The sequence below is a fragment of the Myotis daubentonii genome, chromosome X (genome assembly GCF_963259705.1).
Source record: "Myotis daubentonii chromosome X, mMyoDau2.1, whole genome shotgun sequence".
Taxonomy (NCBI): domain Eukaryota; kingdom Metazoa; phylum Chordata; class Mammalia; order Chiroptera; family Vespertilionidae; genus Myotis; species Myotis daubentonii.
The window spans coordinates 98,729,768-98,801,856 of NC_081861.1; the positions used below are offsets into that span (position 1 = coordinate 98,729,768).

At 43.2% G+C, this 72,089-nt stretch overlaps 1 protein-coding gene across 1 annotated transcript; it reads right to left on the reverse strand.

The window, feature by feature from the left end:
• Positions 1–765: 765 nt before the first annotated feature.
• On the reverse strand, positions 766–24,668 carry ZC3H12B (zinc finger CCCH-type containing 12B). The gene is made up of 5 exons (XM_059679612.1): positions 23,911–24,668; positions 16,555–16,694; positions 4,108–4,342; positions 3,371–3,477; positions 766–2,186 (listed from the first exon to the last, which is right to left on the reverse strand). The coding sequence occupies exons 1-5, from the start codon at positions 24,519–24,521 to the stop codon at positions 766–768; spliced, it is 2,514 nt and encodes an 837-aa protein (XP_059535595.1). The 5' UTR covers positions 24,522–24,668.
• Positions 24,669–72,089: the final 47,421 nt, after the last annotated feature.

The following is a 72,089-nucleotide window of genomic DNA, read 5'->3' on the forward strand; positions in this document are numbered from 1 at the left end:
ATGTGACATAAAATTATCAATTCAGATTTGTGATCTGTTTAGCTATAGACTAAGGACTGTGCAGAGCCTATCTTATCACTATATAAAAAGTTATACAGAGATACACACACATTTCAAACTAAATGCATACAGTCATACATGCAATATAATTCCTAGCAGTAGATTTGAAATATAAGTCTAGAAGCTTTGATGTGACTCTATAGCTTGGTTAGTAAAGATATTAAATGGTCAGATATCCATGCAATAAAGTATGCATTTGTTTTTAAATAGCTTTAAATATTCCTATTAAAAATTCTAAAAGGTTAATTCAACATATGACCTGATCTTGATGTTCTCTAAATTAGATATATCATCAATACTTTGTAATATAAAATGTGTAACTATGACAACATTCATAATGGAATTTCTTGGGGTTTCTTATACTTGGGTCTCTCCCCCTAGGTTTTGTCCTTCATTACCTGCATGATGCAGTGCAAAAGGGTATGAGACTTGGAATCAGAGGACTTGGGTGTGAGTCCTGACTTGGTAATTTGCTAGCAGTGTGACCTTAGCAAATAATTTAATCTCAATGAGCTTCAGTTTCCTTGTCTAGCAAACAACACATTAGTAAAACTTACCTCACAGGGTTGTTATGTGCTTCAATGACGTTAACAGTCTGTAACTTTTAAAGCGCAACACACAATTATTAGTTACTGTTATCATGGTATTAGTGCATTATTAGTATTAATATTCATGTTTGTATAAAGGAATAGATACTATGTCATGTCAACGTGCAGCCCTAAGCTTAGAAACAATCAAGGCTGCCAGCTGCTGGGCATCTGCTGTGTGAGGATTCTTCTCCATCACTGCAAGGACGATGTTGGAAGGGAAAATATTGCAGAGGTTCTTGTAGGTCTGATACTGGTGCTCTGGGATCATATGCTCCCTGGAATCATTGCACATTCCGACCCAAGGATTCCTCCAAAGCTGCTCCATCTTTTCAGGTACGCTCCGTACCATCACTGGTTCATAGCATGGTTGCATGAGGTTGTTACTCAAGGGATAGGAATGGTAGCCATAGGAGTCAGTTGTACAAGGCAGTGGGTCCCAGCTAGCATGTTGTTCCCGGCACAGAGGAGGCCGTCTTTGCCTCATGGGGTTGCTCTCATAGAGGCGGGAGTCAGAAATGCTGTCCATCCGAGTCATCACTAGGGCACGTCCTGGCTGGGAAGTTGCCCCAGGATGGATATTGTGAGGCATGGGGTAGTCTCCAGGACAGCTGAAGCGTGCTCCAGTTGCTGGGTGCTGGGCATGCAGAACTAAGTGGGGGACTGACTGCTTGTGAGGGGCTTGCTTAGAATCCTCTGGGCCATAGCTCTGTGCTCGCATTAAGGCTTCATGGTAACCATGAGGAAAAGGTTGAAGAAGGTTTTGAGATGCTGAGCGATGCAGCTTCAAACTGCCTTCAGGATGGGCATCAGCTACAGCCAAGTACAGGTTGTTGTAAGAGGAATAGTTGTCATTCCTGGTATGGCTCATACGGCTGTCTGGACAGAGGTTGGGATTCCTGGCATACACCCCAGAGTCTGCTTCAGCCATGTAGTACTCTCGATTATGCATGCTGTTGATGTTCATTTTGGAGAAGTCACTTAACATTGAATAGTAGCCATGGTCCCCCAAGGACTCAAACTTTGGGTATTGCTCGGCATAACTAATAGGGGTCCCATGGCTGTTGGTAACCAGGATGGGGGGATACTGCATGCTGGCCATGTGCTCCAATGAGGACTTCTGGTGGGGGAAATGAGAGGATCCTGGCACTGGGCTACTGGCCGAACGGGTGTTGAGTGCACCCACTGCATGGCTTTTGGGGGGTGGGATTGTGGGGACACTTAGGGCGGTCACAAGTGAAGGTACAGAGCTGGCCTCCGGCTTACGGGAAATGGACAGCCATTCCTCAGGTTCCACAGCCACTGACCGGATGCTGGGATCTGATTGGCGCTTAGGAGCCACACGCTTGACTTCTGAGGTTATCTCACTTTTGGCATTAGACAACCCTGTGCCACATTTGGCCAGGGTGCCTTCGCTCATAGTTTTCACTGTGGATAGTTTGGCACTGATGCGGAGCTCATCAGCCACCGAACGCTGGGGTTGGTTGGCCCGCTCCGGATGGTAGTATTTGCACTTGTGGCCGTAGGTGCATTTTTTGCCTGAAAAATAATGCCTTGGGGTAAGACCTCTCTCATAGTGGTGTGACTCTCTGTGCCAGAAACTGTCGCAACAATCTGGTCATTCAGGTTAGAGTTTTACTGTTTGGGGTTAAGGCAAAAAAGTAACTTTCCATAAAGATGAGAGACAGACAACACCAAGGAGGCATCACACACTGTGAGGGGAAAGAGAAGAAGAAGAAAGGTGGGGAGGAAACTGCAGTGTGAAAGCTAGGAGCTAAGCAGTTGAACAGCTTTTATTTTCCTATAATTCACAACTTTGCCTAGGGATAATCCATGTGCTGAAGTGATATAGAGCAGCAGCAGGCAGTATAGTGCAATGCAAAGAGCACAGGCTTGGAGGCCAGTCAGAGCTAAGTTTTAATTCCAGCTATGTCACTTACTAGCCATGTGACCTTGGGGAGTGACTACTTCCTGAGCCTCAGTTTCCTCTTCTGTAAACAAGGTTTGCAATTATTCCTATATTATAGGGTTGTTGTAAAGATTAAATGAAGATAATGAACATGAAAATACTCTATGATTTAAATAAATGTTAATTGAGGGCAAAAATCCAGATGTCCAAAAACCAATAATTACCCCCCAAAAGACTGAACATCCAAAGTAGCCTCAGACCAGGCAACCCATGTTGCACTGTTAGGCTCACAAACTTTGTAACAGAGGGACTTGGGTAAGATCATTAAAGTACTCTATAAAACTGTATTTTTAAAAAGTAAATGAAACCAAAGTTTAGAAGCAAATTGGAAAGTACAGATCTGAAGAAAAGGGTATTTGTTAGTTGACAGAGGGTGCAATCACCTGCCTGAGAGACATCTTTCTTGGGGCAAAACCCAATTTGGTATTATCCTTTCTGCTTCTGTAGGCCCTGTGGGGTTCTGCGTTTCCCTGCCCCAGCAACACTGCTCAGAACAGAGGCAGCTAGAACACAAATAACAACTAATTTTAACAAGTAACAACTAATCTTTTCAATTCTGGTTACCCTTTTCTCATGCAGTTTCTAGGATGTTTCTTTAAATACCTAAATGAAAACACACGAAGACAAGACTTTAACTCACAGAAAGTAGACAAGCCAGAATTTTCCATTTGACAGGGAAATCTTGAAGATAAAGTATTCTGAGTCCTTATGCTTTCCTTAGTACAGAACTCAGTTTTGCACATAAGGTACTCACCATAAGGGCATGGTTGCTTCTTGTGTTCAGGAACAACAGGTCTCTTTCTTAAGAAATTTTCAAGGCTTGGACCATGGCGTCCTAAAGGATCATCTGGAGGCATAAATCTGAAAGCAAGCAAGAGATAAATGTCTTCCCTTCTGTTCCCAGTTCCACTTATCATAAGTGTATGCCTTAATTACCTCTTGCCTCTACTATTGTCACAGCCTCATAATTGCCCTTCCTGTCTCAAGTCTATCTTTTGCTAAGCCAGCATTTTTTTCTCCCTGTTCCCCCTTGATCACAAAAAATGAATGATTTTTCCTGTGCATAATTCTTCCATGGACTATATGTCCCAGCCAAACTAGCATACCTGCGGTTTTCCTCAACATGTATCCCACTTCCACACCTTTATAGCTTTATTCATGATGTCTTCTTTACCTGTAATGCCCAGCAGCCCCCTTTCCTCTATCTGTAAACTTCAACTCAAATGTCATCTTCTCTATGAAGCCTTTTCCTATTGTTTCATATAGATAAAACAATTTAAAAATTGTAACTATAGCACTTATCACACCATACTATGGTTGTCTCTTCTTAAGGGTAAGTCTTGTTTCTTCCAGCATTTTATCCCCATGGCAGCCAGCATAACGCACAGTACACAGTAAGTGTTCAGGAAATGTTTGCTGACGTGAAATGAGATCTAGTCCTAATGGTAACTTGGATTTAGGCTATTCAAAGTCTACAGGAAAGAAACTTACTTGTCATTCACAAAAGAATACATCAGCAATCGTTCTTCTATAAACTTCTTCCATTCTGGCTTTTCGACTTGAAGGTCTCGATAGTTATCATTGGATACAATGATGCCATCAGAATCAAAAGCCAGTTTGACTATGAACCGGTCATCGTAGCAGACAACTCTCCTGCCTTGGACCCTTCGGGATGGTGTGAAGACAAGAATCTTCTCCTTCTCTAGTTTTCGTAGGATATCTTGATCTGTCAAAATATGGATTATATGCCACAGAGTAGAAATTATCTTTGGAAATTAACAACATTATGAATTGATAAATTGGTACTAGATGAATATATTATTTTCCCTTAGAGAGAAAGTGGCCTCTATTCCTGGCTATGGCACCAATTTGGATTGTGACCTTAGACAAATCACCTTCCCCTTTGGATTTCAGCTTTCTTTTAGATAAAATGAAGGAATTGGAGCCTTGGCCGGTGTGGCTCAGTTGGTTGGAGAGTTGTCCCGTAAACCGAAAGGTTGCAGATTAGATTCCCAGTCAGAGCACATACCTAGATTGCGGGTTCAATCTGTGGTTGGGGAACATATGGGAGACAACCAATCAATGTTTCTCTCTCACATTAATTTCTCTCTCTCTCTCTCTCTCTCTCTCTCTCTCTCTCTCTCTCTCTCTCTCTCTCTCCTCTCTCTCTCAAAAGAAAAAAATCAATAAAAACATATCTTCGGGTGAGGAAAAAAAATGAGGTAACTGAATTCAATGACAACTAAGTTTTAAACCTACCATGAAGAGTGAGAAATATCACTGATATTCTAGAATTCATGCAGCTAAAAACTGAAGCACCAACCCGGCCTATGGGCTCAGTGGTTGAGGGTCAACCTATGAACCAAGAGGTCACAGTTCAATTCCCGGTTAGGGCACATGCCTGGCTTGTGGGTTCAATTCCCAGTGTGGGGCATGCAGGAGGCAGCTGATCAATGATTCTCAACATTGATGTTTCTATTTCTCTCCCCCTCTCCCTTCCTCTCTGAAATAAATAAAATTATATTTAAAAACAAAACTAAAATACCAGTTTTTAGCTGCTGAAGAAAATAGGGCAGTATACTGAGGATGTGTTTGCCACTAGGAGAATAAAGCATCACTCCTAGGGACTTCTGTTTTTACCTTCTGCCTAAAGGAAGGCCACAGTTAAGGAAAAACATCAAGCTGTGGTATGTTAGTACTGCCCCACGTTCCTTTTGGCCTCTTAATTGTTGAGAAAAGGAAGGTTGTGTACGAGTAGGGCCAGGATCCACTCTCAGACTGAGTCTGGGAGCCTGTTCAGCCGCTGGTAGACAGCTACAACAGCCATTTGTCACATCAGCCAATAGCTGATACTCAGAGGACTGGGGTCTATATGCTCTAAAATATAAAGAGCTAGCTTCACATATTGTTGTTAGTGAATACAGTGAGCTTCCTGCCATTAGGGCTGCATATAATTTTTTTTGGATTTTTGGCAGTTTTGCCTTCATGTGCCATTATTCCATAAAGATATATTAAAAACTAGTGGCCTGGTGCACAAAATTTGTGCACATTAAAAGGGGATTAATTAGAGGAAATATTTTAATATTTCTATTTGCCCTTTCTCTATAATAGAAGTGTCAGAGATGAAAGAAAATTAGTAAAATGTATATGAAAATCTTCCTCCTGTCAGAGTCTGGGGTGCACCATGGGACCCAGAGTCAAGTCCCTACCCACCCACGGCACCTCAAAATCGCGTGACACCCAGACTCAGCTAGCCCCACCCCCATTGGGCGAGATCCAGACCCGGCCAGCCCCACCCTTGTCAAGCCCCGCTGGGTGGGGAGGCGCAGCTTCAGGTCCCCGAGCACACCCTCAGGTCCCCTGGCCTGGCCCCAGGGTGGGAAGTACGGCCTCAGGTTCCCCGGCCCAGCGCCAGGGCATGCAGGGTGCAGCCTGAGGTCCCTCAGCCCAGCGCCAGGGTGGGGATCATGGCCTGAGGTCCTTTGGCCCAGTGTCAGGTGGAGAGCATGGCCTGAGGTACACCATCAAGCCCCACTGGACATGGCCTGAGATCCCCTGTCAAGCCGCACTAGGTGGGGGGCATGGCCTGAGGTCCCCTGTCAAGCCCTGCTGGGCAGGGGGCATGGTCTAAGATCCCCCACCAAGTCCTGCTGGGTGGGGGCCACAGCCTCAGGGCCCCCTTCAAGCCCTGCCTGGTGGGGGGGCACAGCCTTAGGTCCCCTGTCAAGCCCCGCTGGGTGGCAGGTGCAGCCTCAGGTCCCCCGGCACCGGGTTGGGGGTGGTATGGCCTGAGGTCCCCCGGCCTGGGGCAGGGAGAGCAACCTGAGGTCCCCTGGCCCAGCACCAGAGCGGGGGGAACACCTTGAGGTCCCCTGTCAAGCTCCGCTGGGTGGGGGATGTGGTCTGAGATACCCCATCAAGCCCTACTGGGCAAGAGGCATGGCCTGAGGTCCCCCGTCAAGCCTCGCTGGGTGGGGGACACAGCCTGAGATCCCCTGTCAAGCCCTGCCTGGTGGGGGGCGCAGCCTCAGGTCCCCTGTCAATCCCACTGGGCAGGGGGAGCGGTCTGAGGTCATTCGGCCTGGTGCCGGGGTGGGGGTGCAGCCTGAGGTCCCCTGCCCCAGCCCAGTGCCATGCAGCCTCAGGTCCCTGCTGATTGCTCATTAAGGTTCGTTACAGGAATATGGCCTCTGCTGTGGGCACAGCCATCTTTGTGACAGCATGATGGTCAATTTGCATATTCCATCTTTATTAGATAAGACTAGAGGCCTGGTGGACAAATTCATACACAGGTGGGGTCCCTCGGGGTGGCCTGTGGGGATCATGCCCCAGCTCGTGCCCCCAGCGTTGCAGTCCCAAAGCCCCGCCTGGCACCCAACCGTGGCCTGGCACTGCCCCCTCACCTGCTCCACCATCCCACCATGGTCCTGCTTTCATCAGGGCCCACCAGGGCTGGAAGACCTCCACTGCCGCCCACTGCCAGTGCCGACACCCACCATTGTCCGCACTGCTCCCTGGTGGTCAGCGCACGTCATAGCGAGCAGTCGAACTCTCGGTCAAACAATTTGCATATTAGGCTTTTATTATATAGGACTAGAGGCCCAGTGCACAAAAATTTGTGCACTCGGGGGGGGTCACTCAGCCCAGTCTATGCCCTCTCGCAGTCTGGGACCCCTCGGGGAATGTCCACCTGCTGGCTTAGGCCTGCTCCCCAGGGGGTTGGGCCTAACCTGGCAGTCAGACATCCCTCTGGCAGCCCGGGAGCCCTCGGGGGATGTCCATTTGCCAGCGGGGAGCAGGCCTAAGCTGCAATTGGACATCCTTAGAGCTGCTGAGGAGGTGGGAGAGGCTCCTGACACCATCGCTGTGCTGGCAGCCATCAGCCTGGCTTGTGGCTGAGCAGAGCTCTCCCTGTGGGAGTGCACTGACCACCAGGGGGCAGCTCCTGCATTGAGCGTCTGCCCTCAGGTGGTCAGTGTGTGTCATAGTGACCAGTCATTCCCAGCCGTTCTGCTGTTAGGGTCAATTTGCATATTACCATTTTATTATATAGGATAGAGGCCTGGTGCATGGTTGGGGGCCAGCTGGTTTTCCCTGAAGGGTGTTCTGGATCAGGGTCAGGGTCCTGCTGGTGTGCCTGGCCAGCCTGGGTGAGGGGCTGAGGGTCGTTTTCAGGCTGGCCACACCCCCTTTGGCGTAGAGGTCCCCACTGGGGTGCCTGGCCAGCCTGGGTGAGGGGATGGCTGTTTGCAGTTTGGTCAAGCCCCCCGGGGGACCCTTACCCCATGGGGGTTTGGCCATCCTGGGTGAGGGGCTGAGGGCTGTTTTCAGGCTGGCCACAGCCCCTTCAGGGTGGAGGTTCCTGCTGGGGTGCCTGGCCAACCTGGGTGAGGGGCTGAGGGCTGTTTGCAGGCTGGTCAAGCCCCCCCAGTAGGGACCCTCACCCTATGGGGGTGTGGCCAGCCTGGGTGAGGGGCTGTGGGCTGTTTTCAGGCTGGCCATGTCCACAGGCTGGAAGCAGGTGTCTGGAATTTATTTATCTTCTATAATTGAAACTTTGTAGCCTTGAGCAGAGCCAAGGTCCTGGAAGCCTGGGTTGCCCCTGGCAACCAGGGCTCCCAGCTCCACCTTGAGCGGAGGCCACGGCAGCTGGAAGCAGATATCTGGCATTTATTTATCTTCTATAATTGAAACTTTGTAGCCTTGAGCGTAGCTCAGGGCCGGTAGGGCAGGCAGGAAGCTTGGCTTCCTCCATTGCCAGGGCAACACAAACCTCCTGCTCGCTTCAGCTCCATGGCCACCACCATCTTAGTTGGGTTAATTTGCATATTCGCACCTGATTGGATGGTGGGTGTGGCTTGTGGATGTAGCGGAGGTATGGTCAATTTGCATGTTTCTCTTTTATTAGATTAGACTAGAGGCCCGGTGCACAAAAATTTGTGCACACGGGGCGGGGGGTGCCTCAGCCTGGTGTGTGCCCTCTGGCAGTCTGGGACCCCTCGGGAGATAACGCCCTGCTGGCTTAGGCCTGTTCCAGGGTGGCAGAGGGCAGGCCCAATCCCTAGGTGCAGCCCCTGGTCGGGCTCAGAGCAGGGCTGATTGGGGAGTTGGGGCGCCACCCCCTGTCATGCACAGAGCAGGGTGGATCGGGAGTTTGCGATGCCACCCTCAGTCACGCTCAGGGTAGGACCGATTGGGGGGTTGGGGCACCGCCCCCTGTCACACTCAAGGCAGGGTTGATGGGGAGGTTGTGGCGCCACCCCGTCACGCACAGAGCAGGGCCAATCAGGGGGTTGGGGCGTTGCCACTGTCACGCACAGAGCAGGGCCCATCAGGGGGTTGAGGAGCTCCCCCCTTTCACTCACAGAGTAGGGCCGATAGGGGAGTTGGTGCACCGCCCCCTGTCACACACAGAGCAGGGCGGATCAGGGGGTTGGGGCGCCACCCTCTATCACCCACAGAGCAGGGCCGATCAGGGGGTTGGGGCGTCGCCACTGTCACACTCAGGGCAGGGCCAATGGGGAGGTTATGGCTCTACCCCGTCACACACACAGCAGGGCCCATGGAGTGGGGGGGTTTGGGGCGCCGCACCCTGTCACACACAGCAGGGCCGATCAGGGGGTTGGGGCGCTGCCCCCATCACACACAGAGCCGCAGGGTGATCAGGGGGTTGGGGCGCCTTCCCCTGTCACGAACAGAGCAGGGCGGATAGGGAGGTTGTGGCCCCGCCCCCTGTCACACACAGAGCCGCAGGGCATTCAGGGGGTTTGGGCGCTGCCCCCTGTCACGCTGATCCCAGTGCCAGGAGGCCTCGCGGCTCTGCTGCTCCCGGTGCTGGGAGGCATATTACTATATAGAATAGAGGCCTGGTGCATGGGTGGGGGCTGGCTGGTTTGCCCTGAAGGGTGTCCTGGATCAGGGTGGGGGTCCCCACTGGGGTCCCTGGCCAGCCTGGATGAGGGGATGATGGTTGTTTGCAGCTGGTCACACACCCTTCAGGGTGGGGGTCCCCACTGGGGTGCCTGGCCAGTCTGGGTGAGGGGCTGAGGGCTGTTTTCAGGCTGGAACTGAAGCTCCCAACTGCTCCTTTTTTTCTTTTTTCTTTTTATTCTGGGCCAGCTTTAGCTCTGAGGCTTGGCTCCAGCTCTGAGGCCTCAGCTGCTGAAAGAAGGTATCTGGTTTGTTTAGGTTCTATAATCGAAACTCTGTATCAACTCCAGTTCTGAGATCCCAGCCCTCTGAAAGCTGGTTTCTTGGGTTTTGTTTAGCTTCTATTTTTGTAACTATGTTTCAAACTGCAGGCTCAGAGGCCGGCAAGGCAGGCGAGGAATGTTGGAGTCCTCCGTCACTGAAGCAAGCAAGCCTCATGTTCGTTTCAAGCTGCCTGGCTGCCAGCCGCCATCTTGGCTGGCAGTTAATTTGCATATTGCCCTGATTAGCCAATGGGAAGGGTAGCGGTCGTATGCCAATTACCATGTTTCTCTTTTATTAGATAGGATTATACTTTACAACTGCACTGGTATAGGCACAAATAATCTAGTTAGATATATTATTATTTAATCATCATTATATCCAATTTTTTCCTTCTGATGCTAAAAAGAAAATAAATTAAAGCATTTTTGCCAAGCCAGAGTGGCTTGGTTGGTTGAGCATTGTTCAGTGCACTGAAAGGTTGCCGATTCAATTCCCAGTCAGGGCACATACCTGGGTTGCAGGTTGGATCCCCAGTTGGGGCACACACAGAAGGCAACCAATCAAGTTTCAAGTTTCTCTCTCTCTCTCTCCCACCCCCCTCCCCCCACATGTCCTCAAGTGAGGATGTAAAAATAATTAAACAAATAAAAAATATTGAAACATTTCTGTGGGACCCTAAAAGTATCATCATGGGCCTTGGGCCCTTGGACTACTATGTCTTGTGGATAAGTTGACTCTGACTGCCATGAGACTTCTCCCTCTCTCTTTTCTACCCCCTAATTTCAAATGGCACAATCACTTCTCTGGTACAGAATGAGATTCATTTTCTACCAGTTTCTTTAGTCTTTTAGGAAACAGTCATATTCATAACCAGATTCAACCTCCTTTAGTCTGTAGTCTATGGTAAAATAGAAAAGCACACCTTTTTTCAAACTGTGAGCTTGATTCTTTGTTGAATTGAAGGTGTCTCTATTTAACTGTTGTATGAAACAACAGAATGATAGTTTTACTTGGAAAAATATTCCTTTTTTATCACAAGAAAAATGATTTTAAAAATAATAATGTTACATGCAATAAATATTAATATTTCAAAAAAACTATTTTAAATATAATATTACATGCAATAAATAATATTTCAAGAAAAAAAGATTTTAAATATAATAATATAACCAAAACTGTACTTCCATAGTATAATATCACAAAAGTTGTAGGAAATATTAAAAATCTGAAAATATCAGGGTTACTTCAATTATATTCTAAAATATCTTTTTCCTCTGCCTCTATTTTTGTTCATCAGTTTATGTTGTTCATTATAGTCCACAAATGAGTGAGATCATGTGGTATTTATCTTTCTCTGACTGGCTTATTTTGCTTAGCATAATGCTCTCCAGGTTGATCCATGCTGTTGCAAATGGTAAGAGTTTCTTCTTTTTTACAGAAGCATAGTATCCCATTGTATAGATGTACCAAAGTTTTTTAATCTACTCATCTGCTGATGGGCAGGCACTTAGGCTGATTCCAAATATTACCTATTGTAAATTGTGCTGCTACGAAACAGAGGGGTGCATATATCCTTTCTGATTGGTGTTTCTGATTTCTTGGGATATATTCCTAGAAGTGGGATTACTGGGTCAAATGGGAGTACCATTTTTAATTTTTTGAGGAAACTCCATATTGTTCTCCACAGTGGCTGCACCAGTCTGCATTTCCACCAGCAGTGCAAGAGGGTTCCTTTTTCTCTTCATCCTTCACAGCACTTGTCGTTTGTTGATTTGTTGATGATAGCCATTCCTACAGGTGTGAGATGGTACTTCATTGTCATTTTGATTTGCATCTCCCAGATGATGAGTGGCTTTGACCATGTTTTCATATGTCTCTTGGCCATCTGTATGTCCTCTTAAAAAGTGTCTATTTAGGTCCTTTGCCCATTTTTTGATGGATTGTTTGCCTTCCTTTTGTTAAGTTATATGAGTTCCCTCTAAATTTTGGAGATGAAACCCTTATTGGATGTAACATTGGCAAATATGTTCTCCCATGAAGTGGGCTTTCTTGTTTTGTTAATGGTTTCTTTTGCTGTGCAAAAGCTTTTTATTTTGATGTAGTCCCATTTGTTTATTTTATCCTTAGTTTCCATTGTCCTAAGAGCTGTATCAGTAAAGATATTGCTATGACATATCTCTGATATTTTCTGCCTATGGATTCTTCTAAGCTTTTTATGGTTTCTCATATTATGTTTAAATCTTTTATCCATATTGAGTTTATTTTTGTGTATGGTGTACATTGGTGATCTAGTTTCAGTTTTTTTTATGTATCTGTCCAATTTTCTGTATCTGTCACCATTTATTGAAGAGACTGTCTTCACTCCATTGTATGCTCTTGCCTCCTTTTTCAAATATTAATTGAGCATAATGGCTTGTGTCGATTTATGGGTTCTCTGTTCTGTTCCACTGGCCTATATATCTGTTATTGTGCCAGTATCAGGCAGTTTTGAGAAAAGTGGCTTTGTACTGTAGCTTGATATCTGTATTGTGATCCCTCCAACTTTTTTCTTCTTTCTCAGGATTGCTGTGGCTATTCAAGGTCTTTATATATGCAATATGAATTATTGGAGAGTTTGTTCTAGGGATTGAATTAAATCTATAGATTGCTTTGAGTAATATGGACATTTTAATGATGTTCATTCTACCAATCCATGGACATGGTACATTTTTTCATTTTTTAATATCTTCCTCTATGTCTTTTTTCAACATCCTGTAGTTGTCTGAGTATAGGTTTTTTTTACCTTCTTTTTTCATTTTATGTATTTTTTATTGATTAAGATATTACAAATGTGTCCTTAGCCCCCATTGTCTCCTCATCCCCCGAGTCTTGCCCTCACCCTCACCCCCTGTTGTCTGCATCTATCACTTCGGCTTATATGCAAGCATACAAGTCCTTTGGTTGATCTCTCTCTCTTACCCCCACCCTCCCCTAACTTCCCTCTGCAGTTTGAGCATCTGATAAATGCTTCTCTGTCTCTGGATCTGTTTTTGTTCATCAGTTTATGTTTTTCATTATATTCCATAAATAAGTTAGATCATGTGATATTTATCTTACTCTGACTGGCTTATTTCACTTAGCATAATGCTCTCCAGTTCCATCCATGCTGTTGCAAATGGTAAGAATTCCTCCTTTTATACTGAAGCGTTGTATTCCATTGTGTAGATATACCACAGTTTTTTAATCCACTCATCTGCTGATGGGTACTTAGGCTGATTCCAAATCTTAGCTATGGTGAATTGTGCCACTATGAACACAGGGGTGCATATATCCTTTCTGGTTGGTGTTTTTGTTTTCTTGGGATATATTCCTAGAAGTGGGATCACTGGGTCAAATGGAAGTTTCATTTTTAGTTTTTTGAGGAAACTCCATACTGTGCTCCACAGTGGCTGCACCAGTCTGCATTCCCACCAGCAGTGCACGAGAGTTCCTTTTTCTCCACATCCTCACCAGCACTTGTCGTTTGTTGATTTGTTAATGATAGCCATTCTGACAGGTATGAGATGGTACCACATTGTCAATTTGATTTGCATCTCACAGATAATTAGTGACTTTGCTGGGTTAGTGGTGATGTACTCCTTTAGCCTTTTTTTTGTCTGAGAAGGTCTTTATTTGACCATCTATTTTGAATGATAGCCTTGCTGGATATAGTAATCTTGGTCTCAGATCCTTGCTTTCCACTACCTTGAGTACTTCATACCATTCCCTTCTGGACTGTAGAATTTCTAATGAGAAATCAGGTGTCAGCCGTATGGGAACTCCTTTGTAGGAACAGTTTTCTTTTCTCTTACTGCCGTTAAGATTCTCTCTTCGTTTTAATTTTGGGCATTTTAATTGTGATGTGTCTCAGGTGTGGGCCTGTTTGTGTTCTTCTTGTTTGGGTTTCTCTGTGCCTCCTGAACTTGTGTGACTTTTTCCTGTACCAGGTTAGGGAAGTTTTCTGCCATTATTTCTTCAAATACCTTCTCTATGCCATTCTCTCTTTCTGCCTCTTGTGGAACACCTGCTATTCCAATATTGTTATGTTTCACATTTCACATTGTGCCACAGCTCCGTTAAGCTGTCCTCCTGTTTTTTAATTGTTTTTTTCTTTTTGGTTTTCTGATTGAGTGATATTTTCAACTCTGTCTTCTAATTCACTGTTTGATCCTCAGCTTCCCCTAATCTGCTGTGTATTCCTTCCAATGTGTTTTTTATTTGTGTTATGTCATTCTTTATCTCAGACTGTTCTTTTTTTTTATTGCTTAAAGTATTACAAAGGGTATTACATATGTATCCATTTTATCCCCCCGCCCTAGACAGTCCCCTAGCCTCCCCTATCACCCAGTGTCTTATGTCCATTGGTTATGCTTATATGCATGCATACAAGTCCTTTAGTTGATCTCTTACCCCCCTACCTCCTGTCCCCCAACCCTCCCCGGCCTTCCCGCTGCAGTTTGACAATCTGTTTGAGGCAGCTCTGCCTCTGTATCTATTATTGTTCAAAAGTTTATAATGGTCTCTATTGTCCATGAATGAGTGAGATCATGTGGTATTTTTCCTTTATTGACTGGCTTATTTCACTTAGCATAATGCTCTCCAGTTCCATCCATGACGTTGCAAATGGTAAGAGTTCCTTCCTTTTTACAGCAGCATAGTATTCCATCGTGTAGATGTACCACAGTTTTCTAATCCATTCATCTACTGATGGGCACTTAGGCTGTTTCCAGATCTTAGCTATGGTGAATTGTGCTGCTATGAACATAGGGGTGCATATATCCTTTCTGATTGGTGTTTCTGGTTTCTTGGGATATATTCCTAGAAGTGGGATCACAGGGTCAAATGGGAGTTCCATTTTCAGTTTTTTAAGGAAACTCCATACTGTCTTCCATAGTGGCTGCACCAGTCTGCATTCCCACCAGCAGTGCACAAGTGTTCCTTTTTCTCCACATCCTCTCCAGCACTTGTCGTTTGTTGATTTGTTGATGATAGCCAGTCAGACTGTTCTTTTTTCATAGTTACCATGTCTTTTTTCATACTGTTGAGCATCTTTACCATCATTACTCTGAATTCTGCTTCAGATAAATTTCTTCTCCATGCTTTATTTATCTCTTCTTCTGGAGAATTCTCTAGTTCTTTCATTTGGGGGTTGTTTCTTTGTCTCCTCATTTTGGCTTTCTATTTGAGTTTGTGACTATGTATTAGGTAGATCTTCTATACCTCTCAATCTCTAGTGCAGGACAGTGTTAAAGGCTGTTTCTGACTAATTAGATCAGGGAAAGACCCAAAGCCTCCAGAGTCTGCCTTTGCCTACAGCAGTGGTTCTCAACCTTCCTAATGCCACGACCCTTTAATACAGTTCCTCATGTTGTGGTGACCCCCAACATAAAATTATTTTCATTGCTACTTCATAACTGTAATTTTGCTACTGTTATGAATCATAATGTAAATATCTGATATGCAGGATGTATTTAGGTGACCCCTGTGAAAGGGTTGTTGGACCTCCAAAGGGGTGGCGACCCACAGGTTGAGAACTGCTGGCCTACAGACTCTTAGGATTCTGACTTGAATTGTCCTCCAGGCAATTGTCCTCAGGTGTGGTGAGAATTTTCTTTCAACGGAGTGGGGCAGTTTCTTCTGCCTGGAGGCTAATTGTTATTTTTAATCTCTTAAATAGCCTCAGGGTAAGGTGTTTTCCAATAGGGTGTGTCAACTGTCTTCCCCCCAGGCAAGGCAAATGTCTATGTGGGAAAGATGTCCTCTGCTGTGTGAGGTAATGACTCAGCCCAGGAAACTAGGGGTGTCTTCCTTCTGAGCTCTATCCCCTGAGTCTCCAGTCCTGGCTTCTGCTCTCACAGCTCCAGTCCACTTCACCCTCCCTTTGCTGGAGCACATGGTGGGTGGCTCCACAGGGAATTTTGTGTGTTGGTCCTTTAAGAGGGTGCCTGAATTTTCAGCTATTACTCTCTGGCAGACAGCACCCCACTGCTTTTCACAGCCAGATGTTATGTGGGTACCTCCTCAGTTTTGGTGTTCTCTGTTAGGGGGCCCAGCTTTGGGATTAGATCCTAGAATTCTCAATGGCAACTCCCCACAGCTGAGATATCTCTCTGGGACTTAAGTTGCTGTCTGTGGGTGCCTGGCCGGCCCTTTCAGGCCTCTGTTCCTCTTTCCAGTCTCTATGCCAGCAGTTCTCAACCTGTGGGTCGTGACCCCTTTGGGGGTCGAAGGACCCTTTCACAGGGGTCACCTAAGACCATTGGAAAACACATATATAATTACATATTGTTTTTGTGATTAATCACTATGCTTTAATTATGTTCAATTTGTAACAATGAAATTGGGGGTCACCACAACATGAGGAACTGTATTAAAGGGTCACAGCATTAAGAAGTTTGAGAACCACTGCTCTATGCGGTCTCCACTTTTGGTCCTCAGGTGTCAAACTCTCCTGCAAGTTTTCTGTTGACTATTCAGGAAGTTTTTCTGTATTTTAATTGTAATACCAGTTTGTTCCTGGGAGCATGTCTGTGCAACATCCACTTACTCTGCTGCCATTTTTAATCTCTGGAAAAATATTCTTAAAATGTACTTAATAAAATAAATTTTAAAGTATACTTAATAAACTTATAAAAATAATTATCTAAATTGAGATCATCAACATCTCTCCAAACTATCTTGCTACTTTGCTCTGGATGAGAAAAAATGTCTTATTTAAAATCATACCTGTAATTAGTGCATCAGGTCGGGATTGCTCCTTTCTCCATGCAGGCACAAATACAGTAATATCTTTATGGCCTTTATCTAGAAACCAATCCACAGCTAGTTGTATTCCTCTGCAAGAGAACTCTTCTTTATTCCCATGGCTTTAGAAAGACAAAGAGTAAGAGGAGAGGACTGACAACCGGTAGGAAAGAAATGCTCCAAACAGACTTTTTCTTAGTAGCAAGATATTAACATTTTCATACTTGATAATGCCAAAAATGTATTTTTAAAAAGAGGAAATAAAATTTTTTATTCAATCATTACAAATTTTGCCATTATTATTATACCTTCATTCAAGGTCACAGATGGTTAAAAACAACTCCCAATTTATTAATGATAGGTTATTTCCTATTACTACAATTTTCTCCTCTTTCTGTTCCTATTATAACCTTTTTTAAAAAATATACTTTATTGATTTTTTACAGAGAGGAAGGGAGTGGGATAGAGAGCTAGAAACATCGATGAGAGAGAAACATCGATCAGCTGCCTCCTGCACACCTCCTACTAGGGATATGCCCGCAACCAAGGTACATGCCTTTGACTGGAATCGAACCCGGGACCTTTCAGTCTGCAGGCAGACGCTCTATCCACTGAGCCAAACCGGTTAGGGCTATAACCTTCTTTTCAAAGACTTGGATATTATCAACAGATGAAAAATAAGAGGTGTCAGACATCAAGTTATATTATAAAGCCACTGTTCTCAAAACTGCCTGGTACTGGCACATGAACAGATATATAGACCAATGGAACAGAACAGAGAACTCAGAAATCAACCCAAGCCACTATGCTCAATCAATATTTGACAAAGGAGGACAGGAGAGCCCACTGCATGGGAGAATATATTTGCCAATGTTACATCTGATAAGGGTTTAATCTCTAAAATTTATAGGGAACTCATACAACTTAACAAAAGGAAGGCAAACAACCCAATTAAAAAATGGGCAAAGGACTTAAATAAACACTTCTTGAAAGTGGACATACAGAAGGCCAAGAGACATATGAAAAAATGCTCAAAGTCACTAATTATCCGAGAGATGAAAATGAAAACAACAATGAGGCACCACCTCACACCAGTTAGAATGCCTATCATCAACAAACCAACAAACGACAGTGCTGGTGGGGATGTGGAGAAAAAGGAACCTTCATACAGTCCTGGTGGGTGCCTGTATGAATGCAGACTGATGCAGCCACTGTGGAAAACAGTATGGAGTTTCCTCAAAAAATTAAAAATGGAACTCCCATTTGACCCAGTAATCCCACTTCTCAGACTATATCCCAAAAAATCAGAAACACCAATCAGAAAGAACATATGCACCCCTAATGTTCATAGCAGCACAATTTACAGTAGCTAAGATTTGGAAACAGCTTAAGTGCCCATCAGCAGACGAGTAGATTAAAAACCTTTGCTACATCTATACAATGGAATACTACACTGCTGTAAAAAAGAAAGAACTCTTACCATTTGCAATAGCATGGATGGTCATGGAGATTATGCTAAGCAAAATAAGCCAGTCAGAGAAAGATAAGTATCACAGGATCTCACCCATTTGTGGAATATAATGAACAACATAAACTGATGATCAAAAATAGATTCAGAGACATAGAATCATCAGACAGTCACACCTCAGAGGGAAGGCAGGGGAGGGTGAGTGGGGGATATATGGGGTGTAAGAGATCAACCAAGGAACTTATATGCATATAAGCATAACCAATGGACACAGACAATGGGGCGGTGAAGGCTGGAGCTGGTTGGTGGGTGCAGGCTGGGAGAGGACAATGGGGGGAAAGGGGGACATATGTAATATATACATTTTTAATTTATTATTTTTATTTTTTTAATTTAATTTTTTATTGATTAAGTTATTACATATGTGTCCTTATCCCCAAATTATCCCCCATCCTCCCCCCTTATGCCCTCACCTCCCTATTGTCTGTGTCCATTGGTTAGGTCTATATGCACACATACAAGTCCTTTGGTTGATCTCTCCCCCTTACCCTCCCCTACTTTCCCTCTGAGGTTTGATGGTCTGTTCAATGTTTCTCTGTCTCTGGATCTGTTTTTGTTCATAGTTTATGTTGTTCATTATATTCCATAAATGAGTGAGATCATGTGATATTTATCTTTCTCTAACTGGCTTATTTCACTTAGTGTAATGCTCTCCAGTTTCATCCATGCTGTTGCAAATGGCAAGCACTCCTTTTTTACCACAGCATAGTATTCCACTGTGTAGATGTACCACAGTTTTTTAAAAACATATATTTTTTACTGATTTTTTACAGAGATGAAGGGAGAGGGATAGAGAGTTAGAAATATCGATGAGAGAGAAACATCGATCAGCTGCCTCCTGCACACTCCCCACTGGGTATGTGCCTGCAACCAAGGTACATGCCCTTGACCGGAATCGTACCTGGGATCCTTGAGTCTGCAGGCCGACGCTCTATCCACTGAGCCAAACCAGTTAGGGCTGTACCACAGTTTTTAATATACTCATCTACTGATGGGCATTTAGGTTGTTTCCAAATCTGAGAGATGCAAATCAAAATGACAATGCAGTACCACCTCACACCTGTCAGAATGGCTATCATCAACAAATCAACGAACGCCAAGTGCTGGGAAGGATGCAGAGAAAAAGGAACCCTCAAGCACTGTTGGTGGGAATGCAGACTGGTGCAGTCACTGTGGAGAACAGTATGGAGTTTCCTCAAAAAACTAAAAATGGAACTCCCATTTGACCCAGTGATCCCACTTCTAGGAATATATCCCAAGAAACTAGAAACACCAATTAGAAAGGATATATGCACCCCTATGTTCATAGTGGGACATATGTAATATTTTCAACAATAAAGAATTTTTTAAAAATTAAAAATAAAGAAGAAGAGATATTGCAAAAGATTTAGATAAAGTTTATATGAAGGATCAGTTGGAGATGAATCTTAAGTAGATATATTAAGCTTTAAAAAGAACATTGACAGCAAAAATGACACACATAAATGCTGACTGAAACTAGTTATCACATTTAATTAAATATAATACTCCAACAAAATCACATTTTTGAAAATTTTGATATGAGAAATGCTTACAATATAATAATAAAAGAGAAAATAAAAGATACAGACTAGTATATATAACCCCATTTTGTAAAAAAGTCTATGTATCCTATATAATAAAGATGTAATATGCAAATTAACACTTATGCCCTCACAAGATGGCTACCTATGACCAGGCCGACACGGGGGTTAGTGAGGGATGACCAAACAACTGAACAAGCAGGCTGCGCGAGGCAACCAGGCCGGCAGGGAGGTTAGTGAGGGACGACCAAATGACTGAACTGCAGGCTGCATGGGGTGACCAGGCCGGTGGGGGAGCTCTGAGGGGTGACCAGGCCAGCAGGGGGGACAGTTGGGAGCAACCAGGCTGGAAGGGAGGGGGCAGTTGGAGGCAATCTGGCTAGCAGCGGGGGGCAGTTAGGGGCAATCAGGCCGTCAGGGGGGCAGTTAGGGGTGACCAGGCAGGCAGGTAAGTGAGTGATTAAGAGCCAGTGGTCCAGGATTGTGAGAGGGATCGGGCCAAAACCGGCAGTCGGACATGCCCTGAGGGCTCCCAGATTGGAGAGGGTGCAGGCTGGGCTGAGGGGACCGCCCCGCCTGCATAAATTTTGTGTACTGGACCTCTAGTAACCTTATAAAATAAAGGGTGTCCCAAAATTCACGCAAGAAGTAATTTTGATAGAAAACACAGGTTTATAATTAAAATTTGTAAATTTTTTATTGATTCATAGAGTATACAGTATAGGGTCATGTATGGAATAGCATATTGGGTAAATGGCCTCCACGGCTTTGCTGGCACATACACACTCTTTTGTTGAAATTTTCCATGACCGTTTTGCATAAATGTGGCTGAATTTCAATGAGGCTCATTTTCATCTTGATGGCTTGGTTAATCAACACAATTGTCACATTTGGGGTTCAGAAAATCCACGAGTGATTGTTGAGAAACAAATGCATCCACAGCGTGTCACTGTTTGGTGCAGATTTTGGGTTGGAGGCATCATCGGACCATTCTTCTTCGAAAATGCGGTTGCTCAGGCAATAACAGTTAATGGTGCTCGCTATCAGGCCATGATAATCCAGTTTTTTGTGCCTAAATTGCAAGATATGAATGTGGACGACATGTGGTTTCAACAAGATGGTGCCACATGCCATACAGCCCAAGAAACAATTCAATTACTGCACGAGTCATTTCCTGGTCGTGTAATTTCCCGTTTTGGTGATCAGAATTGGCCGCCCAGATCATGCGATTTAACACAGTTGGAATTTTTTCTTTGGGGTTTTTGAAGTCTAAGGTTTATGCCAACAGGCCCACGACCACCCATGCCTTGAAGGAGGAAATTGAGCGTTGTAGCAATGAAATTCAGCCACATTTATGCAAAAATGGTCATGAAAAATTTCAACAAAAGAGTGTGTATGTGCCAGAAAAGCTGTGGAGGCCATTTACCTGATATTCTATTCCATACATAACCCTATACTGTATACTTTATAAATCAAAAAAAATTTACAATTTTTAATTATAAACCTGTGTTTTCTATCAAAATTACTTCTTGCGTGAATTTTGGGACACCCTTTACTAAAAAGTAGATATATTGAAATACTAATAAAAATTGTTATTCTGTGTGGGATGGTTCTAAGTGATTTATTTTCTTTCTCTAATTCTCAAATTCCTTCAAAATTAAGTATTTCTTTTAAAATTAGGTCATGATACAAAAATAGAAGACATTGTATCACAATTATTTGTAGGAACAAACACTGTCACAATTAATTTGATTGGAAATTTGAAGAGGGAAAATTATCAGATGAATTGAAAAAAATATTTTTTTGTAATAATCTTAAAAAAACTCACAAATGGTGTACTAGTTTGGCTGTGAAAATTCTGATTTCTTAGCATGGAATCTGGTACTCTGACATATAAATAAACCACAATAAATTACAGTAAGTTTAAACAGCTTGGATGGTAAAATCAAGTTGGTTTACATGTAGCAATTCCATTGCAATAACTGATATTACCTGTGGAACAAGGCTGCCCAGAAGAAAAGAAACATTTTGCTACAAGGCTAATTAAGATAATGTGATGGGTGCTCTCTTTAGATTTTTCACTTTCTCACTGATAATCACTCAACTACAAGAGAAATTAGCTGTAATTGTCTTGGGTGAATTCATACATATTCTCAGGGGCCCCATTAATATATGCACTTCAAGAGTTTCCAGTCTGATCATTTTTGAGGTACATGACAAAAATTTATTAAATGTCCTAACAAGGACATTTCCAAACATGTTAATCATGTTTAAAATATCCAGTAAGTACTATAAAGCAATTCTACTACTCTACTAAAAGTCGAAGCACTTAAGGTAAAAGAAAGAAAACATATTTAACTGCCAATATACTCCAAGGTAGGCTTAGGGACAGCTACCACTGATTGCTTCTAAAAAGTTGAACTATGGGTAAATTGGGCAAGCCCATGGGTCTTAAATAGTTATTATATTGGCTTATAAGGACGATGTCCAATTGTGATTTTTCCCACTGCTATAATACTGGTAAGTGTAAGAATAACTTGCACTCTAAAAAAATCATCATAATTTCTATTAGAGGAGAAATTTGGAGAAATGGGATGGAATTTCATTTTACTTGGTTTTTCAGTGCTATAAAGTGTGCCATCTCAAAAACAGTCTACTGCACGCCCCCTACTAGCTATAGCAAGTGACCTCAAGGAAGTCACTTAACTTTGCTGAACTCTAGTTTTGTCATCTGTAAAATAAAGTTGCTGTGAGGATTAAATAGAACTATATATTAAAGTGTACCTTCAGTTAGTCTGTTAAGCAACTCCTGAATATAGCAATGGTATTGTTCATAAGAGTTGCCCCTATTCCTGCTTCCTCATATCTCTGTGGGAGCATCCAATACTATGCAATGTGATGTGGGGAAAACAAGGGAGGCATAAAACAATAGTGGACATAGAAATAAGCATAATTTACATGGAGATTGTTAAAGATACTTATGTAAATGTGGGAGAGATAAAATCAAATGGGAAGAAAAGGTCATATCACAGAATAAAAAATTTGTTCTGATTGTGTACAGTCTAAGTACCCCACTGAGCTCATCAAGCAATGGTGGACTCAATAGAAAGTTGGCTACTGATCACTGGGAATGTTTAATCCAAACTTGGATGACAACTCATTTGAGAAACAGAAGAAGGAATTTCTAAGGCTCTCTGACATAAAATAAAAAATTATACCAGAGAGTATAGAATGAAGCATGAAGGAATTCTTGTTTGTGTATTACTTTCCTACTGCTGATGTAATATTTAGTGGCTTAAAATCACACCAATTTATTCTCTTATAGTTCAGGAAGTCAGAAGTTTAAAATTAAAGTGTTGGCAAGGCTGTGTTCTTTCTGCAGATTTCAGGGGAGAATTCATTTCTTAGCCTTTTCAGCTTCTGAAAGTTGCCCACATCTCTTGGCTTATGGCCCCTTTTTTACATAACTTTATACTAGTCTTTCTGTCATTACATTTCCTACCATTTATTCTGTTCCTGCTGTCTCCCTCACTCTTATAAGGACCCTTGTGATTATACTGATGCCACCTTGATAATCCAGGATAATCTCCCACACCTTAAGATCCTTAACTCAACCATATCTGCAAAGCCCCTTTTACCATGTAAAATAACAGATTCACCGATTCCAGGGATTAGGATGCAGACATCTTTAGGGAGATATTCAGCCTACCATAAGTACAACAACTCAGAGACTATCATTGGGACCAGAAAAGTCAGAACATTGTTTGAGAAGGTGGTACAACATGAAGGGTTTGAAGATAAGGAGGAAGTCATCCTAGGTTGGGAAGAAAAGGTCATATCACAAAATCAGGCAAAGGGATCCAAATTTGGTAGAATGGCAATCAGGAGTTACTGTAAGTTCCCAAGTATGCACTCAAGTCACATTATAAAAGCAACATTTTCAGGATGATTGGTCCAGCCAAGTACAAGTGGCAGAGGGGACTCCAAGAAAAACAAAGGCTAAATGGTTATGTCTTCTCTGAAGCATCACTGGTGTCTAAGCTGCTTTCAGCATACCTGAAAAAAAATTGTCAACTTTCAAAAGAGAAAGAAAAGGACAGGGCAGAAACATTTTAGCCTCTGTCCACTTAGAGGAGCACAAGCTACAGACAATAACCAAGGGCCTCTCATATTCTTTGGCAAAGGAAGACAATTTCTATGAGCTCAGGGCACTTTTAAAGAAAGATAGAGAAAATATACCAGTCTTACCTCATTGCCACATTACTTCCATCAATGACAACTGGCCTCAAATTGTCACTGCTGTCTATTTCATCTTCAAGAGACAGTTCAGGGCTTGCAATCTCTCTGGAGCTGGGACCCCGGGGCACTAACAGACTCAAGTTGACCTGCCCTTCTGAATCACCTTTGTTCCCAAGTCTGACAAGCTCTGCCAATACATCATTAATAAGTGATTCTGGGCCCAGCTTGTTCAGCACTGATTGAATCTGTTCCTCTGCATAGCCCAACTTTAGAGCAAAATCCACCTTGGCTTGGTATTCTTTTTCCAAGTCAACCTTCCCATCCTGTAGAATGCTGCTCTGGGAGAAGCTTGGACGATCTAGGCAGGGTGATCTACAGAGCTGGCGGTGTGGCTTGAAGGGAATCTCCTTTTTCTTCAACTGAACAACTCCAGGTTGGCAGCTATTGTCACTGCTGTTGCTGCTCTTAAGGCTCATCTGTTCAGGGTCACTCTCAGAGCTCATACACTCTTCAGAATCAGCATTGCCCTGTTCTGTGCTGTCTTGGTTAGGTTGCTGCTTCTCTTCTTTGGAGGCACTCTTCTTCATTTTTGGTGTTTCCACTGCAGCTGTGGCCGTCATCCCGTTTAGTGGGTCTGAGATCTAGTCAACTCTTTTTCTTTTTAGCCTGCTTGGAATCCACGTAGAGTGGCATTTCTTTGTGGTACAGTGTGGTAGTAGTGGTGGTGCAAGAGTTTGTTTGTTTGGTTTGGTATGTTCAGATGTTACCAATCCCTGCAAATGAACACACATATCACAATCATATTTAGTAAAATTCTGGAAAAGCATTTTAGAATATAGTGATTTCTTCTTAAGAAATTACAGGTTGTCTGACATTTTATTTTTCTACTTAAAATAGTTGGATTCACCTTGCATAAAAATATAGTTTTAAATTATGTAATAATTCTAGACATGTCTTTCAGTGGTGGCAATAATGCTATAATCCCCCACCCCCCCAAAAAAAAAATCACAGCTAAAGTTAACAGCTTATCACAACTTAGAGAAACAGAAACACGGTGCTTCCACAGGGTGCAAATATATATATATATATATATATATATATATATATATATATATATATCGTTCAAAGGACTCTCTCTCTTCCTTTATGCCAAGTAAGTTGTCTAGATCCCACACCAGCTCCTTCTTTAAAAAAATAAAACACAACTTTTTTTTTGTTAATCCTCACCCAAGGCCATTTTTCCATTGATTTTTAGAGAGTGGAAGGGAGGGGGAGAAACACAGAGAGAGAAACATTGATGTGAGAGATACACATTGATTGGTTGCCTCCCGCACATGCCCTGACTGCCGATTGCAATTTAGGTACGTGCCCTTGACTGGAATCGAACCCATGACTCTTCAGTTCATGGGCTGATGCTCTAACCATTGAGCAAACTAGCCAGGGCCACCAGATCCTTCTTGCTATAGTTGAGCTCCACTCTTGAAGTGTACAACTTTTCCAGCACTACTCTATGCAAAATATCAGGGATCTCATCTACTGGGGAAATTAGAAAACCATTAAAATTGTTTTCAAGCCATTGAAACAGGCTAGAAGGGTAACAAATAGAGGGGTGTGCACCAGATAAGGAAAGAGGCTTGTGCACAATCATGAATTATATCTACAGCCTCTTTTATTTGTTGTAATTGTTTTTATTATATTGTAAAAGGAAGAAAATTGACTCAACTTGCATGAAAAACTAGACCATTTAAAAATATATAAATTACAGAAGAGAATCAGGGACAATTTTATTTCTAAATTTCTCTCAACTACCTGGTAGGTTTGAGTTCTAACCTGGCCAGAGTCTTTCCTTCAATTTGAGCCTCATTTTTTTCTTATGTAAAGTGAGGCTATTGGTAGTTACCTCACAGGGTAAAGATTACATACAATGAGTAAGAAAAGTGTTTAGAAAAGTGAACAGAGCATAGTAGGTTCTCAAATTATGTAAAGGGTGCAATAAACACCACTAGGGGTTCAGTTAAAAAAAGAAGATGACTAGCCATAATGGAAGGCTATAGACCTGTGAGCACTGACAAGCTCTTCAGATAGCAGTTGTGTTCACTAATCTAAAACTAGACTATCTATATAATCAGCGTACTAGGGTAATCCAGTTACACTTCAATCTTATTTATACAAACAAGAAGAAAAGTTACCAATAGTTCTAAGAATAATATGGACAACTACATGCTTATTTAGAAGAGTCACACTTGAAAACATCATATGCACACGGAATTGACATCTGATAACTGACATTCAGACAGCATATAATAACTCCTCTAATGATTATACTAGTACTTATGACTTCAATATTTTCATTTAATGAATTAGCCAACACAGATACCCATTTCACTTAGATTATTCCCTTTATAAGTTCCACATTAACTATCTTACATTTTTATTCTCTTTAAAATAATTTCTAGGACATTCAGATTTCTGTCCCTGCATTTTTTTGCTTGTTATTTTATTTTATTTTATTTTTTTAATCTTTATTGTTCAGATTATTACAGTTGTTCCTTTTTTCCCCCCATAGCTCCCCTCCACCCGGTTCCCACCCCACCCTCTGCCCTTACCCACCCCCCCCCCCCACGGTCCTCATCCATAGGTGAACGATTTTTGTCCAGTCTCGTCCCACACCCCCCACACTCCTTCCCCCCCAAGAATAGTCAGTCCTTTCCCTTTCTATGCCCCTGATTCTATTATATTCACCAGTTTGTTCTGTTCATCAGATTATTTATTTACTTGATATTTAGATTCACTTGTTGATAGATGTGTATTTGTTGTTCATAATTTGTATCTTTACCTTTTTCTTCTTCTTCCTCTTCTTAAAGGATACCTTTCAGCATTTCATATAATACTGGTTTGGTGGTGATGAACTCCTTTGGCTATTTCTTATCTGTGAAGCTCTTTATCTGACCTTCAATTCTGAATGATAGCTTTGCTGGATAAAGTAAACTTGGTTGTAGGTTCTTGGTATTCATCACTTTGAATATTTTTTTTATAAGAGTAACTTTTTAAAATATTTTATTGATTTTTTACAGAGAGGAAGGGAGAGAGATAGTTAGAAACATCGATGAGAGAGAAACATTGATCAGCTGCTTCCTGCACATCTCCTACTGGGGATGTGCCCACAACCAAGGTACATGCCCTTGACCGGAATCGAACCTGGGACCTTTCAGTCTGCAGGCCGACGCTCTATCCACTGAGCCAAACTGGTTTCGGCTTGAATATTTCTTGCCACTCCCTTCTGGCCTGCATAGTTTGTGTTGAGAAATCAGCTGACAGTTGTATGGGTACTCCCTTGTATGTAACTGACTGTTTTTCTATTGCTGCTTTTAAGATTCTCTCTTTGTCTTTTGCTCTTGGCATTTTAATTATGATGTGTCTTGGTGTGGTCCTCTTTGGGTTCCTTTTGTTTGGGGTTCTCTGTGCTTCCTGGACTTGTAAGTCTTTCTTTCACCAGGTAGGGGAAGTTTTCTGTCATTATTTCTTCAAATAGGTTTTCAATATCTTGCTCTCTCTCTTCTTCTGGCACCCCTATAATTTGGATGTTGGTACGCTTGAAGTTGTCCCAGAGGCTCCTTACGCTATCTTCATATTTTTGGATTCTTTTTTCTTTTTGTTTTTCCAGTTGGGTGTTTTTTGCTTCTTCGTATTTCAAATCTTTGACTTGATTCTTGCGATCCTCTAGTCTGCTGTTGGAACTCTGTATAATATTCTTTATTTCAGTCAGTGTATACTTAATTTCTAGTTGGTCCTTTTTCATAACCTCGAGGGTCTCACTAGATTTCTTGAGGGTCTCACTAAAATTTATTGGTGGTTTCTAGAAAATTCTTGAAAAAACCTTGGAAATGTGGTTTTGAACTCTATATCCAGTAGTTTTCTTTCCTCCATTTCTGTCATTTGTGACCTGTTTCTTTGTCTCCACAGTTTTTATGCTTCCCTGTGTTGATAGAGTGGCTTTCTGTACTAGGTGTCCTATAGGGGCCAGTGGCTCAGCCTCCCCAATTACCTGAGGTGGACACTCTTGGTGCATCCCTTTGTGGGCCTTGTGCACAGTCTTGTTGTAGTTGTCTTGATTGTTGTAGGTATCACTGGGAGGAATTGACCTCCAGGCCAATTGGCTGTGAGAATCAGCTGTGTCTACAGTGGGAGAACTTCTGTCCTGGAGACACCCTTCTGGGGCAAGACTTGCTTCAGTGGGGCTTTGGTGCTCACTGAGTCTGCCCCCTGAGTGTGTCCCTTATGAATCTGAGGAGTTGTAATCTGGATGGGCCCACTATGACCACTGGGTACACTGGCTCTTTTATCTCTAAGGAGGTTCTAATTTAGCCTCTGCCTGAGGCTACCCAGCAGGAGCCCAGCTGTGAAGCAATGCAAGCTGCTGTGGGGCCTTGGACCTTCTTTTGGATGTTCTGGGTTTCTCTGACCCAGCTGCAGTTTGTTAGGTAATTTTCAGATTGCAAAGGGCCAGGCCTTTCACATGCAAAAGCCTCTGTGCACAGCTTGCATGGGGCATGGTCTCAGGGGATCAACAGGGTGGAGCAAGCAGCTATGGCTGCTCCTCAGTCCTACCATAGCCCAGCTTCTCAGTTTCCCGGTAATCACTGCAAGTACCTCTGAGAGAAAGCCGCCCTCGAGTTCTGACCAATGCCAGACAGTCCAGTTTCTCCTGTATGAGTCTGGTTCCCCAGAGACTCGCCCGGAACTTGAGTTCAGAGCAGTCAGGAGCTTGAAACTCCCTCCCGATTGGAAAAGACAACCGTGTCCTCAGCTGCTAGCCCTTTCTGCGTGCACCTCCATGCCTCTGCACTTTACTTCCACACCGCACCTCCTCTGAGTCTCAGTGTGCTTTTCTCTTTCCTTCTGGTTGTAGAATTTCCACTCAGCCAGCCTTCCTGTGGTTCTGGATGATGTCTGTTTTGTCTTTTAGTTGTATTTTTGAAGTGGTTGTGTGAGGCAGCAATTTCAGGTGTTTACCTCCACCGTCATATTGGTTTCTCTTCCTTCTGTCCCTGCATTTATTCAAAGCTCCAAAGTCACTTAAAACAAGTGTTTAGCCCCAGACAGTGTTGCTCATTGGTTAGAGCATTGGCCTGTACACCAAAGGATCGTGGGTTATATTCCCAGTCAAGGGCACATATCTGTGATGCAAGTTTGTTCCCCAGCCCTGGTAGGGGCAAGTGCGGAAGGCAACCAATTGATGTTTCTCTCTAGAAACAATCTCTCTCTCTTTCTCCCTCTCTCCCTTCCACTCTCTCTAAAAAAATCAATGGAAAAAATATCCTTGGGTGAGAATTAAAAAAAACAACAAACAAACAACTGTTTATAAGACTAAATATATATTTTCTTGACAAATGAGAGGTACCTGTAAAAGACATGTTTGAATTCTCTTAGCTAATGGAGCATAGAATGTTTTTCTCCTTCTCTACTACCTGTCCAAATTCACATTGGTGTGAAGACCTTTACCATGTTCACATAGACATACAATAGCAAATTTAAACTCAGGAAAATCCCACAACATAGTAAATCCTCATTGAAATTACTAGTTATTATTATGAAATTTTCCTACTCAATATCCTAAAGAAGAAAAATAAATGACTTAGCAGACATAAACATGGATTTACTATTCAAAGTCTTTAGCAATATAATTTTAAAGTTGTTTTTGTCTGTCCTAGAACCTATGTAGGTGTGTAGGTGTCATGTATATTTTGTTCTTGTTTTGTTTTACAATGCAAACCTCTTGAGGTAAAGATTGCAGGAATATCTTTTTTATGCAAAAGAACAACATATATGCATACCCAATGGATAAAAAAGTAGTTTTGTGAAGGCCAAGGGAGAGTGAGGCAGGGATGAGTGAAGGTGAGAAAAGGGGGAAAGGGGGACACATGCAATAATGTCAACATTAAAAATATTTTTTAAATCACTTTATTTTATTATTTTTATTTTTTTTAAATCCCTACCAAAGGATTTTTTTCCTTTGATTTTTAGAGAGAGTGGACTTTTTTTTTGGGGGGGGGGGGTGGGCGGGGGGAGAAAGAGAGAAACATTGATGTGAGAGAGACACATCAATTGGTTGCCTCCCACATGCAGGATCAAACTTGCAACCCAAATATGTACCCTTGACTGGGAATTGAACCTGAAACCCTGATGTGCTCAGGCCATTGCTAACCACTGAGAATACTAGCCAGGGCAACATTTTAAAAAATTCCCTTTGGCATTTCTTGTAGTGCCCAGCTTTTGCTTGTCTGGGGAAATCTTGGTCTCACCTTCAGTTCTGAATGGTGGCCTTGCTGGTTGGAGTATTTTTGGTTGTAGGTTTTTGTCTTTCATCATGTTGGATATATTGTGCTACTCCAAAAAACAAACACCACCACCAAAAATAACAAATGAAACAAGAACAGCCATGACTTCCAGACACTATGATAAATTCTGGATATAGGAAAAAAAATGAGAACTGATCATGTCCTCAAAGAACTTACAAAGTAATAAAAAAAAATGGCTAGAAGGGGCCCTAGAAAGTTCTGAAACACAATTATGTCCAACTATAGTCCAAACTGGGACACTTTTAGGAATGAAAGGAGGAGTATTAATTATTATGTCAGAACACTAGTCAAACCTGAGGTCTGGTCACTCCTTCAAGTTACTTGAAAATTTCCATTGAAATACAGAACAGAAAATGTTCAATTATGTCAGTGGGGTTGTAGATTGGAGTAGTGGGGTTATAGAATGGGATAAGAATGTTACCCCTGCGCCATAGCAGCACAACACAGCACTTGTCTGAGACTTGGGAAAAAGCCTTCCAGGAAGATGAACTCTGAAGGTTGCAGCTCTGTGCAGCACTCCAATCCCTCTGTGAGACTAAGCTTAGTATGTCAAGGAGTGGTGGTTGAACATATTAGGAAAAAAATTCATGAATGATATAATATTGAAGTTATTTTTTGACTTATTAATTATCAGAAAACATGTCAGGGGCTGAAGATATAAAAACAGACAGTCCTGGATTTCAAAGTGCTTATAGTGGTGGTGGTGGGGAGTGGAGCCAGACAATAATAAATGATTACGTAATTAACAATTACAAACTGTGAAAAGTGATTAAGAGGCAGAGAAAGACAAATACTGCATTTCACTTGTATGTGAAATCTAAAGAACAAAACAAAACAAAACAAAACAAAACAAAAACAGACTCAGAGAGCCTGGTGGTGGGGGCACCTTCGGAGGCAGAGCAGCAGCTGCGAGCCCACTGGCAGCGAGTGGACGGACGGAGAGCGGGCATTTGGATGGCTGGGCCTCAGCGGCTTCGACGATGAACTGGGGCACAGAGCTGAGGGAACAGCAACCTCCTGATCACCACATCCTCTGTCTGAGGAACAGCAGCTGTGTGTGAAGCCTCCCCCCACCAGCCAGAGGAGCCAAGACAAATGTGAACAGCACCCACCAGAGGAGCTGCTACCAACTGAGGAGCAGCTGCTACCACAACTGCCCGAGGAGCAACCACAGCCTGAGGAGCCACTGCCACCCAAGGAGCAGCCACTGAATGACTCAAGATCTAGATATGGCAGTACGACCAAACATGGGTAGACAAAGAAACCCCCAAAGGAAAGAAAAGGAGGACTCACCAGAAAAGCAGCTAAGTGATACAGAGGCAGACAACATGGCAGAAAAAGAATTAAGATTAAGGGTCCTAGAGTGCATAAACCGGATGGAGGAAAAAATCAACAACTTATGCAAGAAGCAAGAAGAAACAGATGAAAAAATCAATAAATTATGTAAGAATCAAGAAGAAATGAAGAGTGATATAGCTGCAATAAAAAACACCATTGAAAGTTTCAACAGTAGACTAGGAGAAGCTGAGGACCGAATTAGTGAATTAGAAGAAAGGGAAACAAAACACACCGAAACTGAACAGCAGTTGGAGAAAAACATTAAAAGACAGTATGAGAGCCTAAGGGAGCTATGGGACAACATGAAACACAACAACATATGAATAATAGGGGTGCCAAAAAAAGAAGGAGGAACAAGGGTTAGAGAACATATTTGAAGAAATAATATCAGAAAACTTCCCAGAGGTGGGGAAGAAAAAATCACAGAAGCACAGAGAGTCCCAAACAAGGTGAACCTGAAGAGATCCACACCAAGACACATCATAATTACCATGGCAAATGTGCAGGACAAAGAGAGAATCTTAAAGGCTGCAAGAGAGAGACAGAAAGTTACATTCAAGGGATCTCCCATTAGATTATCAAAAGATTTCTCAACATAAACACATCAGGCCAGAAAAGAATGGACAGAGATTTACAAAGTGATGCAAAGCAAAGGACTGAATCCAAGAATACTCTATCCAGCAAGGCTATCATTCAAACTTGAAGGGAAAATAACAAGCTTCACAGACAAAAAAAGGCTAAGGGAGTTTATACCACCAAGCAAGCAATGCAAGAAATGCTAAAGGGACTGGTGTAAAAAGAAGAAATAAAAAAACTCAGAAAGAAAACAGCCACACACAAAAAGAAATGGCTACAAACAAGTACCTTTCAATAATAACTTTAAACATAAACGGACTAAATGCTCCAACCAAAAGACATAGAGTTGCTAAATGGATAAAAAAACATGACCCATACATGTGCTGTCTACAAGAGACCCACCTCAGAAGAAGGGACTCACACAGACTGAAAGTGAAGGGATGGAAAAATATCTTTCAGGCAAATGGAAAGGAAAAGAAAGCTGGGGTAGCAATACTTATATCGGACAAAATAGACCTCAAAGTGAAGGCCATAAGAAGAGATAAGGAAGGCCACTTCATAATACTAAAGGGATCAATACAACAAGAAGATATAACCCTGATAAACATATATGCACCCAATGCAGGAGCACCCAAATACATAAAAAAACTCCTGGAAGATATCAAAGGAGAGATCGACAACAATACAATCATAGTAGGGGACTTTAGTACACCACTGACATCACTGGATAAATCCTCTAGACAAACAATCAGCAAAGAAACAGCAATCCTAAATGACTCACTAGATCAGATGGACTTAATTGACATCTTCAGAACACTTCACCCCAAAGCCACAGAATATACATTCTTCTCAAGGGCTCATGGGACATATTAAAAAATAGACCACATATTGGGTCACAATCAAAGTCTCTCCAAATTCAAGAAGATTGAAATCATACCAAGCATCTTCTCAGACCGCAGTGGCATAATATTAGAAATAAACTACAATAAAAACAACCCAAAATACTCAAACACTTGGAAGCTGAATAGCATGTTATTAAATATTGATTGGGTTACCAATGAGATCAAAGAAAAAATTAAAAACATCCTGGAAACTAATGACAATGAAAACACAACAATCCAAAACCTATGGGACACAATGAAAGCAATCCTGAGAGGGAAGTTTATAGCTCTACAGGCCTATCTCAAAAAACAAGAAAGAATGATAGTAAATCATCTAACTCTCAAGCAAAGAATTAGAAAGAGAGCAACAAGAAAAGCCCAGAGTGAGCAGAAGGAAGGAGATAATAAAGATTAGAGCAGAAATAAATGACAAAGAGACAAAAAAAATACATAAAATCAATGAAACCAAGAGCTGGCTCATTGAAAGGATAAACAAGATTGATGAACCTCTAGCCAGGATCACCAAGAAGCAAAGAGAGAGGACACAAATAAACAAAATCAGAAATGATAGAGGCGAAATAACAACAGACCCCACAGAAATACAAATGATTGTTAAACAATACTATGGACAACTCTACTCCAACAAATTAGACAACCTGGAGGAAATGGACATATTCCTAGAAAAATACAACATTCCAAAACTCAATCAGGAAGAATCTAAAAATCTCAACAGGCCAATAACTATGGAAGAAATTGAAGCAGTCATCAAAAAGCTTGCAGCAAACAAAAGCCCAGGACCAGATGGCTTCACAGGAGAGTTTTACCAAACATTCAAGGAAGAACTAAAATCTATCCTGCTCAGGCTACTACAAAAAATCCAAGAGGAAGGAACACTTCCAAGCTCATTCTATGAAGCCAGCATCACCCTAATACCAAAACCAGGTAAAGACAACACAATGAAAGAGAATTACAGGCCAGTATCCCTCATGAACATAGATGCCAAAATCCTCAACAAAATCTTAGCAAATTGGATCCAGCAGTACATCAGAAAGATCATACACCATGACCAAGTAGGATTTATCCCAAGGATGCAAGGATGGTACAATATCCGCAAATCAATAAACGTGATACATCACATAAACAAATTGAAAGAAAAAAACCACATGGTCACATCAATTGATGCAGAAAAAGCATTTGACAAAATCCAACACCAATTTCTGATAAAAACTCTCAGCAAGGTGGGAATAGAAGGATCATACCTCAACATAATAAAAGCCATACATGACAAACCCAGAGCCAGCATCATACTCAATGGGCAAAAACTAACACCATTTGCCCTAAGAACAGGAACAAGACAGGGATGCCCACTCTCACCACTCCTGTTCGATATAGTACTGGAAGTATTAGCCATTGCAATTAGACAAGAAGAAGAAACAAAAGGCATCCAAATTGGAAAAGAAGAAGTAAAACAGTCCTTATTTGCAGATGACATGATATTATACATAAAAAACCCTAAAGACTCCATCAAAAAACTACTAGACTTAATAAATGAATTCGGCAATGTAGCAGGATACAAAATTAACCCCAAGAAATCTGAGGCAATTCAATACACCAATAGTGAACTTTCAGAAAGAGAGACTAAAAAAACAATCCCATTTACCATCGCACCAAAAAAATTAAGCTACCTAGGAATAAACTTAACTAAGGAGGTAAAAGACTTCTACTCAGAAAACTACAGGAAGTTGAAAAAAGAGATAGAGGAAGATATAAACAGATGGAAGAACATACCATGTTCTTGGATTGATAGAATCAACATCATTAAAATGTCCATACTACCCAAAGCAATCTATAAATTCAACGCACTTCCCATTAAAATACCAATGGCATATTTCACAGGCCTAGGACGAATTCTCCAAAAATTCATTTGGAATAAAAATAGTCCCCGAATAGATGCAGTGATCCTGAAAAAGAACAAAGTAGGTGGGATCTCAATGCCAGATATCAAGCTGTATTACAAAGCCACTGTTCTCAAAGCTGCCTGATATTGGCACAAGAACACACGTATAGATCAATGGAATGGAATAGAGAGCCTAGAAATTGACCCGAACCAATATGCTCAATTAATATTTGACAAAGGAGTCAAGAACATACAATGGAGTCAAGATAGTCTCTTCAATAAATTGTGCTGGGAAAATTGGACAGATATATGCAAGAAAATGAAACTAGACCACCAACTTACACCACACACAAAAATAAACTCAAAATGGATAAGGGACTTAAATGTACGGTGGGAAACCATAAAAATACTAGAAGAATCCAAAGGCAACAAAATCTCAGACATATGCCGAAGGAATTTCTTCATCGATACAGCTCCTAGGGCATTAGAAACTAAAGAGAAAATAAACAAATGAGACTACATCAAAATAAAAAGCTTCTGCACAGCAAAAGAAACCATCAACAAAACAACAAGAAAGCCCACTGCTTGGGAAAACATATTTGCCAATGTTATATCTGAAAAGGGCCTAATCTCTAAAATTTAGAGGGAACTCATACAACTTAACAAAAGGAAGATAAACAATCCAATCAAAAAATGGGCAGAGGACCAAAATAGACACCTTTCAAAAGAGGACATTCAGAAAGCCAAGAAACATATGAATACTTGCTCAAAGTCACTAATCATCTGAGAGATGCAAATCAAAACAACAATGAGGTACCATCTCACACGTGTCAGACTGGCTATCATCAACAAATCCACGAAGGACAAGTGCTGGAGAGGATGTGGAGAAAAAGGAACACTCGTGCACTGTTGGTGGGAATGCAGACTGGTGCAGCCACTATGGAAGACAGTATGGAGTTTCCTCAAAAAACTGAAAATGGAACTCCCATTTGACCCTATGATCTCACTTCTAGGAATATATCCCAAGAAACCAGAAACACCAATCAGAAAGGATATATGCACCCATACGTTCATAGCAGCACAATTCACCATAGCTAAGATCTGGAAACAGCCTAAGTGCCCATCAGTAGATGAATGGATTAGAAAATTGTGGTACATCTACATGATGGAATACTATGCTGCTGTAAAAAAGAAGGAACTGTTACCATTTGCAACAGCATGGATGGAACTGGAGAGCATTATGCTAAGTGAAATAAGCCAGTCAATGAAGGAAAAACACCACATGATCTCACTCACTCATGGATAATAAAGACCATTATAAACTTATGAACAAAAATAGATACAGAGGCAGAGCTGCCTTGAACAGACTGTCAAACTACAGCAGGAAGCCCGGGGAGGGTTGAGGGGCGGGCGGGGGTTGGGGGGTAAGAGATCAACTGAAGGACTTGTATGTATGCATGTAAGCATAACCAATGGACATAAGACACTGGGGGGTAGGGGAGGCCGGGGGATTGTTAAGGGCGGGGAAAAAAGGAGACATATATAATACTCTTTGTAATACTTTAAGCAACAAAACAATTAAAAAAACAAAAACAAAACAGACTCAGAGAAACTGATAACAAACTGAGAATTGCCAGAGGAGAGGAGGGTGGTGGATGAGTGAAAAAATGTGAAGGGAAATATAGTCAATAATAGTGTGATAACTTTGCAAGGTGACAGATGTTTACTAGACTCAATGTGTTGATCACATCATAGGGTATATAAATATCTAATCAATATGTTAGACATTTGAAATTAATGTACACCTGAAATTAATAAAATACTATAGGCCTGATGCACAAAATTCATGCAAGGGTAGGCCCTCGCAGCCCTGGCTGCCCCAGCTCTTGCAGCCCAGACCGTTGCGGCCCCAGCTGCCTTGGTCCTCATGGCCGCTGCTGCCTCATGGCCTGGCTGCCTCGTAGCCCCGTCCACCGGTTGTTCTGGAAGGTCATTCTGCTGTCTGGTCTAACTAGCATATTAACTCTTTATTATATAATACTAGAAGCCCCATGCACAAAAATTTGTGCACTGCGGGGGGGGGGGCGGGGGGCGCGGCTCAGCCCAACCTGTGCTCTCTCACAGTCTGGGACCCCTCAGGAGATAACCACCTGCTGGCTTAGGCCCACTCCCCTGGTGGCAGATGGCATGCCCAATCCCGTGGTGTCTGCCCCATCTCCCCTGGTCACAGATGGCAGGCCCGGATCCTGCGGTGGGGCGGGCAGCGGCTGGGGATCGCGCTGAGGTCCCTGTGGATGGTCAGGCTTCGAAAGCGTAGGTTTTCTTTCTTGGTTTTGTTTTTACTTCTTGAAATTGAAATGTGTTAAAAAAATTTTTCTGCACCTTTTCAGGTCCCAGGGACCCCGCCACGCACCAGCTGTCCTTTCCCAGCTCGGTGCTCCTCCGAGCTTTTCACGGAGAGGCAACCTTTTAGGTTGTGGGGTGTGTTGAGAGAAGCCCGGCTTTCTGAAAGCGAGTGTTTGATTTGGGGATTTGTGGTCTGGCTGAGGAGCCCCCAGGGCCCACTCAGAACAGTGGGGGCAGCCACAGTGAGTGACCAAAGAAACCAGAGAAAAGTTAGGAGACAATAAACGGTTCGATTTCTAATTCCGCACGTTGCAGGAGCCGAGGTGCACCCGGGATTTTCCAGGGAGAGCGTGAGTGAGTGTCCACTGCCCTTCACACAGCCGGCCACTTGGAGTGTGACTTTTGCCATCAAGGGCGTGGACGCAGCCGCCTGGGCCTTGTTCCCGCCTTTGCAGATGCATGTGTGTGTGTGTGTGTGTGTGTGTGTGTGTGTGGAGTGGGGAGAAGCAATTAGGACCAGGAGGCTGGTGCGTGCTCTGGGGGTCATGAGGTCAGCGAGGCCTAGGTGCACCAGACACGCAGGGGCCGCTGCCCAGCTGTTGGGGCCAGCAGGGAGCCGCAGTGGCCACCTGCCCTGGGGTATCTGGGAGCTGGCGCTGCTCTGCGGCACTCTGCTTTCCCCACCCCAGGAGGCGCTGTTTGTCAAACTAGGCTGCCTTGGCAGGAGGTGCCTGCATGTTCTCACCTGGAGAATTGTTTCCTTTGCAGTCTTTGGATCTGGGCTCAGGAACCTTAGCCTCACAGAATGGTGGGGAGGGAGGGGGGGTGTGTGCAAAGGAAAGGGGTCTGGGACCCAACAGTGTCTGCGTTTTACCTGTGAGTCCTGCCAGGCCTCCCACCTTCCAGGGCAGGAGAGAGGAGGCCGCTGGTGCTCCCCATGCATTTGGGGCGCGGTGCCCAGTTACTTGCCTCTCAGTGAGAGCAGGACTCCGGCCTGGCTTGGGTTCAGTCACCACATGCCTCCGGAGGGCCCCTTGGCCACCGTCTTGGCGCAGAGAGCAAAGGCGCCTTCCCTGGGCCTGACAAACCCACCCAAACGTGGCCTCCCCACCTTTGTGCGAAACTTCACAGGTTGGGGTGGCCCTTGCTTGCCCGGCCCACAGGCAGCATAACCCCCGTGATGCAAGGCAAAGCCCAGGAGCACTTGGGGCCCGCGTCACTGACCTGGGGCGGGCAGGGTTTGCCAGTGTGTGGCTGTTCCACCCTCTCCTGCAATTCACTGCACTTTCCAGGTGCCTCCTCCTGGGATTTCCCTCTTCTCAGGCTCTCCTGGCTCCTACGGCCTCCTTCCCTCCAGGGCCTGAGGTCCGTCTGGCTAAGGGTTTGGGGTTCTTCCTCTGGCCTCCCCTGTGCTTGGCGCTGGCCTCGACCCCAGGCGGGTCGCACCTGCAGCTCCCCACTGGCCGGGAGAGTGTGAACTGCCGGCCTTAGGCACATTGGCTCGCACCGGTTCCAAGCACTGCGAGTGGCCTGGCTGCGCAGCCTGGGCCTGAAGCCACCAGCCCTCGGAGGGCCCTTCACCTGTCCGCATCCACACACCCCTGGCCCGGGCTTCTCCTCACCAGAAATGCACTTTATTACACTTTGGAAGGCTGGTAGGATGCTCGCAGACTCCTCGGGCTCTGCTGCGAGCAGGAAGGGGCGTCCAGGAGTGGGCTCCCTGTCTCTGGTGGGCAGGCAAGGGCGAGGGAGAGGGGATGGACACCGCTTGCCTTAGCCCCAGCCCCTATCCACCCCCGGGTCGCATTGGGACCTGTCTCTAGTGGGCAGTGAGGGCTCGGGCAAGGTGATCGGTCGCACACGGGAGTGGGCCCTGTGTCTCCGGTGGGTGGTGAGGGCTCGGGGAGGTGATTGGCACCACTTGCCTTCACCCCTGCCCCTGGGTCACACACGGGAGTGGGCCCTGTGTCTCCAGTGGGTGGCGAGGGCTCCAGGGAGGTGATCAGCGATTGCTTTGCCTGAGCCCCCACCCCCAGGTCGCACATGGGGGCCTGGATGGCGGCTTGCTCTGTCCTAAGCTGCCTGCAGTATGTAAATTAGCTGCCATCTTTGTTGGTGGTTAACCGCCATCTTGGCTGGTGATTAATTTGCATATCTCACTGATTAGCCAGTGGGAAGGGTAGCGAAGTTACAGTTAATTACCATGTTTCTCTATTATTAGATAGGATAGGATTGTATGTCAACTATAGGGAGCTATGAGTTGAGTCTTAAAGGAAAGAGCAACAATTTTTAAAATTATAGGCATATGATGATTAATATGATATTGTGCCTTAGTCAAAACCTCATGCCTAATATCACTGGTAAGCAGTGATAGATAAAAACATTGAGGATAACTACAAGAAAGTAGTTACTTTTGCCCCAAAATGAAGTTAATGGGAAGAAAGTTTCAAATATAATGTTCTAGCACAATCATGGTGAACCTTTTGAGCTCAGCATGTCAGCATTTTGAAAAACCCTAACTTAACTCTGGTGCCGTGTCACATTTAGAAATTTTTTGATATTTGCAACCATAGTAAAACAAAGATTTATATTTTTGATATTTATTTTATATATTTAAATGCCATTTAACAAAGAAAAATCAACCAAAAAAATGAGTTCGCGTGTCACCTCTGACACGCGTGTCATAGGTTCACCATCACTGTTCTAGCATGTACTTATGACAGGTGTTGAAAGAGTTTTTATCTTTCATTGTTATTGATTGAAAAAAATCACAAATGAATGAACTGATGACTGGAATACTTTGGAAAATCACATTAGTCAGATGAAATTATAGGACCGGATGTAATTTGTTTAAAGAAAGCCATGTATAAGAGGTACAAAACTTGCCTATAATTTGTTTACAAATATGATTAAGCAAATGATTGCAAACTTGCACTTGAATCTAAAATAGCAGAGAAACCTATGCAGGGAAAAGCTACCAATTGTGACCTCAAGAAATTTTCATCAAGAAAAAAAGAAAACAGAGAACCTAGCGAGGGAACATGGCTACAGAACCTGGCTGGAGAACCTGGAGAACCTAGCAAGAGAACATGGACACAGAACCTGGCTGGAGATCCGAACCAGAACTTCAATGGAGATCCTGAACAGAACTTGGCTAGAGACCCTGACAAGAGAACCCGGCTATGATGATCACCTGAACGCTGCCTCTGTGTCATTCCTTCTTCGCCAACTCCGTCCACACCTTTGGGGAACCCCTGGACCTGCTGGGGTTGGACCCCAGCATGAAATGACATATTTGAGCATTGTAGTGCCAAGCATAGTGTTAGTAGCAATATTTGTTCACTTCCCCATAACTACTGCTGGCCTTTCAATCTTCTTTGGAAGTTATCACATGAGACTATATTGGCATTCAGCCTGAACTACTGGATTGATATTTAGAGTTCCTTAATTGTGTTCAGGAAAAATCAATAACCATATGGGTTTTCGAAAATGAATGTTTTGGGTGAAAAAGGTGATAGATTAAGAAAAGAGAGAGAGAGAGAGAGAGAGAGAGAGAGAGAGAGAGAGAGAGAGAGAGAAGCAAGTACATAAGGTAAATAACAAAGCAATGATTATCTAGTCAGATCTAACAGGTACTCAATCAAAAGAGTATGAAATGTTAAGAAGACAATCTGAAATACATCTACTATCCTAAAAATGGAACATCACCTCAATGAATATTATGTCTCGATATATTACAAAACATTAAAAATATTACATGTGTGAACAAACTTTTATTGAGGTACATGCTCACTTTTTATTTAAATAATGGGATAAGAAGGTTTGGTGACATTCTTCTAATAAATGTTAAGTATAAGAAAAAAAAGAAAAAAAAATCAAAATCTTCTTATTACCATTCATTCTTCCTCTAATCCCATCATTCTTTTATGAAATAAAATTAATCTATTTTTTTATATGCACAGAAAAACCTTCTAAGGTCAATCTTTAGGTGCTACTACACATGTTACTTTATTTTTTAAATTTATTTTTAATATATTTTTATTGATTTCAGAGAGGAAGGGAGAGAGCTAGAGAGATAGAAACTTCAATGATGAGAGAGAACCATTGATCAGTTGCCTCCTGCACACCCAGGCATGTGCCCTTGACTGGAGTTGAACCCACAACTCTTTAGTCTGCAGGCCAACACTCTATCCACTGAGCCAAGCCGGCTAGGGCTTACTTTATTATTTTTTATTTTTTTCAAAAACATTTTTATTGATTTCAGAGAGGAAGGGAAAGGGAAGAGAGAAATAGAAACAGCAATGATGAGACTCATTGATTATGAGTCCTGCATGCCCGACACTGGGGACCGAGCAGGCAACCTGGGCATGTGCCCTTGACTGGAATCGAACCCAGGGACCCTTCAGTACACAGGCTAATGCTCTATCCAGTGAGCCAAACCAGCTAGAGCTACTTCCCCTTTTTCTTTTCAACAGGCTTTTAAAAGAGTGTAACCATGTGATCCAGAGAACAGGCATCATTTGACCCTAAAGGTCCTGTGTGTGGAGAGGGCACAGGACCCAGTGTAGCAGCATGTGATGGTCCGTTCTTGCCCTGGGCCTGGCCCAGCACAGTTCCTTAAATCCAGGTACAACCACACTCAGCATGGCTGGGTGTTGCCTGCCCTGAAGGTCCCTGCTCTTTTGGGGTCTGCAAATACCCTTCTCTTGGCCCCTCACTGCCTGTGGGGGTGTAGGCATGTGGAGTCTGTGGCACCCCAGAACCTGCACCCAGTGAGGCATCCTCACCTTTTCCCTCTGGGGCAGGAGGAACCTTCCATTCTGGGCCCCAAGAATCAGCAGGGGGCCGAGGAGCAGGAGCTTGAAGAGGAGCAGCAGGAGCAGCTGACTGCAGTCCAGGAGGCCCTGATGCAGGACCCCACACGCCTGGGGGCGCTCCTGTGAGTCTGGGCCTAGCGGTGGGTTTCCTTCCTCAGGCAGCAGGACCAGCTCCAACATGAGGTGGCACTGCATGAGCTAAAGAAGCTCTGGACCACCAGCTGGGAGGCCCTGCTGCAGGACCCTGCATGCTTGGGGGCACCCCATGACCAACTGACAGGGCAGGACGAGGCCCTCATGGACCAGCACAGCCACCCGAGATGCTGCTGCGTGGGTCCCTAGACATGGAGAGCCAGGCGGTCAGGCTGAGGTGAATGGCAGTCACTGGCGGGGTGATTGGTGGGCTCCCCAGGGCTCCTGTCCCCCCTTCATTGCAGCCTGTCATGTTTCCCTTGGACCCGCTGCTTCACAGGGACTGGAACGGACCCTGGGGACACATGGGGGGGGGGAGAAGGACTGGAGTCTGGGACTGGAGGAGACCCCTGCCCATCCCCGCCTCCCTCAGCTCTGCAGAGAAGCTGCTCACAGAGGCTGTGCAGGCTCCTAGCGGGTGGGTTTCCCTCCTCAGGCAGCAGGACCAGCTCCAATAGGAGGCAGCGCTGTAGGAGCAGGAGGCCAAGGCCCTGGCCGCCCAGGAGAATGAGAGGCTGCCGTAGGAGGTAGACAGGTAAGTGCCTCCGCCCCTGCAGGGCAGCTTATTAATGAGATAGTTTACATTGTTTAAGTCCTCAGAATCTGTTGTATATGTTGCACTAATGGCGCGTTTCAGCTCAGAATGGCTGTGCGTTCAGTGCTCAGTGGCCACACGTGGTAGTGGCTGCCTTATTGCAAAGTGCACTTGGCCATCCCCATGTCATTGGCTGTGTTGGTCCTTCCAACTGGTGTAGATCACACCGAAATGGCCATCTTTATGATGTGGCCTTTTTTTTCTTTTAGGAGCAGATTCCCAGCAGTGGAGTCACAGGGGCGTGTGGTGTGTGAGACATTGCTGATCTGGGTTTTAGATGCTCACCCATGTGAGGCAGACCTTGGAGGAAGAAAAATGTAAGCTCAGGAGCCAGATCAAGATGTTGGCCAAGCAGAACTGGAGACTTCTAGAAGAGAGTGTGGAGAACAAAGCTCGGTGCATGTAAGGGGCGGGGGCTGACTGACACCTGTCCACACAGGGCTCCTGGCTTCCAGCTCCACTCCCAGGCCTCGACATTCTGGGCAGAGAACCCCCTGGTGCACTCGTGTCCCAAGGGCAAGGGACAGACCATCACCCAGTGCATCCTTCTCTTGTTTCTTGGAATGGTTCTAGCTTTCTACAAGGAGAGGTGTTTGGCTTTTGTTGGCTTTTCAAAGACAGTGCCCATTGCCAGACAATTCTTAATCTGCTTTTGGAATTAAGTTCAATTTAAAAACATGACAGAGATACCTAGAGAAGGAATTCAGATCGCAGGCTCAGCCCTTTGTGTCTGATTTCCCCTTAATGGGCTGGAGAGAGGGTTGTGGGTGCATTGTGGTTGCCCTCCCTCTGACAACAGGACACAGACCTGTGAGGCACACAGAACCAATGACCCGATGGCCAGGAGCCAGGAGGTGTGATGGGATGTGAGCAGAGCTGTGTGCACACCAGGTAAGTGTTGAGGAGCTCCATGGAGGCATAGAAGGCAGCATGGTGGTGGGAGTTAGAATTCTGCTGCTAACAAGGCTAGCCTGTGGGGCAGGAGGTGGGGGAGGTGAAGTTGGAGCGTGCCGTGGTCCATGTGCAGGGAAGTGCCGGCAGTGGCAGAAGGGAAGGCTGGCATAGGCGGTGCTCAGCTGTGGAGGACATCCATGCCCCGCTAATGATTTGGATTCACTGGAAGTGTTTAAGAGATGCTGGTCAACAAGTCTGAGGGAGCTGCCAGAAGTGAGGCAGGAGGAAGAGGCTTGGTGCTGAAAATCTTGTGGTTTGGATGTCAAGTAATCCGAGATGCACCTGGTGGGTCCAGGGTGGTCTTCACCCCTCAGTGTTGTGTTGCTGGACTGTCCTTGCTTGTGATCGGGACTGGCTGGCCATGAGGGACAGAGAGACATGGTCACAGTGGCCACAGGGGCACTGGCCCAGCCCCCGGGGGTCACGGTGCTGCTTCACTGTTCTCCCGGATTCTTCTGCTCGTCTACAAGTGGCTCACCACCAACCAAGAATGGTCTACATGGAAAACCACACTATAGTTTTGGTGTAAAAATGACTGGCCTGAAATTGGCTCTCTATAATGCAGCTGGTAAAAATTACCAACAGAGGTCAGGCAGGTGCTAACTAGAAGAGCAGAGCCTGGTACACAGGAGGATGATCTGATGATGGTTTCACATTAGACAGTGTCTGCAGGAGGCCAGGGAGTTGGCAGGCTTCCTGAGTCTGCTCCTAGTGGAGTCTTCCCCAGCACAGGGAAGGTTGCAGGGCCTGCCATCCGTGATTTTGGATGCCTAGGGGTGGGAGGGTCGGTCAGATCCAGACAAAAAAGCACTGTAGCACAAGGCCAAGCAGCAGGGCTGTGGGAGGAGAACACCACAGACTAGAAGACCAGATGCTGAGCCAAGGGTGCTGGGAGCAGAGCAAGGTCAGTGGTCAGGGGCCCAGCTGTTTGTGAACCATCACTGTTCATGGGCTGTTTACTTCATGGTGAGCTCTCAGAAAAGCCCTCGTATTAGGTGGGACCTCATGAGCCTCATGGCTGAAGGAGCCTGAGCAGCTGCCTCAATCCAGCAGAAAACCAGGGTCTAACTTGTCTAGGCCCCGCCTTTCTGAGCTGAGGTTCAGACGGTTCAAGGTTTGTTCTCCTGAGATGGTGTACAGCCTGACCCTCGATGCTTCAGCAGGTCTTGTCGACATTTAGGGTTCCCAGACCCACGTCACGTCCTTCCATCCCCATATTCCCAACTCCGTGATCATGACAGTCATGAGCACCGTGATGTCTGAGTCCCAGAAAAATGCCGGCCTTTCTCAGCCAGGTCCCAGCCTGGGCCAGTGAGTCAATTTACGTGTTCTATTGTAAAAACAAGACTGTTTTTTCTTTTGCCTCTGTTTATAGAGACAAGTTCAATGCCTTACATACAATAAAGGAAGAAAAGGAGTACACAATTATGGATCAGTACAAGTCCCAGGATCCTATTCCCAAGAAGTGAGTTGATGCAAGCAGCAGTAACTTAAACACAGAACAGGAAGCTTGCATTTTCACGAGTGGGGAAAGTTGTAGCATCTAGAGCAGTGAGCAGTTTGTTGGGCCTGCATCTTCTACTCGATGGCAGGTCCCTCCCAGCACTGAAAGAATTTAGAGTTTCTTTCCGTCCTGCCCTCAGGGTTCTCCTGTGAGGGATGGTAAAAGCCAGCTGGCCATGAGCCTGTTTAAGGGGACAGAGAGTCTGTGGTTTAGAGCCACTAAAGAAGGAGTATCAGGTTTTGTCTCCAGGTTTCAGGACCTAGAAAACCATGTATTTGTTTGGGAAGGAAGCTTGAGCCAGACACCTGGACCAGCACTCATAGTCTTCAACCGCAGGAACCTTGGTCTTCCCTACATTCTTCACTGGAGTCACTGGACCCCAGGGTGGTTCACAAACACGATCCCTTCTCCAGAGATCAGCAGCCCCAGTAGTGGGCTGGTTTGGTCCCCAAGACTTCCGGCCTCTGTCCTGCAGGGCTTCCCCTAGGCTGGGGCCTGAGCCCCAGGTGCTGCGCCTTCAGATTGTCCGGTCCCAGCCCAGCCTTGAGGTCAAATCACCATGAATCCTGCAAGGACTCTCTACTGAAATCACAGAACCACAGAATTTCCGACTCCCCACCTGTCCCTTCTGTTGACAGGGAAATTGAGGCATCAATGAGGAAAGGAAACAAATTGAGTAAGCACAGTGCTGCTCCGTGGCAGAGCCAGGATTAGAACCCAGAAGAGGTCCTTCTTGTGACATTAGAATGCCTCCATTTCTGGTTAGCTGCAATGTATTACCCATTAAATTCACTGTTTTCATTTGCTTATTTTTACTTTTTTTAAACCTCATATGAGAATATTTTTTGAGAAATATAGACTTCTTCTCATGTGCTAAGTAACGCATTGGCACAAGGGTGCCACCACATTCATTAAATGGAGTCAGAGCATAAATGATTCACTGAGTTTTGATTCTGGTTTTGCTGTGGTTAATGTTTCCATCACTCCTGGGCTGGAGAGGATTCTAATTTTCCAAGCACATTTAGCTAACATGGTGTCATTTGTCATTGTGTGGTTTTGTTTTGTTTTGTTTTTCCTTCCTGTCTTGGGTTATCCGGGGATAACAATTTAGCAACTGGGTGCAAAGAGAGTCACTTTTGGAGAAGCAAAAGCAAGGACAAGGACAAGTCTCCTGTAGCCTGCCCAGCTCTGTCTAAACGTCTACACTGGTCTTACACTGACATGCCACCCTCTCCTAACTAGCCTCTCATTTTTTTTTTTACACTAAGGGTTTCTGAACCTTTCCCTTTATTAGTGTCTTCACCAAATACCGTCCTTCATGTCTGAAATAAAAAAACAAAGCAAGCAGAAAAAAACAGTACGTAAAAGAAAAAAACCCTGTACCTAAAGGCCAGATGACACAGAGTGGAAGCCTCCTTCTGACCCCAAGTTGAAGTAGCCTATGTGGGTTCTGATTTCAAAAGAGATGAGTTGTCACAGCCTCTGGGCCATACTCCAGCACAGCTCAGTTTTACAGCAGCCTTGGGACGCACACACAGGTCCTTGGGCCAAAATGTCCCTGCTCAGTAAGTCCCCTGCCTGACTGTACCCCCCTCTCGAGAACCTGCAGGCATGAAGGTCATGCCCGTGTTCAGCGCAGAACTCATTGTCTCTCACTATGCTTTATCACATGTGGGGCCTCCATTGGAAGATTTTTTTCTTAGCCTCAGTTGGAAGATTTTTTTCTTAAAAGTTATTTTTGAGCAGCTAAATTAAAAACTGCTGCCCAATTCCAAGTTCATTGTCAGAGCACGGAATTGTTGGCTTTTGCAGGTAAGTCCCTTTTTAGATATGTGTTATGTTTTGAAGTATTTCTTGCTCCACTCAAGCATTTTGAATAATTGGATAGAGGTTGCCGAGCCAGGATTCAGCCCAGAGTGACATTAGGGCCATGCTAAGGTCGTGCGACATCTTGGAAGCTGCTGTGAGAGCATCAGTGGACAGACAGAACATCAGCTCACAGTCATGTTAGAGCTGGGAGCACAGGTCCACAGAGGCCTTGAGCTACTGCCTTGTTTTGTCTTCAGCCGTCCTTGTACCATCGCTCTGATTTTGCCATGCTTATATCACCTCTGTGATTACTTACATCTTTTCCCTCAAATGGGCTCACCATTTCCATTTGCCTTTCTTTTAAAAGGAAAGGTTATTATTGGTCCTGTAAATGGCAAAGCGGTATCACCATAAAAACAAGGTCCCCATAAAAGTAAATGCGTGACCATTACACTGTCCTATTCGGTGGAGGCGGCACTTACTTGATCTCATGCACCTGCTCTGATTCCTGGGCTGCCAAGTCCTGGCCTGCCCTTCGCCGGTTGCTGGAAACTCGCGCTCTCTCTGCCTTTGCTGCTGTCTGCAGATCTCCATCTCTCTGCTCCTTATGCTGAGTTCATACAGTGGATGCTTGTCTGGTTCATTGCACCAGATTTAAAGTTAAATTTCCCTTGATTTCAAGTCATAAGATGTGGGTGCTTCAAACTTCACGATGAGTGCAGACATTGAGTGGCTGAGGGGTAGGGGGGTCAGGTCCTAGGAGAGTGTGGGAGGGGCAGGAATCCCAACAGTGGGCGTGGCTCTGGGCCCACAGTCCTCAGGAGGCCTGGAGCCAGACAGACACTGTGCAAAACAGCCTTGTCTAATGCTCCTAGAACTCCAATCACATGCATTTTTCATTTGTATAGGGTGTCCCAAAATTCACCCAAGACTTGCAATTCAATTCAATTGCAAATGTTGCGTGAATTTTGGGACACCCTATATTTGGAGAGCCCATCCCCTGTCTTACTATGAGGTAGTTCAAGGTCTTTCAGGGGTTTTTCCCTAATTTTTCTTCAATTACCTTTGACAAGACTATATGTTCATGGTAGAAGATTCAGAGATTGCAGAAAAGCACAAAATACAAGGTAACAATGATTTTGCAGTCAAAATCACCATGCAGAGATGAGGGTTTTCTCCCAGCTACTCAGGACTCACCCCCGTGAGCCAAAGTTAGAGCAAGGGCTGGCCTCCCAGGGCCTCCAGCTCAGGTCTGCAGCCAGGGGCTCCCATTCAGACCACAGCCTGTGAGGTATGCAGCCCCGCTTTCTTCCCTGGGCTCCGTGTTCCCTGCTGCCTCTGCTTCTAGGCCTTGGTGTCATAGCCCCACCTTGGCATGGGATGTTGCAGCCCCATTTGTCACTGTCCTTCTCTGCTCCAGGCCCTGGGGACCTAATACCAAAGGGAGGGGCCCCCCATAGAGGCAGCCTTGACCACACAGGTGCCTCTGCTGACCCAGCCACTAAGCCCTAGCCATCCTGACCAAGGGCGCTGTGTGTTGGGGTGATGCTAGGCTGTGAACAGGTCGAGAAGGAGCGGAAATGTTGGTCTTGGACACGTGGCCTACACAGGGGACATCTGGGGGAGGTGAGTAGGAAAAGGGAGGGCTCTCCAAGGACACTCCTGCCCTCATGCCTGCCTTTCAGTTCTTCCTCTCTTCTCTGTAGGACACTCCCCCAGTTTCCGGGATGACGTGCTAATGACCTCTTCAGGAAGACCATGATCTCCTAATAATCAGAGGCCAGCCAGGCCTACCTGCCAGGAGAGAAGGGGCCAGGATGCCCTCCAGCTTGGTGCCCCCTCAGGATGACTGTCAATACCTCTGAGGGGAAGCTGTCTGTAAAACTCGTGACTCCAGACACTTTCTGCACTTTGTGAAACAATGGGTGTTAGGGATGCTCAAAGAGTTCATTGCTCAGGACTCTCCACACAGCTCAGCACTGGCAGCTGCAGCACAGATGACAAGAGGGTGGGTGAATCAGCAGAGTCCATGGGCTGGAGATGCTACAAGTGTAAAAATTTCCAGCATCACATCACAGAAGTCTCTGAGTCTCATCAAGGAACCCCCACTCCTGATAGAAGGCGATGGCCATGTCCTCAAAGTTCATATCTGTTCTGGACGCTGCGACCTGGGCTGCGGGACCTGAGCGGCACTCGCACCCAAGGCTGGAGGGTTCAATGGGGTGAGACTGAGTGGACTCTGTCAGTGGAGAGGAGTCTGGGAGGCACGGAGATGCCAATCCTCGGTGTTGGGGCTCAACAGGCTCAGACCCACCCTTCGCAGCGGGGACGCTGCCCCCCGCACCCCCTCCTACTCGCGACCAACGCCCAACGGGAGCGCTGAACCCCATAGGTCCATTAACGGAAGCCAAAACCTCCCCCAGGAGGAGCATACCGGAAGCTACTTTATTTTTTTAATCAAAATATGCAAGGGAAAAACACCTTGCATGGAAACAGAAACACCTGATATGTCTACTGAGCCAAAACCACTGGAAATGTAAAAAAAAATAAATAAAAATCCAATAGTAATGTAGGACAGAGCTACATCAATAATAGAATAGAGAGTTCCATCAAGATGGCAGTGTGGTAAACATGGGACTTGCCACCTTCCACAACCACATCAAAATTACAACTAAAATACAGAGCCACCAGAAATCTGGCTGACTGGAAGTCCTACAACTAAGGACATCAAGACTGGTAGGAAAGGTGAAGACACAGGGCAGAATCTCTGAACCAGCTGGTCCCACAGCCACATGTGGTGTTTTAAAATCAGGAGGGATATCTTGGCTGTGAAGGTTTCCCTGAGGAATGGGGGAGCGGGGAATCCCAGCCCCACACTAGGCTCCCAAGCCCAGGGTTCCAGTACTGGGAAGAGAAGTCCTCACATCTTGTGGCTGTAAAAACCAGCAAGGATTGTGGCTGAGTGACAGAGGCTGTTGGAGTCCCAGGCAGTTCCTCTTAAAGGGCCTGCACACGGACTTACTTGGACTCACTCCCTCTGAGCTCCAGCGCTAGTGCAGCAGCTTGAAAAGAACCTGGGATATTGGGGGAGGAACTAACTTGCCTGGAATCAGGGCAAGAGTTGAAGGGGCAGCTTTCTCTAAGACAGAAATGCTGGCAGAGTCCATTGTTTCTTTGCTGAGCCCTCACTGTGATGCAGCTGGCAGACAGGGCAGCATATATGAATCTCTATCAATCTGGATCACACTTTTTGCCCCACCCTAGTGATTCCCTGAGACCCTACCTCTTGCTATTTTCAGGCTCATCCAAGCCATTTCCAGTGGCTTTTCCATACAACTGGCCTCTTTTGCCTCATGCTTTGGACTTTCCTAAAATCTTTCAAACAAGCAGCACCTGGCCTCAGCATGCCCTGTACTACTACTTCTTCTTCTTCTTCTTCTTCTTCTTCTTCTTCTTCTTCTTCTTCTTCTTTTTAAATATATTTTATTGATTTTTTTACAGACAGGAAGGGAGAGGGATAGAGAGTTAGAAACATCGATGAGAGAGAAACATCGATCAGCTACCTCTTGCACACCCCCTACTGGGGATGTGCCTGCAACCAAGGTACATGCCCTTGACTGGAATCAAACCTGGGGCTCTTGAGTCCGCAGGCCGACACTCTAGCCACTGAGCCAAACCGGTTAGGGCGATGCCCTGTACTTCTTAATAAGTGGCCCCAGGCCTGGTACTTGCCTTGGTTCATTGCTTGGCCTCTTCCAAGCCCAACACAAGTAACAGCCATCTCCAGAATGCTTTGTAGCTCATGCTGGGTGGCACTGGGCAGGGTATAGGCAGTGGTTGACTTTGCACCTCCAGGGAGGTGCAAGTGCACCTGGTGGTCAGCTTTGACCACGCAATTACAACCTTACCACATCCATGAGTAACACACTCAAGGGGAAGACTTGGTGAACACCAAAGCCCCACTGAAGCAAGTCCTACTCCATAGGGATGTGTCCTGCACAGCAGGTCTTCTGCTATAGTGGCAGCTGGTCCTCCTAACTGATTGGTCTGGTGGTCAATACCTCCCAGCAATGTCAATATCAAGAAAGACTCAACTACAGTTGTACAGTGCACACAGCTCCCACAGGGTTGCACCTGGAGTGCTCAGCCCAGGTGACTGGAGAGGCTGGGCCACTAGGCCCTACATGACATCTATTACAAAAGGCCACACCACCAATTCCAAGAGACATAGCAGCTCTACCTAATGCACAGAAACAAATACAGGGAAGTAGCCAAAATGCGGATACAAAGAAATATGTCACAAATGAAAGAATAGAAGAAATATCCAGAAAAAGAACTAAATGAATTGGAAGCAAACATACTACTAGATATGGAGTTCAAAACAATGGTTATAAGGATGCTCAAGGAACTTAGTGAGGACTTCAAGGAACTTAGTGCGTACATCAACAACATAAAAAGGACCAGTCAGAAATGAAGGCTACACTAACTGAAATGAAGAATATTTATAGGGAACCAACAATAGAGGCCACTAAGAATCAAATGAGTGATTTGGAATATGAGGAAGCAAAACACACCCAATCAGAAGAGCAAAAATAAAAAAATAAAAAAATATGAAGATAGTGTAAGGATCCTCTGGGACAACTTCAAGCATACTAACATTTGTACTATGAGGGTGCTGGAAGGAGAATAGAGGAAACAAGATATTGAGAACATATTTGAAAAAAATAATGACAGAAAAATTCTCTTACCTGGTGAAAGAAATAGACATACAACTCCAGGAAGCACAGAGAGTCCCAAACAAGATAAACCCAAAGAGGCCCACACCAAGACACATCATAATTAAAATGCCAAAGGTTAAAGACAAAGAAAGAATCTTAAGAGCAGCAAGAGAAAAGCAGTTATTTACTTACAAGGGAGCACCATAAGACTGTCAGAACTGATTTCTCAACAGAAACTTTGCAGGCAAGAAGGGAGTGGCAAGAAATATTCAAAGTGATGAAAAGCAATGACCTACAACTAAGATTACTCTACCCAGCAGAGCTATAATTTATAATTGAAGGTTAGATAAAGATTCCCAGACAAGAAAAAGCTAAAGGAGTATTACATGAAATGTTAAAGGGTCTTCTTTGATAAGAAGAAGAAAAAAATATCAAGGATAGGAGAAATAAAATGGTAATAAATACATATCTATCAACAATTGAATCTAAAAATAAAAATAAACAACCAGGCAAAACAATAACAGACTTATAGGCACAGAGAACATTTTGATGGTTGACAGATGGGAGGAGGGTTGGGGGAATGGTTGAAAAACGTGAAGGGATTTAGAAGTACAAATTAGTCATAGACCATAGACACAGACAATAGACAGGTGAAGGCCTGGGATGGGGTGGGAGATGGGTGGAGGGGGAAAGTAAGGGACATCTATAATACTCTCAACAATAAAAAACATTAAAAAAAACAGAATAGTAAATTCTCAATTATCTACATATGGTTAAACCACTTTATTATTTGTGGAATTGTTAAATCTCAAGCTGTGCTGTATAAAGGAGTGTTTTGAGAAAGACTTAGAAATACCTATTTAGACAACTTCCCTTCCCTTTCCCTTTTAGCATTCTTTTTTCATATCAGACATCCTCAAAGAAAATATATGTATAGTCTGGCCAGTGTGGCTCAGTGGTTGAGTGCTGATCTATGAACCAGGAGGTCACAGTTTGATTCCCAGTCAGAGCACATGCCCGAGTTGTGGGCTCAATCCCCAGTAGGGGGTGTGCAGGAGGCAGCCTATCAATGATTCTCTCTCATTATTGATGTTTCTATCTCTCTTTCCCTCTCTGAAATCAATAAAAATATACTTAAAAAATATGTGAATAAAATTATCTACTAAGTGGAATTTTTAGTGGGGCCCAGGTAAATGAGAAGGGACTATAGTTTAGTCATCATGAGAACATTAAGCTCTTTTCTTAGTTTCTACTTTTTGAACTGTACCATTTTTAAGGAATTAGCTTTAAAGAGAACAAATCTAAATTTGTATTGTATTATGAAACTTTAGGAAGAGTAATAACATATAATTTCCATTTGCATTGCATATCAGAGTTACCTAAGTGCTTTCACATACACACTTTCAATCAACAGGGCCACATTATTACTTATACAACCCAGATTTGGGTTATTAACTTATATAGCCCACCTTTAATTCCTCATGTCAAGGACATCTTTGGAATAAGTTACACAAATCCCAGGGAGAAACAAAGTGTAAGTTTTTTTAATGCTTGGGAAGCAAAGGGACTTGAAACATTTACTGATTCTAAAAATGTAAAGAGTTCACATGAAGGTTATTTGAGATAATCCAAAATCCAAAATCTTTCACCTTGGCCAGTGTGGCTCAGTTGATTGATCATCACCCTGTCCACCGAAAAGTCACCTGTTAGATTCCCAGTCAGGGCACATACCCAGGTTGCAGGTTAGGGTGCCTGCGGGAGGCAACTGATTGATGTTTCTCTCTCACATTGATTCTCTCCTATGGCTCTCTCTCTCTCTCAAAAATCAATAAAACTATATTTAAAAATAAATAAAATAAAATGTGTCTCCATTTTTATTTTTATTTATTTATTTATTTTTTTGCCTTAAAGCAACAGAAATTTATTCTCTCACAGTTCTGGAGGCCAGAATTCCAAAATCAAGGTGTCAGTAGGGTTGATTCCTTGTTGGGCCTCTGAGAGGAAATCCACTCCATGCTTCTCTTGGGAGTTGTGGGCAAGTCTTGGTGTCCCTGGACTGTAGCTGCATCTCTCCAATCTGCGCCCAGGTCTGCTTGTGACTGTCTCCCTTGTGTGTCTTCTCCTCTGCTCTCCTCTTATAAGAACAGTTGTCAATGGATCTAGGCCCACCCTAACCCAATATGATCTCATCTGGAGATCCTTAATTATATCTGCAAAGACCCTTTTCTAAATAAGGTCGCATTCACAGGTTCAAATGCTTCCCTTCCTACATTTCTTTTGGGCGGGCCACCATTTAGCCATTACACCCTTTCTCAACCTGAAAATGTCAGTTTAGGTCACACAAGCCTCAAACTTTTTCTTCCTGTGGGAAACAGAACATGGGTCAGGTTTTCCCCCACAAATGTCTTCACTGTTCCTGTTCAAAGGCCCCTTTGATCAAACTCTTCAAAGCTATGATATTACCTGTTTTCTTCCTGTTGTGTGGCTCACTGGTTTGTAGATGGAACATGGGCATGGTGATGGGGAGTGTACAGTAGGGTTTCAGATTGGCCAGCTTAACCCCTCGTGCCCTTGATGAGGTAACAGAGATCTGAGAAGTGACGTCCCTTGTCCAGGTAGTGAAAGTAACGTGATGGCACAGCCATCACAGAGCCAGTCACCTGGCCCATGGCCCTGCCCCTCTTCCCTGCCACTTCCCACCATGTCACCCCCCACTGCACCACAGTTATAAGGGCATCCCAGCATTCTACAAGGCCACATGAGGGAAGATGTCATATTCCATTTTTATTTATATTAAATTAATTACATACAGCAATTATATCATAAAGGAGATAAAGACTTGCTTTACTGCTCCCTCAATCTCCAATTACAACCACTAATTCACGCACTCTTAAATGGCTTATAGGTAGGTAACACTTAGCAAAGAAATAAGTATAAGATATAGCAAAGAAATAAGTACAAGAAATAGCAAAGAAATAAGTACAAGAAATAGCATATTTTCTATGGTTTGTGAAAATGAGATTTTCCTCAAGCATTAAGAATATGCTTGGTGGACTGTCTGTTTTTATACTACCCTCTAAAATAAAATTGGATTTTTCTTTTTTTCTTTGCATTTTTTTGCCTTCCGTGTATTCTCAATATGATGTGTGTCACAGCAAAAATTGTAGCCACAAGCCCAGCCGGCGTGGCTCAATGGTTGAGCATCGACCTATGAACCAGGAGGTCATGGTTCCATTCCCAGTCAGGGCACATGCCCTGGTTGCAGCTCATTCCTCTGTGAGGGGGGGGGGAGAGGGGGCGGGGGGAGGGCTGCAGTAAGCAGCCAATCAATTATTCTCTCTCATCATTGATGTTTCTATCTCTCTCCCTCTCCCTTCCTCTCTGAAATCAATAAAAATATATAAAACAAAATTGTCACCACAAGAACTAAGCACAACTAAACTTACTTAAAATTTTATAGCTTTGTGTGATTAGAAGGCTTCAATTCTTGTCCCTTGCCCCCACATCAAATGTTGATGTTTTAGACAAAATTTTGACAGGAAAATAATAGGCTGTTGATTTTCATTATTCATTCATCCTTTTAGGATTTCAAATATAATAGATACACAGTGATTTGATTTCAAGATTCCTAGGTTTTAACCTGGGGTTCATTTTCCTGCTACCTTCTACCACCATTTATCCCATTGGGAAGGACTTATGTCCATAGCACATCTAAAACACCTTGCATTACACCCACACTCTGTTGTCAAAACTAATTAAAACCACATTGGTAAATGTAGCCTTAATTTGTACTGGATTCCATCTCCCACACAAAGCATTTGTAGTGTTTAATGTTCTAGAAGGACAAGAAAGCTGTAGTTTACATACTAGTTACTTCTTGCTATATAAAGAAAGTCTGGAAAAAATCAGCTTAAATTCATGTAGGAAAGCTGCATCATACACTACAGGAGATGGTCTCTTTTAGAGTAACTGTGCAGTGAATGTGTGTTCTCTAGTCACTCCAGTGATGCCTGGGGAGTAGTTATTAAAGTGGCTCCAACTTCCATGACTCATTTGTGAAGTTCCTTATTTCTCTTTTGCTCTCTTCTCTCCTCTTTTACCTCTCCCCTTTTCTCTCCCCCATCTCCATTCTCTTTCTTTCTTTTTTAAAAATATATTTTTACTAGAGGCCCAGTGCATGAATCCATGCACTGGTGGGTTCCTTTGGGGTGGCCTGCGGGGATCAGGCCAAAACCCACAGTCCAACACTGCCTGAAGCTCCTACCTGCTGTTCCCACTCAACCCGGCCCTACTGCGCCGCTGCAGGCTTGTGTCCAATCAGTCCTGATCAGGAGAGGCTTGCGCTGTCACAGCAGCGCTTGCCAGCAGTGAGCTCTGTGTCTGGCGCCCTCCTGAGGGGAGTGGCCTGAGGGATGAGCAGAAACCAGCTCTCCTACATTCCCCCCGAGGGGTCCTGGATTGTGAGAGGAAGCAGACCAGGCCGAGGGACCCCATTGGTGCATGATCAGGGCCAGAAAGGGACCACGGGATGGGGTCTTGGCTGGACCCCAGAAGCAAGCTAACCTACCAGTTGGAGCATCTGCTCCCTGGTGGTCAGTGCATGTCATAGCGAGCAGTTGAACAGCCTTAGCATATCATTAGCATATTATGCTTTGATTGGCTGAACAGTTGACCAGTCACTGGATGACGGGACACTTAGCATATTAGGCTTTTATTATATAGGATTTATTTCAGAGAGGAAGGGAGAGGGAGAGAGAGATAGAAACATCAATGATGAGAGAGAATAATTGATGGGCTGCCTCCTGCACCGCCCCCCATTGGGGATCCAGCCTGCAATTGGGCATGTGCCCTTGACCAGAATCAAACCTGGAACCCTTCAGTCTGCAGGCTGATGCTCTGTCCACTGAGCCAAACCAGCTAGGGCTTCTCTCTTTCTCTTTATGCTACACACTCTTACTCCTAAGACTTGGTCAAAAGCTGTAGGGAAATGTGGCTATGCCATTCTATACTTCCAGTAAATTTAAAAAAAGATAGTGCCTATTTTATAACTTTAACAGCAATAAAAGTGTTTTAAATATTACATTCAGTTAATAATACTGAGCTTGATCTTTTTTTATTTTCTCCAATTCAATTGCTTTGAAAAATGAATGGACTAGAGCCGTGGTCGGCAAACTGCGGCTTGCAAGCCACATGCGGCTCTTTGGCCCCTTGAGTGTGGCTCTTCCTAAGCCTTAGGAGTACCCTAATTAAGTTAATATCAATGTACCTACCTATATAGTTTAAGTTTAAAAAATTTTGCTCTCAAAAGAAATTTCAATCTTTGTACTGTTGATATTTGGCTCTGTTGACTAATGAGTTTGACGACCACTGGATTAGAGTATATTCTGTTTTTTTTTTTCTTCATGTGCAAATAATTAGACTAAAATGAGAAAGGACTGAATAGTCAGGACAGTTCTGAGGGATGGATGTAGTATTGCAGCCATGATGTTGTCAACTTAAGTCTGGTTATCCCCAAAGATCCTCAAGAAGAAATCTGAAATGTATTGATAGGCAAATTGAAGTAGAAGGGAAAGGTGGGAGGTGAGACAGATGTTATTAGACTCTCCTAAGTCTTAATTCTCCTTATTTAAACCAATACATTGCTTGGCCGGCGTGGCTCAGCAGTTGAGCATTGACCTGCCGGGAGCCGGTCCATCCTTGCTGTTTCAAGGGACCTGGCATATATGGCATACTGTTCTTAATATGTTTGCTCCCCTTAGCGCTGTGTGTTTTAACCAAGGTCACCTCTCCAAGAAAGGTTGAATCCCCAGGTAGGGATTTTCCCCTGAAGTTAGGGAGGGAATAAAACCCCTCAACTAAGTGCCAGGCGGGTAATTAATCACTTTAACTATGAACAATCATGCTTAAGCTACATAATCTTTACTCCCTGGAATGGAGATAAGAAACGCCCTAACCTTTGTAATAGAGATTGATAGGATTGAATCAACTGGTATAAATACAGATGTAACAAGACAGAAAGAGACAGAACTCAGACAGGGCTTGGAAGACAGGACCAAGAGAGACAGAACCTAGGCACAGAACCTACACAGAACGTTCTCAAGAGACAGAAGAACTTCGCTGGCGAGAGCATGCCGGAGGATCCTGGACAGGGACTGGCCTCGGAGCCTGGAGGCGGAGCCTGGCGAGAGAGCATGGCAGGGGATCCTGGACTGAACCTGACTGTGGAGATTGGCAGGAGAGCCTGTCTAGAACCTGGTGACTGAACCTGACTGGCGAACCTGGACAGAACCTCTCTGGAGATCCTAAGCAGAACCTCTCTGGAGATCCAGACCAGAACTTGGCTGGAGATCCGGGCTAGAGATCCTGGCTAGGCTGCTGATCAACTGAACGCTGTCTCCGTGTCATTCCTTCTTCGCCGACTCCGTCCACACCTTTGGGGACCCCTGGACCCGCTGGGGCTGGACCCCGGCATTGACCTATGAACCAGGAGGTTATGGTTTGATTCCCAGTGAGGGCACATGCCCAGGTTGCAGGTTCGATCCCCAGTGTGGGGTGTGCAAGAGACAGCTAATCAATTATTCTCTCTCATAATTGATGTTTCTCTCTCCTTCTCCCTTTCTCTATGAAATCAATAAAATATATTAAAAAATAAAACAATACACTATTTGTTTTTACTTCCTCAGACAGTTATATGCTGTTGTTTTCAACAGCTTTGTTCCATCTCAGCAGCACTACACTTCTGTGGTCAGTGAAGGTCATAAGAAATAGTTTTAAAAATTGAATGAAGAGTCTGGTGTTCTATTCCAGTCAAGGGCACATACCTCAGTTGCAGGCTTCTTCTCCCCTGCCTGGACCCTGGTAGGGGCTCATGCAGGAGGCAACCAATTGGTGTGTTTCTCTCACATCAATATTTCTTTATGTCTTTCCCTCTCTCTCCCACTATCTCTAAGATTCAATGGAAAAATATCCTTGGGTAAGGATTTAAAAAAAAGAAATAGTTTTAAAAACATTTCAGAGGCTTTCAGAATAAGGAATACGTAATAATGCAATATATGTTATACTAAATGTGTCAACCATGTTATGCTAGAGATATCCTCCTGCCTGCCCCATCAGCCTAGCTTGTTGGTGATCCTTGAAGGTTCCAATCAGGAATAGGTGAGTCAAATAATAGTGAGGAACTTTCTGTATTTGGAGTTGGTGTCAGGAGATATGGGTTCAAATCTTCCTTTTACCACTTACAAGAGCTGTGTGACTCTATGCAGGCATGTCACTTATGAGTTTGTTTTCTTATCTGTCTGCAGAGAGGACTGGTGTGAGGAACAAGAAAATGTATGATACAATCTACATATATATATCAACACTAATAAAAGAGAAAAATGGTAATTGGCGTACGATGATACCCTTTTCATTGGCTAATCAGGGCTATATGCAAATTAACTGCCAACTAAGATTGGCAGTTAACTGTCAACAAGATGGCGGTTAATTTGCATATGTAGGCACAATGCAGGGAGGCGAAAGGGAAAGCAGAAAGAAGCCCCCTGCCACTGACAGTGATCAGAAACCCAGGGGGGAGCTAAGAGCTGGGGGGCAGGGCAAAGGCGGCCCTGGGGCCGCCTTTGCCCTGCCCCCCAGCCATGATTGGAGAATCAGGTGCCTTTTCCGCCCTGGCCAGTGATAGCAGGAAGTAGGGGTGGAGCCAGCGATGGGAGCTGGGCACGGTCGAAGCTGGCAGTCCCAGGAGCTAGGGGCCCCTTGCCTGGGCCTAAAGCGAAGCCCATGATCGCGGGGCCGCTGCAGCTGTGGGTCCCCGCTGCCTGGGCCGGACGCCTCAGCCAGAGGCATCCTGCAGGGGCAGGGGCCGAGCCCGCGCAATCGCGGCGCCCCCCGCTGCCACTGCAGGTCCCCGCTGCCCGGGCCAGACGCCTAGGCCAGAGGGGTCAGGACTGGGCAAGGGGCCGATCCTGCGATTGGAGGGTGATGGGGGTCAACGCCTGAGGGCTCCCAGTATGTGAGAGGGGGCAGGCTGGGCTGAGGGACACTGCCCCCCCCACACACACCCAGTGCACGAATTTCGTGCACCGGGCCCCTAGTATATATATATATATGTATTAAGAATCAATATGCAAATGAGGTCAAGACTCCCTCATGGTCATGACCAGCTCCAGAGTAGGGGCCGGGCTCTGCCCGAGCCTGAGAGATCAACACAGAGGGGCGCCTGCTCTGAGCCTCTGTGGGGTGGCTGGGGGCAGACCCCCAGCGGACACACACACACACGGGGTGCCTGCTCCCAGACTCTGACACGGCTGGGGGCAGGCCCCCAGTGGACACACACACACACACACACACACACACACACACACACAGTGCCTGCTCCAAGCCTCTGTGGCCAGACTGTGGGGAGTGGGCCTAAGCCATCAGTAGGACATCCCCTAAGGGCTCCTGGACTGTTAGAAGGGGCAGACTAGGCAGAGGGACCCCCAACCTCAGTGCACGAATTTTGTGCACCAGGCCTCTAGTTATGTTATAAGTTGTAAAATTGTATACATTGCTACTATTGGTTACAGCAGAGAGAGGTGGAACTGTTTAATAAGCAGTGACAACTATAGTAAAATGAGAGTCAGTAGATTTAAGTGCTAGTCCCAACTCTACTGTGACTAATTATGGGATTGTGGGAAAATTATAATATCTCTCTGAGCCACAGTTTTCTCACCTGTAAATTGAGAACAATGATAGCACCTATTTCTTAAGGGTTTGTAAAGATTAAATGCAAAACCTTTGAAAGCTATTTATAAGCTGTAAAGTTCTCTACCAGTTCTCCATCTGACCTATTTTCATACCCCAGTCATAGTAGGTTGCTTCGCAATCAACTATACTGTAGAAGCATGTCAAAGCAGTATTTCTCTTAGGCTTGAACTCATCACTTATCCAGACATTACCACTAGGATGATATCCAAAAGCTGCCCTTCCACATTATAAAATCACTGTGCCAATTTGTATCTTTGAAGTTAGGAAGTTCTAATTTTTCACTCCTTCTCTGAAAACTATGTGCTCAGCACTGCTTCATGTATTGAGGGCTCTTAACCTGATAATCCTTTTACTGTTTACCAAACTTTACTTTTGATATGCCTGTATGCATCCCTAAACGGCAAATGTGTATTTAAGTAAATAAAAGCTGACAGGTCCAGGGTTTGGGGGAACTTCTCCACTAGAGGGAAGTTTCCACCTGGCTCCCCCATGCCTTCTAAATTCATATTTCTTGTCTAGTGTTTTCATTTGTGCATGTCCCCCTTTTCAGATCCTGAACCCTAGCTGTAAATGGATGTGGCAATTATTTCTTCAAATAGGTTTTCAATATCTTGCTCTCTCTCATCTCCTTCTGGCACCCCATAATATGAATGTTGGTATGCTTGAAGTTGTCCCAGAGGCTCCTTATACTACCTTCATATTTTTGGATTTTTTTTCTTTTTGTTCTTCTAATTGGTGTTTTCTTCCTCATATTTCACATCATTTATTTGATTCTCAGACTTCTTTGCTGTTGAATCCCTGTAAATTATTCTTTGTTTCAATTAGTATATGCTTAATTTCTGACTAGTCATTCTTCATGTCTTTGATGTTCTCACTAAGATCCTTGAAAGTCTCATGAAGATACTTGAATAACTTTATAACCATGGTTTTGAACTCTGTATCCAAAACTTTGCTTGCTTACATTTCTTCCATTGTGACATGTTTCTTTGTCTCCCCATTTTTGCTGCTTCCTTGTGTTTGTTTCTATGTATTAGGTAGAGCTGCTATCTTTCTTGGAATTGGTAAAGTGGCCTTGTATAGTAGGCGTCTTGTAGGGCCCAGTGGCTCAGCCTCCCCAGTTACTTGAGCTGGGTACTATAGGTGCCCCCCCTGTGTGGGGTGTGTGCACAGTCTTGTTGTAGTTGAGCCTTGATTACTGTTGGCATCACTGGGAGGACTTGACCTCCAGGCCAATTGGCTGTGAGGGCCAGCTACTTCTACAATGAAAGAGATGCTGTGTAGAAGACACTCTTATGGAGCAGGACTTGTTTCAGTGGGGCTTTGGTGCTCAGTGAATCTGCCCTTTGAGTGTATCCCTTATAGATGGGTAGAGTTGTAATCTACTATGGTTTGAAGCTGTCCACCGGGTGTGCTGCCTCTGGGCCTCCAGGGAGGCTCAAAGTTAGCCACTATTTGGAGCCACCCTGCAGGAGCTATTTGCATTTGGCTTGGAGGTGCCCAGGCAAGGCCTAGCTGTGAAGCAAGGTAGGCCTGTGCTAGTGCCAGCCCATGGGTCTCTTATTGATAGCTTTGGGACATGCTGCCCCAGCTATGGCTTGAGAGATTTTAGCAAAGTCTGAAACCTGAGCAAGTATAGACCATTCATATGCAAAATCCACTGCAAACAGATTAGGTGGGGCTGCAAATTGCATGGGGAGGGGTCTCAGGGAATCACCAGGGTGGAGCAAACATATATGGCTGTCAGACAGCCCTGCAACAGGGTAAGTCCCAGCATGGGAACAATGACCCCTGCGAGCACCTCAGTCTGGGAGAAAGCCACTCCTCAAGTTACTGCCCAAATGCCAGACAACCTAGTTCCTCCTTTTTTGTGTCTGAGTCCCTCAGAGCCTCACCCTGGCGCTGGAGTTCGGAGGAACCAAGACCTTGTAAGTTCAGTTCATGCGCTGGTCTTTTAAAAGGAACACCTGAAAAAAAAAATAAAAGGAACACCTGGATCTCCAGCAGCCTCCATGCCACTGAGCCCCAATCCCCATTGGTTTTTACAGCCTATAATTATGAGGAATTCTCTTCCCAGATCTGGGAGCCTTGGCTCAGGGTCTGGTGTGGGGTTGGGACCCCTTGATCCTCACAGGGGGCATCTTCAGAGACCATCTCCCTTCTGATTAAAAAAATGGCACACATGGGTGTGGGTCCAGCCCATTCTGCACCTACGCACCTCCTTACAGCCTCAATGTGCTCTCTTCTTTACTTCTCTAGTTGTAGGACTTCCATTCAGCCAGATTTCAGTTGGTTCTGAATGATGATTATTCTGTATTTTGATGTGGTTGTAGGAGGTGGTGAGTACAGGCAATTACTTATGCCACAGTCTTGGTTCCCTTAACCCTGACTTTTAAATAAATGGTGAAGAGTTGGGTTAAAATTATTTAATTTGAGTCACTTATTATCTAAGGGGGATTTTCATAAACCTATATATAATTGATTTTGTACTTCAGTGAACATTACTAGTTTTTTTGGGAAGCATCTTTTTCATAGTAGAGATTAAAAATAATAAAAAATGTATAGCAATAACTCTCCCAATGTCTAAAAGTTTATGTAGTTACTATGCCATGAAAACTTTTGCTAGTTACATGACTTTTTTAATTTTTTATTGTGGACACTATTACAGATGTCCCCGTTCCGCCTTCCCTTGCCCACCTGCCTCCCATTCTCACCCTCCCCTTCCCTCTGGCCATCACCACTGCTGTGTGTGTCTGTGTGTCATGCATATATATTCTTTAGCTAATCCCTTCACTCAGTCACCCTTCCCTATACCCTCAGAACTCTGTCAGACTATTCCATGTATCCATGCCTCTGTTTCTATTTTGTTTCCGTCAGTTTATTTATTTTTTTCATTAGATTCCACGTATAAGTGAGATCATACGGTATTAGTTTTTCTCTGGCTGGCTTATTTCACTTAGCATAATAATCTCCAAGTCCATCCATGTTGTCGTAAAAGGTAAAAGTTCCTTCTTTTTTACACCCACATAATATTCCATTGTGTAAATGTACCACAGCTTTTTTTTTTTTTTTTTTTTTTAATCCACTCATCTACTGATGGGCACGTGCACTGTTTCTAGATCTTGGCTATTGTAAATAGTGCTGCTATGAAAATGGGGGTGCATATATACTTTGTGATTGGTGTTTTGAGATTCTTAGGATATATTCCCAAAAGTGGGACTGCTAGGTCAAAAGGCAATTCCATTTTTAATTTTTTGAGGACACTCCATACTGTTTTCCATAATGGCTGCACCAGTCTGCATTCCCACCAACAGTGTAGTATGGTTCCCTTTTCTTCACATCCTCACCAGCACTTGTTGTTTGTTGATTTATCCATGATAGTCATTCTGGCAGGTGTGAGGTAATATCTCAATATTGTTTTAGTTTTTATCTCTCTGATGATTAGTGACAATGAACATTTTTTCATTTGTCTATTGGCCATCTGTATGTCTTCTTTGGAGGAGTGTCTATTCAGGTCCTTTGCCCATTTAATTGGATTATTTGTGTTCCTGGTGTTAAGTTGTATAAGTTCTTTATATATTTTGGAAACTAACCCTTTATCAGATATATCATTGGCAAATATGTTCTCCCATACAGTGGGTTCCCTTTCCATTTTGTTGATGGTTTCTTTTGCGGTGCAGAAGATTTTTAGTTTGATGTAGTCCCATTTGTTTATTTTTTTCCTTTGTTTCCTGTGCCCTAGGAGATATATTGGCAAAAATATTGCTACAAGAGACGGCTGAGACTTTACTGCCTATGTTTTATTCAAGGATTTTTTTTTAATCCTCACCCAAGGATATTTTTCCATTGATTTTTAGAGAGTGTAAGAGAGACGGAAAGACAGAGATAAATATTGATATGAGAGAAATACATCAATTGGTTGCCTCCTGCATGACCCCTGTTCAGAGTCTAGGTCAGGAAGAAGCCAACAACTGAGGTATGTTCCCTTGACTGAAATTGAACCTGGGACCCTTTGGTCCTCGGGCCCACACTCTATTCACTGGGCAAAACTGGCTAGGGCACTTCTAGAATTTTTATGGCTTTACAACTTACATATAAATCTTTTTTTAAATCTATTTTGAGTTTATTCTTGTGTATAGTATAATTTAGTGGTCTAGTTTCTTTCTTTTTTTTTTTTTTTTGCATATACCTGTCCAATTTTCCCAAGATCATTTATTGAAAAGACGGTCTTTACTACATTGTATGCTCTAGTGTCCTTTGTCAAATTGACCATAAAATTATGGATTGATTTCTGGGGTCTCTGTTCTGTTCCATTGATCTATATGCCTGTTCTTGTGCCAGTCCCAGGCTGTTTTTATTATAGTGTCTTTGCCATATAACTTGATATCTGGTATTCTGATACCTCCAATTTTGTTCTTGCTCAAGATTGCTGAGGCTGTTAAGGGTCTTTTTTGGTTCCATATACATTTTTGGAATATTTGTTCTATATCTGTGAAATACGCCATTGGTATTTTATAGGAATTGTGCTGAATCTATAGATTGCTTTGAGTAGTATGGATATTTTAATGATGTTAATTTTTCCAATCCATGAACATGGTATATGCTTCTAGTTATTTATAATTTCCCAATTTCTTTCTTCAATGTTTTATAGTTTTCTGTGTCCTATAGTTTTCTGAGTTCAGGTCTTTTACCTTGTTGGTTAAATGTATTCCTTTTTACCTTACTTTGTTGTTACTGTTGCAATAGTAAATGGGATAGTTTTCCTATTTTCTCTTTGTGATAGTTCATTATAAATGTATAAAGACATCAATTTCTGAATATTAATTTTGAACTTTGTCAAATTCATTTATTAGATCTAGTAGTTTTTTGTTGGAGACTTTTAAAAATAATTCTTTATTTTTGAACATATTACATATGTCCCACTTTTACCCCATTGACCCCCTCCAGCCTGCCCCCGTCCCCCACCCTGCCCCAGACCTTCAGTACCCTATTGTCTGTGTCCATGGGTTATGCATATATGCATACAAGGTCTTTGGTTGATTACCACCCACCCACCCTCCCCGCCTTCTGAGATTCTTCACTCTGTCCCATGCTTACAGTCTCTTTTGTTATTTAGATTCTACATATGAGTGAAATCATGTGATACTTGTCTTCTTCTGACTGACTTATTTCACTTAGCATGATATTCTCCAGGTCCTTCCGCACTGTCTCAAAGGGTAAGAGATTCTTCTTTTAACTGCTGCATAGTATTCCATGGTATAAATGTACCACAGTATTTTTATCCACTCATCTGCTGATCGGCGCTTGGGCTGTTTCCAGATCTTAGCTATTGTAAAATTATGCTGCTATGAATATAGGGGTGCTTACATTCTTTCTGATTGGTGCTTCGGGTTTCTTTCATATTTTTTTACATGCAATAAACATTAATATTTCAAGAAAAACAATTTAAGTATAATATTACATGCAATAAACATTAATATTACAAGAAAAATGTGTTTAAATATAATAATGTTAACCAAATTGTACTAACATAATATAATATCTCAAAAGTTGTGGGAAATATTAAAAATCTGTGAATAACAGAATTACTTCTATTATATTCTAAAATATTTTTCTTCTCGGACTTTATTTTTATTCATCAGTTTATGTTGGTCGTTATATTCCTCAAATGAGTGAGATCATGTGATATTTATCTTTCTCTGACTGGCTTATTTCGCTTAGTTTATGCTCTCCAGCTCCATCCATGCTGTTGCAAATGGTAGGAGTTTCTTCCTTTTTACTCTGGCATAGTATTCCATTGCATAGATGTGCCAAAGTTTTTTAATCCACTCATCTGCTGATGGGCACTTAGGCTGATTCTAAATCTTAGCTAGTATAAACTGTACTGCTATGAACATAGGGATGCATATATCCTTTCTGATTGGTGTTTCTGGTTTCTTGGGATATATTCCTAGAAGTGGGATCACTGGGTCAAACGGAAGTTCCATTTTTAGTTTTTTGAGGAAACTCCATACTGTTCTCCACAGTGGCTGCACCAGTCTGCATTCCCACCAGCAGTGCACAAATGTTTCTTTTTCTCCGCATCCTCGCCAGCATTTGTCATTTGTTGATTTGTTGATGATAGCCATTCTGACAGGTGTCAGATGGCACCTCATTTTCATTTTGATTTCCGTCCCTCGGATGATTAGTGACTTTGAGCATGTTTTCATATGTCTCTTGGCCATCCTTATGTCTTCTTTAGAAAAGTATCTATTTAGATCCATTGCTCATTTTTTTGATTGGGTTGTTTGTCTTCCTTTTGTTAAGTTACATGAGTTCCCTGTAAATGTTGGAGATTAAACCCTTATTGGAGATATCATTGGCAAATATGTTCTCCCATGCAGTGGGTTTTATTGTTGTTTTGTTGATGTTTTCTTTTGCTGTGCAGAAGCTTTTTATTTTTATGTAGTCCCATTTGTTTATTTTCCCTTTAGTTTCCATTGCCCTAGGTCAGTGATGGCGAACCTATGACACGCATGTCAGAGGTGACACGCGAACTCATTTTTTTGGTTGATTTTTCTTTGTTAAATGGCATTTAAATATATAAAATAAATATAAAAAATATAAGTCTTTGTTTTACTATGGTTGCAAATATAAAAAAATTTCTATATGTGACATGGCACCAGAGGTAAGTTAGGGTTTTTCAAAATACTGACATGCCGAGCTCGAAAGGTTCACCATCACTGTCCTAGGTCCTAGGGCCTAGGAGGTGTGTTGGTGGAGATATTGCTTCGCCATATATATGAGATCTTGCTGCCTGTGGATTCCTCTAATATTTTTATGGTTTCCCATCTTACGTTTAAATCCTTTATCCATTTTGAATTTATTTTTGTGTATGGTATAAGTTGGTGATTTAGTTTCATTTTTTTGCATGCGTCTGACCAAGTTTCCCAGCACCATTTATCGGAGAGACTGTCTTGACTCCATTGTATGTTCTTGCCTCCTTTATCAAATATTAACTGAGCATAGTGGGTTGGGTGGATTTCTGGGTTCTTTAGTCTATTCCATTGGTCTATATGTCTGTTCTTGTGCCAGTATCAGGCAGTTTTGAGAACAGTGGCTTTGTAATACATGTTGATATCTGGTATTGAGATCCCTCCTACTTTGTTCTTCTTTCTCAGGATCGCTGCAGCTATTCGGTTTTTGTTTGTTTGTTTTTTGTTTTTTTAAATTCCAGATGAATTTTTGGAGAGTTTTTTCTAGATCTGTGAAATATGCTGTTGGTATTTTAATGGGGAGTGCATTGAATTTATAAATTGCTTTGAGTAGTATGGACATTTTAATGATATTGATTCTACCAATCCATGAAAACAGTATGTTCTTCCATCTGTTTGTCTTCCTCTATCTCTTTTTTCAACGTCCTGTAGTTTTCTGAGTAGAGGTGTTTTACTTCCTTAGTTAATTTTATTCCTAGGTATCTTAATTTTATTTTTTGCAATGGTAAATGGGATTGTTTTTGTAAGTTCTCTTTCTGTAAGTTCACTATTGGTGTATAAAAATGCCATAGATTTTTTGGCATTAATATTGTAACCTGCTACATTGCCAAATTCATTTATTGAGTCTAATCGTTTTTTTGATGGAGTCTTTAGGGTTTTCTATATACAGTATCATGTCATCTGTGAATAATGACAATTTTATTTCTTTTCCAATTTGGATGCTTTTTATTTCTTCTTGTATGATTGCTATGACTAGTACTTCTAGTACTATGTTGAACAGGGGTGGTGATAGCGGGCATCCCTGTTTTGTTCTTAAGGGAAATGGTTTTAGTTTTTGCCCATTGAGTATGATGTTGGCTGTAGGTTTGTCATATAAGGCTTTTATTATGTTGAGGTATGATCCTTCTATTTGCACTTTGCTGAGTGTTTTTATCAGAAAAGGGTGCTGGACTTTATCAAATGCCTTTTCTGCATCAATTGATATTATTATGTGATTTTTGTCTCTCAATTTGTTTATGTGATGTATCACATTTATTGATTTGCAGATATTGTACCAGCCTTGTATCCCTAGAATAAATCCCACTTGGTCATGGTGTATAATTTTTCTAATGTAATGCTGGATCTGGTTTGCTAGGATTTTGTTGAGGATTTTAGCATGTATGTTCATCAGGGATATTGGCCTGTAATTCTCTTTCTTTGTGGTGTCTTTATCTGGTTTTGGGATTAGGGTAATGCTAGCTTCATAGAAAGAGCTTGGAAGTGTGCCTTCCTTTTGAATGTTTTGGAATAGTTTGAGAAGGATTGGTTTTAGTTCTTCTTTGAATGTTCGGTAAAACTCCCCTGTGAAGCCATCTGGTCCAGGGCTTTTGTTTGCTAGAAGCTTTTTGATAACTGTTTCAATTTCATCAATAGTTATTGGCCTATTCAGGGTTTTTGATTCTTCCTGATTGAGTTTGGGAAGCTTGTATTTTTCTAGGAATGTGTTCATTTCGTTGAGGTTGTCCAGTTTTTTGGAGTAGAGTTGTTCGTAGCATTTTTTTTTTTTACAGTCATTTGTATATCAGTAAGGTCAGTTGTTACTTCACCTCTTTCATTTCTGATTTTGTTTATTTGGGTCCTCTCTCTTTGTTTCTTGGTGAGGCTGGCAAGAGGTTCATCAATCTTGTTTATCCTTTCAAAGAACTAGCTGTTGGTTTCATTGATCTTTTGCATTGTTTCTTCTTTTGGTCTCTATGTCGTTTATTTCTGCTCTGATCTTTATTATTTCCTTCCTTCTGGATACTGTGGGCTTTTCTTGTTTCTATCTTTCTAATTCTTTAAGTTGCAAGGTTAGATAATTTATTACAATTTTTTCTTGTTTTTTGAGGTAGGCCTGTAGAGCTATGAACTTCCTTCTCAGGACTGCTTTCATTGTGTCCCATAGATTTTGGACTGTTGTGTTTTCATTGTCATTTGTTTCCAGGATGCTTTTTATTTCTTCTTTGATCTCTTTGGTAACCCAATCATTGTTTAATAGCATGCTATTTAGCCTCCAAGTGTTTGATTTTTTTGTTTTTATTGTAGTGATTTCTAGTTTTATGCCAATTTGATCTGAGAAGATGCTTGTTATGATTTCTATCTTGAATTGGAAGAGTCTTTGCCTATGTCCTAATATGTGGTCTATCTTTGAAAATGTCCCATGTGCAGTGGAGAAGAATGCATATTCTGTGGCTTTGGGGTGAAATATTCTGAAGATGTCAATTAAGTCCATCTGATCTAGTGAGTCATTTAGGATTGCTGTTTCTTTGCTGATTTTTTGTTTAGAGGATTTATCCAGTGGTGTCTGTGGGATATTAAAGTCCCCCACTATGACTGTATTGTTATTGATCTCTCCCTTAATATCTTCCAGAAGTTGTTTTATGATTTGGGTGCTTCTGTATTGGGTGCATATATGTTTACCAGAATTATATCTTCTTGTTGAATTGCTTCCTTTAGTATTATGCAGTGGCCTTCTTTATCTCTTGTTATGGCCTTTACTTTGAGGTCTATTTTGTCAGTTATAAGTATTGCAACCCCAGCTTTTTTCTCATTTCCATTTTCCTGAATATTTTTTTCTATCCCTTTACTGTCAGTCTGTGTGAATCCTTTGTTCTGAGGTGTTTCTCTTGCAGACAGCAAATATATGGATCATGTTTTCTTATCCATTCTGCTACCCTATGTATTTTGATTGGTGCATTTAATCCATTTACGTTTAATGTTACTATTTATAAGTACTTGTTTGTTGTCATTTTTATTCTTAATGTTTGTGTTTCTTCTTGCCTTTCTGTTTCTTAGTTTTACAGCAGTCCCTTTAGCATTTCTTGCATTGCTGTCTTAGTAGTAATAAACTCTCTTAGCCCTTTTTGGTCTGTGAAGCTCCTGATTCCACCTTTAATTTTGAATGATAGCCTTGCTGGGTATAGTATTCTTGGATTCAGTCCCTTTTTTTTTTTGCATCACTTTGTGTATTTCCTTCCATTACCTTCTGGCCTGGTGTGTTTCTGTTGAGAAGTCAGCTGATATCCTAATAGGAGCTCCCTTGTAAGTAACTTTCTGTCTCTCTCTGGCAGCCTTTAAGATTCTTACTTTGTTGTTGGTGTTGGCCAATTTAATTATGAAGTGTCTTGGTGTCGGTCTCTTGGAGTTCATCTTGATTGGGACTCTATGTGCTTCTTGGACTTGCATAGTTTTTTTTCTTGCCAATATCAGGGAAGTTTTCTGTCATTATTTCTTCAAACAGGTTTTCTATTCTTTGCTTCTCTTCCTCTCCTTCTGATACCCCTATTATTCAAATATTATTTCGTTTTGTGTTGTCCCAAAACTTCCTTAGGCTCTCCTCTTGCTTTTTGAATCTTCTTTCCAGTTGCTGTTGTGTTTGTGTGTTTTTCCTACCTTGTCTTCTAATTCACTGATGTTGTCCTCAGCCTCTTGTAGTCTACTATTTAAGCCTTCCATTGTGTTCTTAGAAGCCTTTTATTTTGATGTAGTCCCATTTGTTTATTTTCTCTTTAGTTTCCATTGTCCTAAGAGCTGTATTTTTTTTCTTTTTTTTTATTGCTTAAAGTATTACAAAGGGTATTACATATGTATCCATTTTATCCCCCCGCCCTAGACAGTCCCCTAGCCTCCCCTATCACCCAGTGTCTTATGTCCATTGGTTATGCTTATATGCATGCATACAAGTCCTTTAGTTGATCTCTAAGAGCTGTATTTTTAAAGATATTGCTATGACATATATCGGCAATTTTGCTGCCTATGGATTCTTCTAAAATATTTGTGGTTTCCCATCTTACATTTAAGTCCTTTATCCATTTTGAGTTTATTTTTGTGTATGGTGTAAGTTAGTGGTCTATTCTAATTTTTTTTTAAATATATTTTATTGGTTTTTTTACAGAGAGGAAGGGAGAGGGATAGAGAGCTAGAAACATTGATGAAAGAGAAATATCGATCAGCTGCCTCCTGCACACCCCCCACTGGGGATGTGCCTGCAACCAAGATACATGCCCTTGACTGGAATCGAACCTGGGACCCTTGAGTCCGCAGGCCGATGCTCTATCCAATGAGCCAAACCAGTCAGGGCTATTCTAATTTTTTGTTGCATGTATCTGACCAATTTTCCCAACACCATTTGTTGAAGAGACTGTCTTGACTCCATTGTATGCTCTTTCCTCCTTTGTCAAATATTAATTGAGCATAATGGCTTAGTTTAATTTCTGGGTTCTCTGTTCTGTTCCATTGGTTTATATGTCTGTTCTTGTACCAGACAATTTTGAGAACAGTGGCTTTGTAATATAGCTTGATATCTGGTATTGTGCTCCCTCCAACTTTGTACTTCTTTCTCAGGATTGCTATGGCTATTCAGGGTCTTTTTTTATGCCATATGATTTTTTGGAGAGTTTGTTCTAGGTCTGTGAAATATGCCATTTGTATATTAATGGTGATTGCATTGAATCTATAAATTGCTTTG

What these genes read in the sequence shown, in the direction of transcription:
- ZC3H12B (XM_059679612.1), bottom strand. Translation starts at nt 24,521, where the DNA reads ATGACGGCCACAGCTGCAGTGGAAACACCAAAAATGAAGAAGAGTGCC. An exon ending in TATTCTTTTGTGAATGACAA is followed by an intron (nt 3,478 to 4,107) that starts GTAAGTTTCTTT and finishes GCTTGCTTTCAG; the next exon opens with ATTTATGCCTCCAGATGATC. An exon ending in GAAGCAACCATGCCCTTATG is followed by an intron (nt 2,187 to 3,370) that starts GTGAGTACCTTA and finishes ATTATTTTTCAG; the next exon opens with GCAAAAAATGCACCTACGGC.